Here is a 72,089-nt window from a genome sequence, read left to right on the forward strand (position 1 = left end):
ATCATTTTCTTTCAGCCTGAATAATATACTGTAAGGTTGGTAGTAACGTTTCCACTTTCATTACCAATTTTAGTATTTTGAGTCTTTTCTCTTTTTGTCTTGATTAATCTAGGAAAAGGTTTTTCTTGTTTTGTTTTGTTTATTTTTTTTCGATTTGCTTGGTCTTTTCAAACAACTAGCTTTTGGTTTCATTGGTTCTCTTTATTGCTTTTCTATTCTCTATTTTGTTTATCTCCACCCTAATATTTGTTACTTTCTTCCTTCTGCTTGCTTTAGATTTAGTTTGCTCTTCTTTTTCTAGTCCCTTAAAGTGGAATATTAAATGATCTATTTTGGATCTTTCTTCTTTTTTGATGTAGGCATTTATAGCTATAAATTTCCCTCTGAGAACTGCTTTCACTGCACCCCATAAGTTGTGGTATGTTGTACTTTGGTTTCATTCATCTCAAAGTATTTTTTAATTCCCTTGTGATTTCTTCTTTGACCTATTGATTGTTTAAGAGTGTCTTGTTTAGATTTCACATATTTGTGAATTTTCTGAATTTCCTTTGTTATTGATTTCTACATTCATTCCATTGTGGTAGGAGAAGATACTTTGTATGACTTCAAACCTTTTTATTTTATTGAGACTTGTTTTGTGGCCTAACAAATGGTATACCTTGGAGAATGTGCCATGGGCACTTGAGAAGAATGTGCATTCTGCTGTGTTACATAGAATTTGCTATATATGTTTTTTGTTGAGGGATGGGCCCTTGGAATTCCATAGTCCGTTTTCTCTGATGTCACTCCATATCTCCTGAAGAACATTCTTTAGTCGTTCTTGCAGTGTGGGTCTGCCAGTAGCGTATTCTCTCCTGAATATGTACTTATTTCTTCTTCATTCTTGAAGGATATTTTCCCTATGTAAAGAATTTTACAGTGACAATGCTTTTTTTTCATCATTTTGTTATCTTTTGCCTTCCATTCTTTCTAATGAAACTAACCATCATTCTTATTGTTTTCCTGTGGAGTCCAATATGTATTTTGTTCTTTGGCTGCTGGCAAGATTTTTTTAAGCTTTGGTTTTTAGCAATTGATTGTGATGTGCTAAGGTGTAATTTTTGTGCATGTGTTTATCCTGTTTTGGATATGTTGGGATTCTTAGATATGTGGGTTGATATTTTTCATCAGTTTTTCAACCAATATCACTTCAAATATTTCTTCTGGGTTTGGATTATTCCAGGCCACATTTGAGTAAAACTCCCCTTTAACTATCAAATTAGATAGAAAAGCACATTCATAATTTTAAACTTAACATTTATTAAAGACTTGCTCTGTCAGGCTCTAAGCTAGTCATTGATGGTAAAAGGTAAATCTGATGTGTCCCTGCCCTCATGCAGTCCATACCCTGGTAGGAGAGGTAGATCTGAGGCAATATTAAGATCTGGAAGTCATTCATTGAATGAAAAGGTGACTGAGTCCCTAGGAAAAAGGGCTCTGCAAAATTATGGCAAGTATATACTGTGACAATTTCCTAGTTCTTCTCGAAAAGGACTTATGGCTATTTACTTGGGTGACTCTGTCAGCAAACATTTCCAAGATTATTGGACACAGAGTTTGAACTGACATTAATATATGGAGACCCAAAGTGTCATCATGATGCCCTTATCAGAGTGGGGGTCTATAGAGGGACAGGTAATAAATGGAGTTCCAGCTAAATTCCAGCTCATAGTGGGCCCACTGGGTCAATGGACCCCACTCAGTGGTCATTTCTCCAAGTGCCCAAGTACATAAATTGGGACTTATATACTTGGCAATTGGAGTAATCCCCCACATTGGGTTCCTGGTTTATGGAGTTAGAGCTATCACAAAGGGAAGGAGGGAAGGCCAAATGGAAACCTGTGACCTGCAAGAAGCCAGGAGGCCCCACTCCATGGCCAAAATAGGAAATAAAAAACAATATTGTATCCTGCAGGAGGGATATGGCATAGATTAGTGCCACCATTAAGGGACTAAAAGATACAGGGGTGATAGTTCCTCTCACACATCCATTTAATTCAACTGTCTAGCATCTGTAGAAACTGAATGGAACCTGGAGAATGACCGAAGACTACAGTAGAGTAAACCAAGCAGTAACCCTGATCATAGCTGCTGTGCTAAATGTGGTGTCCTTGCTTGAGCACACTAATAAAGCCTCAGCTACAAGGTATGTAGCCATTGATTTAGAAAATGCAGTCTTTTCCATTCCAATTTAGAAAGAAGATTAGAAAAAGTTCACATTTTCATAGGATGACTAATATTCATTTATAAGGCTAAGTCTCCACTGTCTGTCATAATATAGTCCAAAGACATCTAGACTGCCAGGTATCCCACAGAACATCATACTCGCCCATTAAATTTACAACTTCATGCTGATTGGACAGGATGAGCAAGGGGTGGCTAGCATTCTGTAGGCCTTGTGCTCCAGAGGGTAGGAGATAAATCCTGTGGAAATTCAGGGAGTGGACACTTCACTGAAGGTTTTAGGAATCCAGTGATTAGGAGCATATGAGGATCTTCTCTCAAAAGTAAAAGACAAATTTATTTAAATTGAAATTCCTAACAAAAGGAAGGAAGCTAGGCCTCCTTGGGTTCTGTAGGTATGACATTTTATACCGAGGCATGTGGCTTCACCCCAAATACCAGGTGACATGAAAGGCTGCCTGCTGTTTGAGTGATAGGATCTGCCAAGCCCTATGATGTTGGAGATGTCAGAGACAGGAAAAGATGCACTCTATAGAGTCTATGTCAAGCTCCAGTGGGAGAATCATCATACAGGTCCCTGGAATTCTGGAGTAAGGCCAGGCCAGCTGCAGCAATCCTATGCCCTTTGAGAAGCATCTCCTGGTATGTTACTGGTCCTGGTAGAGAAGAAATGCTAGCCCATGGGCACCGAGTGACCGAATCTAAAACTTCCCATTATGAGCTGGATCCTGGCTACAGATTTCTTTAGGGAAGGATTGGGGAATTGCTTATTGGTAGTAACATTGCATAGTTCTTCCTTAAGAGGACCCAACATCCTTTATTCAGTGGGCTCAATAGGTTTTGAAAAATGGTTTAGATCTGGAAAGATCTGGTAAGGTATTATGATTTTTCATTGTTATGGCTGACATAAAACTTCTGCTCACGAGCTCTTGACTTTTTCTGGTTTTACAAGTTAAATAATGTTCAAATTGGCTGCCCATCTATCTTCTAGGAATACCATTGTCTGTTATCCACTGTCATAAATCTCTATGGGCTAAGGCACCCTGGTTGCCACCTTGTCTTTGCTGCCCATTAAGGTAATTATTTCTTCCTTATCTGTAGTGGTTAAGTAGCACTACCTGGCCTCTGTTATTTCAGATTCATTCACACGGAATCTGGATAAAGCCTATTTTCATGGTAGAATTGATTACGGTCAACCCTGACCTAACAAGGACTGTCACCATCAGGCTTCTCAAAGATGCTGGTGACCTTTACACTAGTGCATTCCTTGTTGCCCTTGTGAAGACAGCTCCTGGGTGCTCGTGGTAAACATCATCAGGTGGTGGGTTCCCTCCTTTTAGGAAATAAAGGTATTCTAATTGACCCACAATCCCTAGCTTTCTGATCTCTTCATCAGGACTCTGCCATGGCAATTCTAGCATTCCCATCTCATTTACTATAGGCTGTCATCATGTCCAAGCTTCAAGGAGCCATTCCTGCAGCATATTAGACCAGCCTGAGGCATACTTTCCGGACAATACATCCTGAGTCATGAGAATGTGCTTTTGTATTAATCAATTCTCTCCCACACAGTATTATGTTCTGCCCCATGCCTCAGGTCCACCACCCCCAAGAGTCACTCCCACACATGTTTTTTCAGTTCCTACCAGGACATATTAGCCATGTCATGCAATTAATTCAGTGAGAAGGCCATTTCCTCCCAGAGAAGGAGCTGTTTTCCTTGTTTAGGCTGAAACCTGCCCCTAGCTATTAGCTTGGGGAAATGCATGGAGCAGGGTGATCTTGACGAGGAAAAGCATTTTCATAGGAGACACAGGTCATAGATCACTTATGCCCTCTTCTAGTGAGAAGGAGAGAGCTGCTTCTGCTAGTCTGGAGAGTTTAAGAGAATCTGGATGGTCATTTCTGAACTGTATACATCCAAATGTCTCCAACCCATGTCTCGGCGTCTTAATCATTTCTTACCTGGGACCTGACTTTAACATAGTGGATCTTTCATGGCTACACATTCAACCTCCTTTGTAGCTCTCTCGCTCTTATGGTTGAATTTTGGGTCTAGCTTTCAGAATGATCTAACTATGGTTCCAGGAGGTAAGGTATCTTTCAGAACTGACAGAAGGCCTTCCAATTTTCATGGCATACTCTGTGTTAATAGCTGAGCCTGTCATTTTCTTTTAGGTTTCCAAGGAACTTAAAAGCTAGCCCAAACCACAATCCTTATAATTACCATTGCCTCTATACCTTAGAGTCAATCCATACCTTAGTGCTGCCCCTCCAGCTGGAGAGAGTCTTAGTGACATGATGCCGTCTGACTGGTGAACGATCCAGTTACAGAATCCCACTGAGGGTCTCCTTCCTAGGTCTCTTCCTAGTACTAATTGACTTAGTTTGGTTCCCTGAGAGTAGAGCCTGAGGCAGAGAGGTGAGGAAACCACAAGATCAGTGTGTATTACTGAGACTGCTGCCGTGAGCAAGGAGAGACCAATTTCTCTGGGACTTCCTGCCACCTGAGCAGTGCACAGAATGTCTCCAGATGCTTTAGCACAGGGTTACTCCTGGGGGCTTTAACTGTCCTGTAATTCCAGTCTCACTTGAACAAAGACAAAGGGGAGAAGGTCCTAGAGCAAAGAATAGAAAGTCACGTGGCCCACCCATGCTTCAAGTGGCATGCTGTCCATGCAAGATGAGGCTGAGCCTGCACAGAACTGTCCACTGCAGCTATGACAAATCAGAAGTAGGCTGAGGTTATGTGACCAAGTGTGAGTAATGTCATCGTCATCATCATCATTATTTGTGGCTAAACCAGCTATAGAACAAGGACAGAGTATTATAAATAATATAATAGAAACATCAACAAAATATATAGGAGGAAAGGGAAAAATGAATCTCACATTTGAGAATAAAGAGATCTATATGGAGGAGATGGTATTTCCATGAGATCTTAAAAGAGAAGTAGGATTTCATCAGGTGAAGTCAAGACAAAACATCCAGGAGAGGAAAATGTAATTAACAAAGACTGGTGTAATTAACAAAGTCATGGTGTACAGTGATGGGGGTGCAGTGATGGGTGTAGTTATGGGGTTATAGGGATGGGGTGTAATGAGGCATCTATCTGGAATGCCAGTGTTTGGGTTTAACATGAATGTGAAGTGAGTTTGAAGGAAGATTATAAGAAGGAAACTCTAAAGGTCCAGCTCTGGGCCCATGTGGGATGAGACGGGCATTGCCTGGTGACCTGATTCCATCCCCAGACCATCCTCCCTTTGTTTTGTCAACCTGTAGGCCAGTCTCCACTTTGAAGGCCACAGGGTTGCTCTGATGCCTTCAGGGTTCCTTCAGCCTCCCCTTATGAGAATCGGAAAGTGGGCTTTGATCTCCACTACCTATCAGCAGGGGTAGATTAGTGCATGTTTTAAGCCATGCCTCAGACTGAGGTACTCTCTCGTTTTGGTTTCTCCCTCAGGGTTTCAGCAGAGCAATCTGGAGAACAGAGAGAGCCCATCAAAGATCTATATCTCTCTGGGGCCATCCAGGCCACTGGTCTGTGCTACTGATGGGGACATCAAAGTCCTAGGAGGTGATGTCAAGTGGTTACTCAGCTTCCTAGATGATTAAGTGATTTTTCATAGTCCAAGAACTGCAGAAGTCAGCCAACCTTCCCGATCTTATTGTTGTTCCTCATTTCTTACTCCATCTTCTCTAAATGGCAAAGCCTGCAGCTTGGAGGCAGGAAATCTGGGCTCAAGTCCCAGCTGTGCTGCTTTTCAGCATTGTGATATTTGATAATTCATCCTACCTTGCAAAGCCTCAGTTTCCTCATCTGCAAAATGGGAATCATTGCATTAAATTAGGGAATGGCTGCAAAGCATTTAGCCCTGGGTCTGGCACCTACAAGGCATTCCATACATGGAAGCTAGTACCATTGTTTCCTGACATATATTAGTGTCTCCCAAAGTGGAGTTCCTGTACATTAGGGGACACCTGAGATAATCAAAGGTGACCTAGACAGAACAGCAAATAGAAGATATGCAATTAGGAAGCCATATCCTCTACAGTTCTCTTTCAGTACTGATTTTTCAGAAAAGATAGACTCAGTTTGGTGGTAGCATATTTCATATATACATACATACATATATATATTAGTAAGATATATGTATATATATCTTATATATACACATATATATGATATATATACTTATATATCTTATATGTTAATAAGATATATGTATATAATTATCTTAATAAGATATATATGTATATATATCTTGTTAATTTCCCTTTATAACAAAGAGAGAACACCCTTGTCCCTCCAGTTAATGGGAGAAAGTTACATTGTGTTTAATCTGGTAAACTCCATCCTATTCAAAACTTTAAACAGTCTGTTTAAGTAACATAAGCTTTTTCAAATAAATGCATGGCCTCTCAGATTTGCTTCCCATCCTCCCTCCTCCTCTCCAAGATGCAGTCTGGCTGTATGAGTTAGGGGAAACATATATGACCATATGAGTAGAAGTGCAGAGGGAGCCTGGACCCACTTATGAAAGTCCTCTTGTTTTGGTGGTCTCCACAGCAACTTCCCTCTGCACCAGGTTCCTGGGAGGATGATGAATTCTAACATGGTGAGTTCGTGGTCTGTCCCCTTGTCTTGATCAAAGTCTGTGGGTCCTCCCCTGCTAACTCAGTCCCCCACTTTGGCTCTGACCAGCACTCAGCACTGTGCGCCACCCAGGTCAAATTGTGGTTCCACTTTGTTTTCAAGCCTGGGAAGCACCTCTATAGGCCACTGCCCTCTTCCCCCTCCAGCTCCAGCCAGGTTCTCAATCACCTCTGAGTTCCCTTCAAGTCCATATCTGGGGTCCTTCCAAGGAATAGCAGGTTTGAGGGAAGTGGGCGCATCACCTGAGATTTCTCTGTCTAACCTCTTTTATTTTGTTGTGGCTGCTGCAGGATGACTCACAGGTGTGGGCACACAGGTGGCAGCCTCCTCCTGGAGATCCAAGGTTGCTTTGAAACTCTCCCACCTCTCATACCTCCCACTTCGGGACTTAAGTCTAAGAGGGGGAATCAAGGCAACTTGTGGCATCCTCTGCTTTCCCTACCTCTGTTTCCTTCTCCTTCCCAAGGTCCACAGTGCAGGAGGGGCAGACTATCCTCTTTGTCCTACTTTGAGACCCTCTGCACCACACCCTCCTGCTTCACCGTAATGGCTGCCAGGGGAAATGGGAATGATTTTGCAGTATGACAATGCAAAACATACTGGTTTACGCTTTTTAAAGTACTATCCCATTGCATTAGATATTAAAGATTTCTTCGATAATGAGAAGGTCAACAAAAACTAGAATAAGCCACAAGCAGTTATCCTTCAGAAGGTAAACACACATGAAATCTGATTAGTTCTTTATTGCACATGGAATAAATTATGAATGGCATTGTAATTAATTCCCATGTAGCTCACATACCCATTCCTTTTAATATCCCTTTTAATAAATGTAACATGCAAATTGCTAATGTTTTATGTAAAGGCAACCTTTCTGAATACTGATGCTGTTATTAGGAAAGGCTTTCCATGAATGCTGGCAAAAACTCCAGGCCTTTTGTTCCCCATACTGGGCTTCCTTATTCCAGGGCAATGTCAGAACCTGTTGTGCAGGGTTCAAGGCTGGCTTCTCCCAGTGCCAAACCTGGGATTGTGCATTTCCATGTTCACCACAAGTCAATTTAAATAAAATTTTAAAGGCCAAGGTCAGTTTAAAGAAAGGTCAATTTTTTAAGGTCAATTTAAAGAAAAATATCAAGTGAATTGATAGTCAAGTTAGTAGTGGGAATGATACAAATTGTAAAGTTAGGAGGTCATTGGCTGTGTTTGGGGAAACACCAGGGTACACGGAAAAAGCTGTGATGGATACATGAATGGAAAAGACCTTCTCAAGGAGAAAGGCAGTCATGTACACAACTCATTAGGAAACAGGAGGGGCGGAAAAAGCAAAGCATTGAGTTGTTCAGGAGAACCTAGGACAGCTTCTAGGAAGAGGTGGCAGTTGAACTGGGTTTTAAAGGATAAGAAGCTGGAGAAGAAAGACTTCCAAAATGTGTGGGGAGAGATGTGATAATAAGACAGTACATGTGAAGACACTTTCAAAACTGTTGAATGAGTAGTGGTATAAAGAATTAATATTATTTCTGATTGGATGCAGGGACAGAATTATAGGGCAAGGAGAATCTTTTTGGTGGCAGTGAGGGAGGGCCAGAGTGGGGAGTTAGTCTAAGAAGGCTCAGGATTGTAGACAAGGTGGACATTGAAGATCCTGGTTGGCAGGGCCAGGGAAGATGCACTCTGAGCTGGCAAAATTTGTGCCTAAGAGCCAATCACTTATCCTGTCAGCAGCCTTCTTCCTCTCCTTGGAAACTTCTCTGCCTCTCCATACTGCTCTGGGTTCTTCTGGCATCACAGGCAGGAATGGAAACCTCATTCGTACTTGGGTCTCTAGAATTTATAATCCTAAAACGTCTGCTCAGTTTTCATAAGATGGGAGACTGAGGCCCAGAGAAAAGAAAGTTTTAGATTCTGACTTAGCAAACACTACTGACCACCTACTACTATACAGCCCAGACATGAGCTAAGTGCTTTGATGTCTAAACAGCTATAATTCTTTTGAACCTGTTACAACAAGCATGTCTATAAATATTAAATGCATTAAAATATTTGTATGCTCTGGACATATATACATTACCAAACGTAAGGTAGATAGCTAGTGGGAAGCAGCCACATAGCACAGGGAGATCAGCTCGGTGCTTTGTGACCGCCTGGAGGGGTGGGATAGGGAGGGTGGGAGGGAGGGAGGGAGACGCAAGAGGGAAGGGATATGGGAACAGATGTATATGTATAACTGATTCACTTTGTTATAAAGCAGAAACTAATTTAAAAAATATTTGTATGCTCAATTTTTTTAGTGGCAAATAGTTTTTTTTAATAGTTCATTTTGCAATTTCAGGATGTTCTTTTTTTAAATTTATTTTTTCTTGAAGTAAAGTTGAATTAAAATGTTGTGTATAGCAAAGTGACTCAGTTATACATATATACATTCTTTTTCATATTTTTTCCATTATAGTTTATCACAGAATATTGAATATAGTTCCCTGTGCTATATAGTAGGACTTTGTTGTCTATCCATTCTATATATACCAGTTTGCATCTGCCAGTCCCAAACTTCCACTCCTACCCTCTCCCCCCACCCTTGGAAACCACCAGTCTACTCTCTATGTCCCTGATTTTATTTTTGTTTCATAGATAGGTTCATTTGTGTCATATTTTAGATTCTACATATAGGTGAGATCATATGTTATTTGTCTTTCTCCCTTACTTCACCTAGTATGATAATCTCTAGTTGCATCCATGTGGCTGCAAATGGCATTACTTTGTTCTTTTTTATGGCTGAGTAGTATTTATTCCATTGTATATATGTACCACATCTTCTTTATCCATTCATCTGTCAATGGACATTTAGGTTGCTTCCATGTCTTGGCTATTGTGAACAGTGCTGCTATGAACATAGGGGTGCATGTATCTTCTTGAATTGTAGTCTTGTCTGGATATATGCCCAGGAGTGGGATTGCTGGATCTTGTATGCTTTATGTTAAACCAAAATGAGTAAACCCTGCAGACAAGCTGGAAACATTTTAGATAGTCCCACCCCACCCCCCATTCACTTCCTGGGATTTATGGTCACCTCAAAGGTGGGCAGTTTGAACATTCAGACGTCTGAAATGGGCAGTCCCTTTCTTCCTTACCCCCAGTCCGTGGTTCTCATCATGCATAGGGACTGCTCTCCAGGTGTTCGCTGGATTTCAGAGGCAATTTGAGGGATTTTCAACGTTTATTTGAACCATATGTGATTTTTTTGCTGAATTAAGGATCAAACCCTCACGTAAGACTCCACCAAAGTCCCCTTTCCATAATTCTTAGTGCTGTCAGTGGCATATCAGAAATGGAGTTGCAGTTGGGAAGAAAGGTATTATTTACTGGAGGACTTCAAATCTGCAAAAGTTATGGAGCACCTGACTTGAGCAAAGTGCATGAGGCAGCCCCTTGCTCTGACCTTGAGGAAGGCCTTCCCTGCTTGTGCAGAGTTCTGTGCCCTGTTTGTCACTCCCCTGCCTCTTTTAGGAGGTGACTATTCTGGGAAACCTCCCATGCATTAGATTGATGCTTCCCAAACCCACTGTTGCTGTTGTTAAATTCCTTCCCCACATCTCCAGGGGGTGGGGCCAAAGAGGGCACTCTTCAACAAGTGCCCCTGATAATTCTGACTCCACCTGCCCAGCCCCAAATATTTGGGAAGCTCTATCCTGGGCCCTTAACCCTAAGTGAGGCATGGAGCCTGCAAGGGGCAGGATGGTGATGCTCCTAGGTCCTGAGGTGGATCTTCCATGACCCACCAGTACTGCAATGAGATCCTGGAATGCTGAGGACAGGCCCCAACAGAACTGCTTATATTAATAACTTCACTCCCTAGGCTTGTCTCCTTATATTTACTGTGGGGGGCCTGGGTCTAGATCAGAATTGCGGAGTCTTCATCCACGACACAACTCAAGCCAGTAGAAATGCTGTGTTGGGCTCACATGGTGATTTTTTGTTAATTGAGATCACATTTAAGAATTGAGAGATATCATAGACTTCTGGTTTGGCCCACCTACATTGTCACAAGGCAAATGTTTACTGGAGTTGAGAAGTCATTGCCCCTTTAAACAGAGCATGTGCTGTCTAGTTTTCCACAGTCCCCACAATTCCCTATTGTCTCTCCTGGCCAGCTTCATTCACAGCTTGTTTGCTGCCTTCCTGGCCTCTATAGATATCTGAGTTGATGCCTCTGGCTTACCTGAACCCAGATGTACTTTCTGCTTCTACCATCCTGTGAGCCCAAAGCCTATCAAATTATCTTTCCCCCCCGCCAAGAGTTAATCATCAGCTTCTTATGTAAATCAGAACAGGAAAGTCTTGCTTGGCCAATTCCTCCAAAAATCTTAGTCTGATGCTATTATTGTTCACTGAGCCTGTGTCCTGTGTCTGCCTGCTCAACACTTGTCTCCTAACCGGAAGCCCTTTCTTGTCCCTGACCGAAGATCCCTGAGGCCAGCTGTGGCCGCGGATGTCCAGGGATTTCAGGCGGGCCAACCAGATGAGTGGGGAGTGGGTGCACCCAGGCCAGACCCCGATCTGGGCTGTTTGGGTCCTTGCAGCTGCCACCGAGAGTGAGACACCCAGTGGGAGAGGATGGCTCCTCAGGAGATGGGATAGGAAATTTCCCTACCTTGGAGGATTTTCCCTGGTGGAAATGAATTTACTTCTCAGGAGTCTCTAGGGGCCCATGGAGGGCTGTGTAGTAACCTCAGGGCACCTGACCAATGTCCTGGTATTACTGAGAGCCCTAAGCCAGGGTCTTCTCAGGTGTGGGTAGAGCACAGAAGACCCTGTCTTGTCCTTGGGCTGTTCGCACCTTTGGGAGCTTGGAGAGCCCTCTGTCCTAGGCAATGGAGGGGGGGCGTGGGATGGAGCCTGTGCTTCTGTAATCCAACTGCCCAGGGAGGACTGTCACTATTGAAATGACATTAGAATAGATAATGCCAAGAAATCTGGGTCCTGCTAAGTAAATAGTTGAGCAGCTAACTTCTCAAGGCTCCATATTTGATGTAGAAACTGAGAAGCTTGCATTGTCCTTCTCCCTAAGAATTATCCTCATACCCCTGGATGTGGATGAGCTGATTTCAGGTGGCATCTGCAAGAGAATTTTTTATGTTCGTTGTTGCATATGTATTTTCATGTGTACTCAAAAACATATACCTAAGTCATCAAAACCACAATTCCATAGATGTTATTGTTTAGAGTTCCTCTAAACTTTTAAAAGTTTATTTCAATTTAATTTTAAGAAAAGATAAAAGCCAGTTGTCACACGGGTGATACACAGACATGCCAGCAATTGTGCTGGTGGGTATAAAAATGACTGAAATGTGGGAAACTTTGAGCCAGAAGATTTTTGTGGGGTCCTAGGATCTATAAAGGCTGGTGTGTATCAGTTCCATAGTAAGGGAAAGTTTGTGTGCAGCAGAAGGGAGATGGGTTCCTGAATTAAATTTTGGAAGATGGTATGGCTTGGTGCTGTGCTCCTAGGAGAAATTAAGTGGGTACTCTGATGCAGATGAGTTCTAAGGGAATGTTGAAGGAGCAGTAGACATGGGTTCATTGAGAAGGAATCCAGGTACTTGCACAGCCTCTGGGTTGAGAAAGAGCATCCCACTGTGGGGAGCTCTGAGTCTGGCTTATTCCCAGCCTCTTCCCTGCCAGCTCTTGATTCCTCCATGTGTGTTTCCCTAGGGCCAGTGAGGAACACCAGGCTGGGATGGGTCTGGGGGAAGCAAGCTACTGTGCTGGGAAACGACATGCCTGTGAACGTGTTCCTTGAGATCCCTTATGCTGCACCCCCTGTAGGACTCCTGCGATTTGCAAAACCAGAGCCTGCATTGCTCTGGAATGATTTCCAAAACGCTACATCCTACCCTAAATTGTAAGAGCTGGCTTGGTCCTATGGGTGGCCTGTGACCTGGGCGTAGGGGCAGAGCACATGATAAAGATTATGCAGCCCAGTGGGAGGATGTGGAGGGTCAGATGTAGGTGAGGCTTCTGTGATGGCATGGCTCCCCGTGTGGTTTAGAACAAGCAGATTCCCTGGGCTCCCTTCCAAACTTCCTAAATCTGAATCCCCAAAGCTGGGCCTGGATAACTGGATTGTAAAGAAACTCTCTAGGAAGTCTGAGGACCAGTCAGGTTTGGGAACCACTGTGATGGGCTTACTGAGTCTTTTGGTTAGAAGGGGTTGTTGAAGCGTTTTCATGTGACCTCTCCCCAGGCTTAGTTTCCTCAGTCAGACTAGGTAAGGGCTTTAGAGTGGAATGGATACATGAGAGTGTCTCTGTGCCCCAGGGGAGCTGGGAGGGCAGGAGCTCTCAGACACTGCAAATTTTCAAGCTTAAATGGGCAAGAAGTTCACAGGTAAATTTTGGAGGTGTCTCATGCATTGGATGGGAGGTGAGACTTGGAAATCGCCAAGAATCTTTTGACTCTCAGATTCTGTGAAGCCCTCAGGTTGGGCCATGTTGGTTCTTGGCATTGGGGTCCCAGGCAGAAGGAGTAACCTGGTGCCAGAAAACTCACTAAGCCACAGAAGACCCCATGTGGTGCAGAGACCAAAGACAATAAGCTGAATCTCATCTGTTCATTCATTCATTCATTCATTCATTCATTCAACTGATATCCACTGAGAACCAACAATTGAAATATAGGGTCTAACTGGAGAAATTTCAGAAGGCTTCTTGGAGGAGGTAGCATTTTGACAGAATCTGAAAGAAAGGGAAGAACATGAGCAAGAAGATCTGGGGAGAGAGCAGTCCAGGCAGAGGTACCAGCTTAAGCGAAGGCCTGAATGCAGGAATCTCCCTGCTTGCCTACCTCAGTTGGTTCCTGGTAGAAGGCCTGGAAATGTCCTTTTGTTCCTGTAGGGGCAGAAGGGGGAGCTGCCAGAGTAAAACCCTTGATACGCAACCCAGTGTCCTACCTTTTACAGCTTGGGGAATTGTTGAACCACCTTGAGTCTTTATGTGTGTGTCTGGATTATTGTGATGGGGGTAGGCATGGGTGTGTGCTGGCAGTTAATGGTATAATTATTCTGTATGATGTGCTTTCTTACCCAGGAACCAGATCACAGAGAATTATAGCTTGTTTGTTTGGGCCACCGTATGGGTTGGGGTATTATTAGACTTTGTACCAAGAGTGCTGTATGCCTCTTCTGCTCAGGCACAGGAGACCATTAGGCCTCCCTGCTGTCACAAGAACTGGTCCCTCCCAAGGAAGTTTGCTGACAGCAACTCTGGGGGTTTCTCCTTCCCTTTTTCAAGGTGCCTCCAGAACTCAGAGTGGCTGTTCTCAGATCAACACATTCTCAAGGTGCATTATCCCAAACTCAGCGTGTCGGAAGACTGCCTGTACCTTAACATCTATGCACCGGCCCATGCGGACACCTGCTCCAAACTCCCCGTAAGGAGGCCTGCCTTGTTGGGGGCTCCAGTTGGCAGGTTCTGGGCCTGGGACCCAGGCAGAGTGGCAGGATGTATGGAATCAGATCTAGGCCCCCACTGGGTAAAAGGGAAATGCAATCACTTGACATGTCAATAACTTCCTTGAAAAATCATTCTAATGACAGATTTACTTTATCTCATTTTCTGATTGCTTCCTTATTGGCAGTGACTTGATCTTTGATTTTTATTTTGTTTTGTTTTTCCCCTCTGTTGGGTATTTAATGGTCTGTAAACATTTAGAAAAGACTCTGCTTCAGAGGACTCTGATTTTTCAGCTTGGGAAATCCTGTTTTAAAGAGGAGAAATGCCTTTTTCAAATTTTCTGTTTTCAATGAAGACAGTCAGGTAATAATGTGAAATGTTTCACTTAAGAATGTGAAAGATGGCTGTACAAGTGAGTGGAGAAGGTAATTCTACTATCTAATTTTGAACCACAGCCTCTATTACCCTCTCTCCCCTTGCCACTGCAATGGAGATTCGCTCTATTGTATCGTAACAGCAACACCTATTGAGGGCTGACAATGTGCCAGGCACAGTTCATTATCTCATCTAATCCCCACAATAACCCAGTGGGTGAGGATTATTGGACCTATTCTACAGATGAAGAAGCTGAGCCACAGGAGGGCATAAGTGACTTGGTCCATGTTATACACACAGTAAGTGGCAGATCCGGGTGTCAAAGCCAATGCTTTGTCTAGCTCTCCTTTTTCCTCTGTGGCTTTCTTCTCTTTTCCTGCCCCAAGAGTTGTAGTCACTAATATGACCTTAAAAAAGAGAAGAGGAGGGATTTATTATTAATTATATAAATTGTGATAATACCATTTGAATGTTTGATGTTTCCTGGTCCCAGTTTTTCTAATCAGTATAGTAAAGCTTCCATACTTCTCTTCCCGTTTTTCCCTCCTCTCTTCTCTTTTCTCTGTAAGTAGGGAAAAGTCTTAGAAAAGCAGCTTTTCCTCTCATATATGGCTTACAGTGATTTCCATCCTCCTGTGGGTGAACAAGTTCAAAGACATTTAATTAACATTTTCTGAGCACTTGAAATATACCAACATTGTTCTATGGACTTTGGATGAAGAATTTTATTTAAACCTAATGATAACCTCATAAATGAGATACTTTCATTCTTCACATCTTACAGATGAGAAAAACAAACCTCAGAGAGGTTAAGGAAGCTGCTCAAAGACACACAGCTAGTCAGTGGCAGAGCTGGGAATCAAACCCAGGCACTCATATGCCAGAAGCCACATGCTTAATCCTGGGCCTTCTTCAAAAGACAAAAACCTCTGATGCTGCTTGGAAAGGAACGTGAGACATTCATATTTCCCTAAAGAAAGAATGTCCCAACATGCATGGGGAGGGGATATGGGTGCCTGGTGGGCTGACTGGAGAGTTCCTCTCCCCTCCTTAGGTCATGGTGTGGCTCCCTGGGGGTGCCTTGGAGACTGGCTCAGCATCCATCTTCGACGGGTCTGCCCTGGCTTCCTACAAGGACGTGCTTATTGTGGCTATCCAGTTCCGGCTAGGAATATTCGGCTTCTTCAAGTGAGTCTCCCCAAGTGATTGACACCCCTGATCCCCAAGGGGCAGCAGGACAGCAGCCACAGGAGGTTCAGTGCCCAGAAACCTAAAGAGAAATGAGCCTTTAGTGACATTGAACAAATTTGGCCCAAATTAGTTAGGTAATTTTAGCGGCTATAACATGTAAACCCCCAAGTCTTAGTGGCTTAAAACAATAAAAATCTCCTTCTTACTCAACTAAAATCCAATCAAATGTTTCTGACTGACAGATGTTCTTCTATGTGGTCAATCAGGGACCCAGGCTCCTTCCATCTTGTGGCTCTGCCCTCCTCAAGGGCCCCAGATCCTCTTGGATCTGCTGTACTTGGACAGCAGATGGAGAAAGAGCATGAAGAGGATGGTCTTTCTGGGTCAGCCTGGAGGTGGCGATTATCACTGTGTTCACATACAACTGGTAGAACTCAGTCATAATAGCCACACCCAGCTGCAAGGGGGATGTGTGCCCTGGAAGGTGAGGAAACAGGGTGTGTGAGCAGTTTGTAGTCTCTGCCATAGGGCCCACATCAAGGCTCCTCAGGCGCTCACCTGAGAGTAATCACTCCATTGCATGGCTTCCCTTCCCCCAGTAACATCGAACATGTTTCAGGTGCTCACCATGAGCCAGGCATGGTGCTGTGCACTTGCTATGCATCCATTATAGCTCACCCTCAGAATAATTCTATGAGAAACATACTGTTGTCATTCCCATTTTACAGTTGAAAAATAGAGGCACAGAGAGGTGAAGCAACTCTGTGAAGAGGTCACAGAATAGAGCTGGGGCTCTTGGCCACTTTCATTATCCTACTTAGAACATGGCAGAACCTAAGCCCTGGCCAGGATGCAGTGTGAGCCCAAGGAGTAGTGAGAGGCCACGGTCAGAAACTGCGGGGAAGGTGGCAAGGAGTCCAGCGTGAATCCTACCCTCGAGAGGCTCTCAGTGTCATGGGGGAGATAACACAGGGACACAAATACCCTACCAGGCAGGACATGAGTAATGCTCTGAGGGTGAGAGGCGACAGAGCTGTAGAAACAGAGGGAGCTGCCAGAAACCAGCGAGGCTTCCTGAGAGAGGTGGAATTTGAATTGCACCTTAAAGATGAGGTTGGGGGCCTCCCTGGTGGCGCAGTGGTTAAGAGTCCGCCTGCCGATGCAGGGGATACGGGTTCGTGCCCCGGTCTGGGAGGATCCCATATGCCGCGGAGCGGCTGGGCCCGTGAGCCATGGCCGCTGGGCCTGCGCATCCGGAGCCTGTGCTCCGCGACGGGAGAGGCCACAACAGTGAGAGGCCCGCATACCGCAAAAAAGAAAAAAAAAAAAAAAAAAAAAAAGATGAGGTTGGGTTTGGGGAGGAGGGGTTGGGAGAAAGCACACTTGGCAAAAGGAGCTGTCTGAGCAATGGCTGGGAAGTTGGAAAGAAATGTAGCAGCACCTGGGCCTAGAGCAATATTTGCAAACTGGGCTTTGAGCACATAGCATGGGGAGGTGGCTGTGGGGTTGCGGTGGAGGCAGGAAGGCCTGAGAGGGGGACCCTGATTACACTTTTAGCAGGTCTGTACATTGGGATTCTGCCTAAGATGGCTTCGACAGAAAGTTTTCCAAAAATTGCTTATAATGTCTGAGTTCTAGTAGACAGGTAGGTGAGGATATAACCGGAGATGGATGTGAAAAGGTAGGGACAGGCCTGACTGGGAAAGACCTTGAATATTAGGCTGTGCACGGCGACTGATTTTTATTGGATAAAGAAGGAGGGACAAGCGACTTCCCTGGTGGCACAGTGGTTAAGAAGCCGCCTGCCAGTGCAGGGGAGATGGGTTCCAGCCCTGGTCCGGGAAGATCCCACATGCCGTGGAGCAACTAAGCCCGTGTGCCACAGCTGCTGAGCCCACATGCCACAACTACTGAAGCCTACATGCCTAGAGCCCATGCTCTGCAACAAGAGAAGCCACTGCAGTGAGAAGCCCGCGCACCACAGCGAAGAGTAGCCCCTGCTCACCACAACTGGAGAAAGCCCACACGCAGCAATGAAGACCCAACGCAGCCAAAAATAAATAAATTAATTAATTAAAAAAATTTTTTTTCTAAAAGAAGGAGGGACCCAGGAGTGCCCTACAGAGCAGTATAATAGGAAGGTCACTCCAGAGCAGAGTGCAGGCTGGGCTAGGGGCACCTCGCCTTCAGATGGGGAGTCCGGTAGGGAGGCTGCTGTACAGCATAGGCGCAGGTCATGGGGTGAAGCAGGCTGGAGGGATTGCTAACATATACATGGCACTTGCTGTGTGCCTGCACCGTCAATCTTCACAACAACCATGTGAAACAGGCACCGATATTAACCCCATTCAGACATGAGAACATTGAGGCAAAGCAAGTTAAGTGACTTGCTCAAGGTCACCCAGATCATAAGTGACCAGATTATGAATCAGGATAAACAGAAATGGAGAAATGGGGACCAATGTGGGGCCTATGATGGAATGGAGGTAAAATTGGCAGGGCATACGTGGCTCCTGACCAGATGCGGAGGCTGGGGGAGAGAGAAGGCAGAGTCAGGGCCAGCCCAGGGGTCATGGACAGAGAAAGGGAACCAAGGGGAGGAGGGGTGTGGGGGACTAGAGGACAGAGGAGGAGTAGACTATGATCCCGGGGTTACTCTCATACATGGTGGGTACCACACGAATGTTTTGGTCTAGGCGTTTCTTTGATTCTGTGTTTTTCCCTTTGTTTCCCCATTAATTATCCACTCATCCTGGGAAACAGGCTATTCTGCAGGGGCAGCAGAATGGAACATGGTTAGGAGCATGGATCCAAATCTGCAACTTTCTAGCTCCTGGGCAAGGGATTTAACCTCTCTGTGCCTCCATTTCCTGTCTGTGAGAAGGAAACGATGAATCCATCAGTATCCTTAGAACATGCTTGCAGATATCATTGATGGGCGTGAGGGTGACATGAGCTGTGGCTGCAGAGAAATGCAGCCACTGCCCAAACCACTTCCCAGCAGAGGATGGTGGGGCATGGGGTGCCAGAATAAACTTCCCAGTCCCTTAGTATCCCACCCTGAACCCCCGCTGGTGTCTCCCACTGGCCGCAGTTCATAAAGATCAGTCTTTTGAGAACAGGGTGGAGAAGGGTGAAGAGAGGACCCAGAGGGATAAAGGAGAAAGACCAAACCACCTACCTCACAGGGTGGGAGGATTATAGGAGCATCAGCTGTAAAGCCCTTGGGACAGCATTGTGCACGATGCTGCAACAGCTGCTATTATTATCATTATTATTCATTTAGTCATTCATTGGAACCCCTGTGCCCAGGGAGGTCTTGCTTCCTGGTGCAGACCAACTCTCAGGAGCAGGACTTTTCTGGAATCCATGGATTCAGGGGAGCCTATGACTACCCTGAATTGCACATAGAAGATCGTCTGTGCATTTTTCTGGGGTGTGGAGCTATCATCAGATTCTCAAGGAAACCCAAATCCCAGCAGAGGGTGAGAATTAAGCCTGGTTTTCCCAGCTGCCCCAGGCCTCTGACTCAGCTCCTTTCCAGCTGAGGTGGCGATGCCCTGACACCAGCCCACGGCCTCTGCAACCCACTCCCTGGGCTGTGAGAAGCAGACAGCGGCCAATGGAGCATTCTCACCCTGCCTCTTGTCCACAGCACAGGGGACAAGCACGCCCTGGGGAACTGGGCCTTCATGGACCAGGTGGCTGCCCTGACCTGGGTAGGAGAACATCGAGTTCTTTGGTGGGGACCCACACTGCGTGACCATCTTTGGCGAGTCAACAGGAGCTATAAGTGTTTCCAGCCTTGTGAGTTCTTCTCTTTGGGACTTGAAGGAGCCTCGGTGTCACCTCATTTTTGAGGTGACAAAAATGAGGACAATGAGTCATTCACATCTAATTGCTGCTTACATGTTGAACAAACACTTATAAACACATTGGAGCCTCACAAATACATCGTGAATTAGGGGCTCAGTCTCATTTCAAGGATGGGGGGTGAAGGAGCTCGCACTCCCATGGCAGAATGCTTGACCTCCAAGTTCATGAGGAACCTGGGGCTCGGAGAGGTTAGAACACTTGCCCAAACCTTCGCAGCTAGTCCTTGAAACCCCCAAACCAGGACTTTTTTTCCCTCTAAGTTTAGAGCTCTTAAGAAGGCTTCCTGGGAAGTTTTCTTGAATGAAGGGCTGGGTTTTGTGTGTGATAGGTGGGGATCCCCCTGGATAACTTTTCCTGGGTCTCCTGTGTTCTCTCTCCAGATTCTGTCCCCCATGGCCAAAGGCTTATTCCACAGAGCCATCATGGAGAGTGGGGTGGCCATCATCCCTTACCTGAAGGCCCCTGATTACGAGAGGAAAGATGATGTAGGTATATTGTTAACTCTTCTCCAGCTTCCTCTCCTTGGTCAGGAGAGAAATGTGGTCAGGTGTCCATAGACCATGTGCTTGGCTATCCTTACTGACCATGCCAAAGGATCTGATGTTGGGCCAATGTGATCCTTGTTGCTCCATGTAAGGGCTGGTTCAATAGGAAATGGGTCCAGGTACACAATGCACTACTGCTGGTGTGCATGAGTGTGTGTGTGCGTGTGTGTGTATAAGCGTATGTGTAATAGTTCTTACATCTTATCCATTACTCTTTGCTTGTGATATATAATTCAGTCCTCTGTATTATGTACGGCTTTTCTCCTGTACTAAATCTACTCCACCTAGAGTACTATGTTAAGGAAGATTCTGAGGTTGTTTCCAGCTCAGTGTGAAATAATGTTGTGACTGATAAATGCTGTCTGGCATGAGATTGTGAGGGGGAAGTGAGGCATATGCCCTAGATATTTGTCATCTATCATCTTGTCTTAGTGCTGTACCAGATAAGAGGACCTAGAGACCAAGGTCTCTATATCTTTCATGTCCCAGCATAATGTCTGGTGTATATTAGGTGATTATAAATGTTTGCTGAATGAACGAGTTAACAAATGAGCTGATTCATTCAATGAATATTAATTAAGCCCTGGACTGTGGAGCCATCTCCTGGGTATTATTCACTTTAGTGGTGCATTTTCTTAAACACCTTGTAGAAAATAACAACTTATACCAAGAGTGGGAACATAAAGTTATAATATGGTAAAAAAAATACCCTCAATACACAGGGAATATTGATTTTGGTAACATGATATATCAAGCTTTTTTTAGTTTGTGCATTCGCCACACACATATTGAGTGCTCATTGTTTTCCCTGCTCTATTTTAAGACCCATGGGTTTATAAGTGGAGAAGACATATAATAATTTGAGAAGACTATAATCTTTTTATGGCAAGGATTTTTAACCTGGAATCCATGGAAAGTTTGAGAAGTGGTCCTAGAATTCCTACAGTTGTATGGAGACTCTGTGTTTGTGCATTTTCCAGAGAGAAGGTCTGTAGCTTCCATTGGATTCTCAGAGCATCCATGACTCCCAGAAGAGTAAGGACCACCACTCTCAAGGGACAAGTTCTACACATGTGGGAAGTCCAATGACAGGGCAAGAAGGAGTTTAGCAAAGAGCTAGGTAGAGGAGGTGAGGACACTTGGAGTAACAGGGGATTAGAAGAGGAAGGGGCTCATGGGGGCTGCAATGGTCTAAAAGAATATCCTGGAAAAGATGGGACTTGGGCCTCAAAGAATGAATGGAATTGGTGTAGAGATAGAAAAAGGATGCTCAGGGCATGTTCAGATGTTCCAGGCTGGGGTGGGGCTGGATCAGAGCTGATAAGCTGAGATCGATCCAGCTCTGGTGATTGCTAAAGATGACAAGGAGGGTCAGGCAAGAGAGTAAGGATGATGCAGTGCCAACCTGTCCTCAATGTGTGCATTCCATTATGGGCACATGGGGGTGGGGAGAGGCAGCAGGCTGGACTTCATACATAACGCACCAGCCTGGGGCTGGATTGAGGACATTTTCCAACTTTCATTTTCCTGGAGGCTTTCAGTCCTGTGCGCTGACCTGTTCCTTCTCTGGAAATGGTTGCAGATGGTTGCAGATATTTGTGCTTGCAACGTGTCAGACTCCGTGGCCCTGCTACAGTGCCTGCGGGCAAAATCCTCCAAGGAGTTGCTGAGCATCAACCAGGTGAAGAGGGAGGGGAGAGTTTGGGGACAGTGTTGCCCTTTGAATGGAGTGGTAGACAAATCCTACCACTCTCTTATTTATTTTGATTTGGGACTTGGACAGATGGGAGTTGGGGATTCATAATAACGGCTGTAAAAAAGCAATGTGGCATATAGAACCCTTATAGGTAATTTAAGGACATTGACAAGCCAGGGTGCTCCTTAGCTTGGATAAGACCCAACAAAATACAAAGGTTTCTCTATATCATTGAAGGCATCTTACTGGAAAGAGAGACCACATTTGCTCCACAGGCCACTAGAAACTAAAGTCCAGATCAAGAGCTGGAAGCTGGGAAGCTATTTTGGCTTGAGCTGACCAAGAACTTTCTAAAAACTCAGCTGTCTGAAAAAGGACCAGCTCCTTTAGAAGGCAGTGAGATACTCACCTCTGTAGGTATGCAAGCAGGGTCTATATGACTGCTGACGAATTTCAATCACTGGATGATTCATTGGACTGGATGGTCTTTTATGTCTAATCTTCCAATCTTGAGACCCTCTGGTAGTCCTTGAGAGAATGAGATCCTTACCTGTTCGATTCTAACATTTGTTAGATAGTTATTTGGCATGGATTGAGAATCTGCTGTGAGTTTTACTAGGGTCCAGGAAATGGGTGATAAGTTCTTGACCCAGTGTAGTGTGAAAGCTCTTTTGTGTGCTCCCTTCTACCCCTACTCCCAGAACAGAGACCTAAAAAGAAATCATGAATAGAGCCAGGTGTTGCTTCCTAAGACCCAAGAAATATCCATCCAGATCTAAGGCCCAGTGCTGAGGAAGATGCCTCAGGAAGATGTTCACACCAACCCACACTACCCTGGCCATCCCCTCCCCTCACCACTCTGCCCATTGCATTTGGCCGCTGGTTCCACATTTGAGCATGCATCAGAATCCCCTGGAGGGCTGTTTGCTGGGCTGCACCCCCCAGAGTTTTGTATTCAGCAGGTCTGGGATGGGGCATGAGAATTTGCATTTCTAACAAGTTCCCAGGCGATGCTGATGCTGCTGATCCAGGAGCCATGCTCTGAGAACCGTTGTGCAGGGCTATTATATTTCTTAGGTTATTACTATTATTATCCCTATTTAGCAGATGAGGAAATTAAGGCCCAGAAAAGTTGAGCCCCTTTGCCTAAATGAATGGCAGAGCTGGCCAGGCAGCACTGATGTGTTGGGATGGGCCAAGAGTGGCTTATTTTTCCCTTCTTAATGCCCTTTGCTATAGTGGGTTGGCTCAGGTAGGCTAGGGTTTGGGGACAGCAGATTTCGTGAAGAGAAACAGCTGCCGATTTTTCTCTTCTTCCTTATTTCAGAAAACCAAGTCTTTCACTCGAGTGGTTGATGGCTTTTTCTTTCCTCATGACCCTTTAGACCTGTTGGCTCAAAAATCATGTAAGCCAGTTCCTTCTATCATCGGAGTCAATAACCACGAGTGTGGCTTCCTGCTGCCCATGGTAAGAATTCCTGCTGCGCCTCCTTCTGCTCCCTCAGCAGTGAGGCAGCTGTTTGCTTCACACTGGGTACGCCCATAGATTTCACCCAGCGTTTTGAGGGCTGGAGCCCATCACCCAAGTACGCAGTTTGGGTGTACTTCTCATCTTTCCTCTCTCTGAAGGAAGAGAACTGCGGATTGGGGGTAGCCGTAGCAAGTGTCCACCCTGCTCCTCGTATAGGTTTAAAGAAACAACTCTACAAAAAAATAAGAGAGGATGGGACCCATTTGAACTCTGTTCAAAACATTACAAATGATTGTTTCAAATAAGCACTGCTACTACCTCAAAGGTGAAATTCATACAAGTTTAGAAAACTTCAGTCCTGTACACTCTCATGTCCAGCCTTGGTTCTGGTATTTGATTTCCAAGAATGCTCTCTAAGGCAGTGCAAGTTGCAAAATTATTGAATTGTTTCATTCATTCAACAAGTATGAACCAAGCATTTACTATGTGCCCTGCACTCATAAAAAACCAGCATTCGGCAGTGAGCAAGTCACATGGTTCCTGCTTTTTGCCAGCTTACATTCTCAAGGGGAGAGACGGGTGACATGCAAGATTGAAAAGATGGTTTCAGAGAGTCTAAGTGTTATGAAGGACATAGACTGGGAAGAGGAGGCTTCTTTAGGGAGGGAAGCAGGGGTCGGGAAAGGCTTCTCTGAGGAGGGATCATTTGAGCTGAGGCCTGAATGCTGAGTAGGAGCCATGATTTCTTGACCCTGTAGTTTGAGAAGACCCTCCCCATTCAAAATAAGCTTTTCATCTGTCCTCAGAAGAGCAGAGTGCTCAATTCTTAATATATCAAAGCTCATTTCTGCAGACCAACCTCTGCCTTGCAAGCTGGGGGAAGTGCGGTTATGAAATACAGAAGTTGGTCGAGTTACAAGGCTAGTTGGTGACACTCTAGAATCAGAATCAGAACCCTGAGTTCACTGAGCTGTTAAAGGCATAGTCTGGTAATTATTAATTTGACACATAGAGCAATGTTTCGGGGTAAGTAGGGTTGGGGATTTTTTCCCTCGTTGTAAATGAGGCAACTGAGTCACAGGATGTGGCTTAAGTTAGGTCTTTTAATGCTTTCTGGATCTGTGCTAGAAAAAGGAAGGCAGCTGCTACTGATAATAGCCATGCCACCATAACCACTGTGACTGAGTGCCTTCCATAAGCCAAGTGCATGTTGTCTGTGCAACTTGCAAACAGGCATTATTATCCCCATTTTGCAGCTAAAGAAACTGAGACTCAAAGAGGCTAATGTGAGTCTTTTAGCTAGAGAGGAGACAGCAGTGTATAAATTTTGTGTATTTAGGCTCTGCCTGTAAATGCTGAGTTCTCTATTTACCTGCTGTGTGACCTTTAGGGAGCTCCCTAACCTCTCTGAACCTCTGTTCCCTCATCTATGAAATAGGGCTAATGTTATTACCCACCTCACAGGTACACATCAGGTAGCCTGGCATATAGTCTAAGTGCTAAGTAAATGATAGATATTGGAATTATTCAAGTGGGAGACCAGAACTTGGTGCCCAGGTCTGCATGCACAAGAGGCTGCATGGGTGCTGTCATTCTGTGTGACCATTGCTGGTTGTTTGAGACCATAGGAAATCTCCAAAAACTAATCCTAGCTCCTGAACATACAGAGAGGGTTCTTGTAGTTAAAATGTACTTGTGGATTATTTCAGTGACTCTGGGAGAAGACAGATACGTTTAAATATCTGTCATGACTCGTTACCCCAAGATTTTCAGCAGAAAATATACCAGAGAAATTCATTTGACAAGTGAATACTACTTCTACCCCCTCATGTTTTTAAGCTGTGATATTGGCTAGGGAAGGGTCATTTTAAAAATAATTGCTCATAGCTCTTACTCTGTACCAAGCAGCCCCTGTGTTTTTAACCATCCTGTTTGCAGCCTCACTAAGCTGCCTGCCTCTGCCAACTGCTGGCTTCTGAGACTCTAATGACAAAGGTCTTTAGAAAGAGAGCAATAAATAAACCACTAGTTTTGAGATTTTCAACCTCTCTTTTAACTTGCTGTTGAAGCCAAGTGATGGCCTGTATTAGGTTCCTAGGGCTGCCATAACAAAATAACACAGACTAGTGGCTTAAACGACAGAAATTTATTTTCTCAATGTTCTAGAGGCTAGAAGTCCAAGATCAAGGTGCTAGCAGGTTTGGTTTCCTCTGAGGCCGCCCTCCTTGGCTTGTGGGTGGCCGCCTTCTTGCTGTGTCCTCACAAGGTCTTTCCTATGCGTGCGCACCCCTGGAGTCTCTGCACGTCCAAATTTCCTCTTCTTATAAGGACATCAATTGGACTGGATTAGGGCCTACCCTACCGTCCTCATTTTAGCTTAAAGACCTCTTTAAAGACCCTCTCTCCATATACAGTCACATTCTGGGTGTTCAACATAGGAATTTGGTAGGGGACGCACTCAGTCCATAACATGGCCTCTCCACAGGGCAGCCACTCAGCTCCCACAAGACTGCAGGTATGACGGGGAATGGCTGCCTCTTATCAAATGTGAGGAGAAGAAACTTCGTTGCTCAACCAACCCACTGAGGCTGCTCCTTACACGTGGACCCCTGGGGGCTGAAAGGGTTCCTGCTCTTGCCAGCCTCCCCTCTGAAAGGCGGGTGCCTGGGCCCTCAGGGAGACCAGTTTCCCTTCTGATGACCTGCTGTGCTCACAGAGGGGGCACCTGCTTCTTTCCACAGAAGGAGTTTCCTGAGGTCCTCGGGGGCTCCAACAAGTCCCTCGCCCTGCAGTTGATATACTCAATCCTGGTAAGTGAGCCTGACTCTCCAAGATCCATTCATTTCACAGACCTCCTTGGGTCACACACAGGGGTAGCTCTGGGTGCACAGATCTTCCTCATTCATTCATTTAATAGATCTTTACTAGCAGAGTTCTGCAATCCCTTATCCACAATCTCAACATCCAAATCGCGCTGACAACCCAAAGGTTTCTTGTAATTCACCTGGCAGCCAAAACTGACCTAGACCGATACGTAGCCATTGGTCTTTATTGTTGCTATACGTTCATTCACTTTATCCCACCATATGTTTCTCTGTGGCATATTAATGTGGGGGCTGGGGTGCTGCCCTGTCCCCCCACCCCTAAACATATCACATAATATGCAGCATATGTACTGAATTATCTGTCTATGAACGGAAAAGCTCTGAATTCTGAAAACCACCTGGGACTAGGGACCCATATTCACTACATACCTACATACCAGCCAGGCACTGTACTAGGTTCTAGCAATACCAAGGACCATTACTCACTCACTCCCTGCACTAGGGATATAGAGATATATTTATCCTAGACACTAGGATATAGAGATGGATTTCTTTCCTTCCTTCCTTTCTTCTTTCCATAAACATTTATTCAGTGTGTATTTTGAGGCAGATTCATTTCATTCATTTTTTATTGAACAAATGTTTCTTATCCATCCACATGCCCCAGAACTTCCCGAGGCACTGGGTGCGGTGATAAGCAGGCACTCCCCCTGCACTTGAGGGACTTTGAGACTGTTGCGGTGGACGGACATGACCGGGCACTTTGGTACAGTGCTGTACACACCAGAGCAGAGATGTGTTCGAGGCCCTGTGGTGCCCGCAGGAGGGAGCAGGTGACTTCCTCGGGGAGGAAGGCTTTGGAGGATGAATTAAGTTTGTCTGGTTAATGGAGGAGCAGGACTGAGGGGAGCCAGAGGCTCTGAGAGGACCAGTTAGGAGCAGAGAAGTGTAAGAAGATCAGTGGAAGAGGCTGGCTGCAGCAGGGGAGGATACTGGCAGCTGTTTCATGCTATGAAATGAATAGAAAGTTTATTCTGAGGGCTGGGAACAGAAAAAGAGAAACATGCTTTGACTTCCACTTTAGAAATAGCCCTGTGGCTGCAGAGTGGCCCAGACTTAAGGCAAGGGATCCATCAGGTCCTAAGGCTTAGAGGGGATGTTTAGTGAGTCTTGGTTGTCTGGTGATGAGAGCTGAGATGAAGGTTTCAGATATTTAAAATATGTTGGACAGAGGAATTTCTCAGGCTGGATTGGAGATGGCCTCATGGAGGAGGAGGCCATCGATCTGGGCCTTAGCAAAGGGGAACATTTGAGCAGGAGGGCATTTCAAGAGGAGAAGGTATCTTGAGCTAGGTCCCAGCAGGTGGGAAGTAGGCTGTGTGGGAAGCTGCAGGAGGACCAGAAGGGCACACAGTCTCTCTTCCTCCCAGTAGCAAGGCAGGAAGTACTTTCCAAATGGTAAGTAGTTTTCTCATGCAGAAGCCATAGTTTTGCACCAGAACCCTAGGGGTCTGCACTGTGACTGCCCAGCTGGGGCTCGCCAGAGGCTCCACATGGCATATGTACCCCCCTTGGAAACCTCAAGCACCAAGGTGTCTGCTGGTCCTATGGGCCACGCAGGGGAACTTGCACCAGAACCTGGACCTGCTGCAGAGCCCTCACTTGCTCTGGGTCTGATTAAAAGCAGTCGGCCTTCAGAGGACCCAGTGAATGTGTCCCAGCAGCATTCCCTGGTGTGGTATACGCTGCCTCCAAATCCCAAAGAAACCTACGAAGGGCTGTGCCTCTGTCTTAGTGTTAGGGGGTTGAGGTGCAGTAACTTTTCCCAGTGTTCCCCAGAGCACCAGACTCCCAAGAACATCACCAATGTGGCAGACCTTGAAACTTTATGATGTTTCCCTTCCATCCTCTGGCATTTGTGCTGGAGCCACACTGAAGGACTGAAAACTGGGAGGCAGCCTGGTGTCAGGTCAAAAAAGCATGGGATGCTCTGTTAAAGGACTTGGCAATGGGTTTCAGAGGGAACTGAAGGCCTACTCTGTGCCAGGCAGCATGCTTTTCTTTTTGTATCTTGTGTGATCCTCTGAACAACAATTGTTGTTGAACAACAACAACAATAAATAAACAACAATTTTTTTTTCATAGAAGAGGTAACTCCAAGAGACCAACTCGCTTAGATCAAAGAGCAAAGGTCTGGAGACAGTGCTGGTACCAGGAGCAGGGCCAGCCTCAGGCGTGTGCAACCTGTGTAGTTCAAAGGGCCTCATGCTTAGAAGAGTCCTATACTTGGGTGAATGTTCTGTTGTCACTACCTTGAAATTCTTCGAGTTTTTGAAAAAGAACCTCACATTTTTCACTTTGCACTGGGCCACACAAACAATGTAGCCAGATCTGCCCATGGGTGGCTGTTTCTGAAATATTTCAGAGAGGCGTGCATACTGTGATTAGAGAATGAGATTTGGATGCAGATAGACTTGTGAACGAATCATGGTTCCACCACTTTGGACAAACCACTTAACCTCTCTAAACCTCAGTTCCCTCACCTGTCAAATGGGGCTGATTTTGATACTTGCATCATAGGGTCACTGCGTGGATTAAATGAGACAATGCATGTAAAGCACTCAGAATTTTGCCCGCAAAGGCAAATGTTTGACTGTTGTTGCTGTGTGTTGGCTATTGCTGTTGACCTAGATCTCTTGCAACCATGATGTTTTACAGCATATCCCTGTCCAGTATTTATACTTTGTGGCTAATGAATATTTCTACAACAAGCACTCTCTGATTGATATACGAAATTACTTCCTGGATTTGCTTGCAGATGTGTTCTTTGTGATCCCTGGGCTGGTCACAGCTCAATATCACAGAGCTGAGTCTCCTAGCACCGCTCCTCCTGCAAGGCTGGTGGCTGCAGGGATCCCTGTTGCCTGCTGACTGTCCACCTGCTCTGCCCTCTGTTCCTTTGCTGAGAGGGAGTTCCCAAGGCTGTCTGGGATATAGCCCTGCATGCTGACCTTTGCAGTTTCCCTGCCTTTCAGAGTTCAGGAATGTTGATCAGTCCTTGTTGTTTATATTCCTTCACCTTCTTCAGGACCATGTAGAAAAGTTCTACCCCTCCATATTTTCTGGGGCCTGGACTCCACTTTCCTTCCTCTTCGGAAGTGTCTTCCCAAATATCTTAACTCTAAGCAGTAGTGGAGCAATCAGAAAGAGAAGATTACTCCTGGGGAAGCAAACCTGCCCTTCTTTCTTTTTAAACAATTTTTATTTTTATTTATTTTTTAAATTGAAGTATAGTTGATTTACAAAGTTGTGCAAATTTCTGCTGTACAGCAAAGTGATTCAGATATATATATGTGTATATATATATTCTTTTTAATATTCTCTTCCATTATGGTTTATCACAGGATATTGAATATATATACAGTAGGACCTTGTTGTTTATCTATTCTATATATAATAGTTTGCATCTGCTAACCCCAAACTCCCACTCCATCCCTCCCCACCCCCCTCCTGCTTGGCAACCACATGTCTATTCTCTATGTCTGAGTCTGTTTGTTTCATAGATAAGTTCATTTGTTGTCATATTTTAGATACCACATATGAGTGGAATCTCATATGGTATTTGTCTTTCTCTTTCTGACTTTCTTCACTTAGTATGATAATCTCTAGGTCCATTCATGTTGCTGAAAATGGCATTATTTCATTCTTTTTATGGCTGAGTAGTATATATATATACACCCCACATCTTGTTTATCCATTCATCTGTCGATGGACATTTAGGTTGTTTCCATGTTTTGGCTATTGTGAATAGTGCTGCTATGAACATAGGGGTGCATGTATCTTTTTGAATTATAGTTTTGTCCAGATATAAGCCCAGGTGTGGGATTGCTGGATCATATGCCAACTTTATTTTTAGTTTGTTTTTATTTTTTTTTTTGCAGTACGCATGCCTCTCACTGTTGTGGCCTCCCCCGTTGTGGAGCACAGGCTCCAGACGCGCAGGCTCAGTGGCCATGGCTCATGGGCCCAGCCGCTCCGCAGCATGTGGGATCCTCCCAGACCAGGGCACGAACCCACATCCCCTGCATCGGCAGGCGGACTCTCAACCACTGCGCCACCAGGGAAGCCCTATTTTTAGTTTTTTGAGGAAATTCCATACTATTTTCCATAGTGGCTGCACCAACTTATATTCTCACCAACAGTGTAGGAGGGTTCCCTTTTCTCCATACCCTTTCCAACATTTGTTATTTGTAGACTTTTTAATGATGGCCATTCTGACCGATGTGAAATGGTATCCCATTGTAGTTTTGATTTGCATTTCTCTAATAATTAGTGATGCTGAGCATCTTTTCATGTGCCTGTTGGCCATGCCTATGTCTTCTTTGGAGAAATGTCTATTTAGGTCTTCTGCCCATTTTTTGATTGGGTTGTTTGTTTTGTTGTTGTTGTTGTTGAGTTATATTAACTGTTTGTTTATTTTGGAAATTAAGCCCTTGTCAGTCGCATCATTTGCAAACATTTTATCCAAGTCCGTAGGTTGTCTTGTTTTGTTTATGGTTTCCTTTGCTGTACAAAAGCTTGTAAGTTTGATTAGGTCCCATTCGTTTATTTTTGCTTTTATTTCCATTCCCTTGGGAGACTGACCTAAGAAAACATTATTTCGATTTATGTCAGAGAATGTTTTGCCTATGTTGTCTTCTAGAAGTTTTATGGTGTCATGTGTTATATTTAAATCTTTAAGCCATTTTGAGTTTATTTTTGTGTATGGTGTGAGGGTGCATTCTAACTTCTTTGATCTACGTGTGGCTGTCCAGCTTTCTCAATGCCACTTGCTGAAGAGACTGCCTTTTCTTCATTGCATATTCTTGCCTCCTTTGTCAAAGATTAATTGACCATAGGTGTGTGAGTGTATTTCTGAAACCTGCCCTTCTTTCCTTTCTCCCTTCCTTCCTTCCTTCCTTCCTCCCTCCCTCCCTTCCTTCCTTCCCTCCCTCCTTCCTTCTTGCTTTCTCTCTTTCCTTCTTTCTTTCTCCCTTTATCTCTTTTTTTCTTTCTTTCTTTCTTCCTTCCTTCCTTCCTCCCTCCCTCCCTTCCTCCCTCCCTCCTTCCTTTCTTTCCTACTTTCTTTCTTTCTTCCTTTCTTTCTTTCTTTCTCTCTTTCCTCTTCCCTTTCTTCCATCCCCCTTTCTCAAATCAATAACCCAACCTTCCACCTTAAGTAACTAGAAAAATAAGAGCAAAGTAAATCCAACCAGAAGGAAGAATATAATAAATATTAGAGCAGAGATAAATGAAATAGAGTATAAAATCAATAGAGAGAATGGATGAATATAAAATTTGGTTCTTTGAAAAACAACAGAGACTTCCCTGGTGGTGCAGTGGTTAAGAATCTGCCTGCCAATGCAGGGGACACAGGTTTTATCCCTGGTCCAGGAAGATCCCACGTGCCGTGGAGCAGCTAAGCCCGTGTGCCACAACTACTGAAGCCTGCACACCTAGAGCCCATGCTCTGCAATGAGAAGCCACCGCAATGAGAAGCCCACGCACCACAACGAAGAGTAGCCCTCGCTCGCTGCCACAACTAGAGAAAGCCTGCACGCAGCAATGAAGACCCAACACGGCCAAAGATAAAAGTAAATTAATTAATTTTAAAAATAGGGCTTCCCTGATGACGCAGTGGTTGAGAGTCCGCCTGCCGATTCAGGGGACACGGGTTCGTGCCCCGGTCCGGGAAGATCCCACATGCCACAGAGCAGCTAGGCCCCTGAGCCATGGCCGCTGAGCCTGCGCGTCCGGAGCCTGTGCTCCACAACGGGAGAGGCCACAGCAGTTAGAAGCCCGCGTACCGCAAAAAACTAAAAATAAAAAATAAAAAAAAATAAAAGTGTTTATTGAAAAAAAAGAAAAACAACAAAATTGACAAACTTTTAATCAGACTGACCAAGAAAGAAAGAAGACTCAAATTAGAAATGAAAGTAGGTGCATTACTACAGACATTACAGAAATAAAAAGGATTATTATGAACAGGTGTATGGCAACAAATTAGGTAGATGAAATTGAGAAATTCCTAGAAACACAAAAACTACAAAAACCAATTCAAGAAGAAATAGAAAATCTAAATATACCTATGACAAAAGAAATTATTGAATCAGTAAGCAAAAACCTACCAACAAAGGAAATCCCAGGACCAGTTGTCTTCACTGTTGAATTCTAGCAAACATTTAAAGAAGAATTAAAACCAATCCTTCTCAACCCTTTCAAAAAAGTGAAAGAGGAGGGAATACTTCGTAACTCGTCCTATGAGACCAGTAGTACCCTGATAGTAAAGCCAGACAAAGACATCACAAGAAAAGAAAACTATAGACCAATATCCCATATGAGCCTAGTTGCAAAAATCCTCAATAAAATCCTAGCGACTGAATCTAGCATATTAAAAGGATTGTATACCATAATCAATTGGAATTTATCCCAGGAATATAAGCATGGTTCAATATGTGAAAATCAATCAATATAATATACCTTATTAATAGAATACAGGAAAAACACACAATTATCTTATTAGATGCAGAAAAAGCATTTGACAAAATTCAACACACATTCATGATGGAGACACACAACAAACTAAGAATACACAGGACCTTGTTCAAACTGATAAAGGACTTATGTGAAAAACCCACAGCTGATATCTTACTTAATGGTGAAAGACTGAAATCTTTCCCTAAGATCAGAAACAAGATAAAGATGTTTCCTCCCACCATTTCTATTCAAGTTCTAGCGAGGACAAATTAAAAGGAATCTAAATTGGAAAGAAAGAAGCAAAACTGTCTCTATTCACAGATGGCATGATATTATGTGTAGAAAATTCTAAAGAATCCACAAAAAACCATGAGTTAATAAATTCAACAAAGTTTCAGGATACAAGATCAGCATACAAAAGTCAGTTTTATTTCTACACACTAGCAGTGAACAATCAAAAAATGAAATTAAGAAAACAACTTCATTTAGAATAGCATTAGCATCAAAAAGAATAAATTACTTAGAAATTAATATAACCAAAGAGGTACAAGATATGTGCACTGAAAACTATAAAACATTGCTGAAAGAAATGAAAGAATAAATGGTTTGGAAGATTTAGATTTAAGATGGCAATACTCCCAAATTTAATGCAATTCCTATCAAAATTCTGACTTCCTTTTTTGCAGAAATGGACAAGCTGATCCTAAAATTCATACAGAATTTCAGGGGACCCAGAATAGCCAAAATAATCTTGAAAAAGAACAAAGCTGGAAGACTCATATTTACTGATTTTAAAACTCACTTACTACAAGGCAATGGTAATCAAGGTGGTGTGCTACTGGCATAAGAATAGACAAACAGATTAATGTCCAGAAATAAACCTATATATATCTATGGTCAAATGATTTACACAAGGCTGCCAAGACTATTCAATGGGGAAAAAATAGTCTTTTCAACAAATTGTGCTGGGACAACTGAATAACACATGCAAAAGAATGAAATCGAACCCTACCCTCACACCATAATCAAAAATTAACTCAAAATGGTTATTTGTAGTGAGGTGGATGGACCTAGAGACTGTCATACAGAATGAAGTTAAGTCAGAAAGAGAAAAACAAATACCGTATGCTAAAACATATATATGGAATCTAAAAAAAAAAAAAATGGTTCTGAAGAACCTAGGGGCAGGACAGGAATAAAGACACAGACATAGAGAATGGACTTGAGGACATGGGGAGGGGGAAGGGTAAGCTGGGACAAAGTGAGAGTGTGGCATGGACTTATATATACTACCAAATGTAAAATAGATAGCTAGTGGGAAGCAGCAGCATAGCACTGGGAGATCAGCTCAGTGCTTTGTGACCACCTAGAGGGGTGGGTTAGGGAGGGTGGGAGGGAGATGCAAGAGGAAGGAGATATGGGGATATATGTGTATGTATAGCTGATTCACTTTGTTATAAAGCAGAAACTAACACACCATTGTAAAGCAATTATACTCCAATAAAGATGTTAAAAAAATAATTAACTCAAAATGGATCAGAGACCTAAATGTAAGAGGTGAAACTGTAAACGTCTTAGAAGAAAACAGGGTACATTTCTATGACCTCAGATTTGGCAATGGATTCTTAGATGTAACACCAAAAATATAAACAAAAAAAGAAAAAATTGGACTTTATCAAAATAAAAAATTACTGTGCATTAAAGGACAATATAAAGAAAGTGAAAAGACAACCCACAGAATGGGAGAAAATATTTGCAAATCATATATCTGATAAGGGTCTATTATTCAGAGTATATAAAGAACTCTTACAAGCAAACAAACAAACAAACAAAAAGCCCAAACAACTCAAATAAAAAATGGGCAAAGGATTGAATGGACAGTTTTCCAAAGAAGATATATAAATGGCTAATAAGCACATGAAAAAATGATCAACATCATTTGTTATTAAAGAAATGAAAATCATAACTACGAGATACCACTTCACATCCACTAGAGTAGCTACAATAAGCAAACAAACAAAAAACAACAACAACAAATCCAGAAAATAACGTGTTGTTGAGAATGTGGAGAAATTGGAACACTCATATACTGCTGATGGGAATGTAAAATGGTGCACCCATTGTAGAAAACAGTTCGGCTGTTCCTCAAAAAATTAAACGTAGAAGTGTCAACAACCCAGCAAATACACTCCTAAGCAACTATACTCCAATAAAAAATTTTTTTAGATAAGTGGTCAAACAAAAATCTTACATGAGTGTTCATAGCAGCCTTATTAATGGTAGCCAAAAAGAAGTAACAACCCAAATGTCCATCAATTGGTGAATAGATAAACAAAAGCTGGTGTATATATATACAATGGATTATAATTTAGCCATGAAATATTGATACATGCTACAATATGGATGAATCTTGGAAAAACTGCTAAGTGGAAGAAACCTATAAAAGGCTATATGTTGTGTGATTCTATTTATGTGAAATGTCCAGGGTAGGCAAATCTATAGCACCATAAAATTCCCAAGGGCTAAGGGGAGGGGTGAGTGAGGGAATGACTGCTTGAATGGGTCTGGGTTTCTGTCTGAGGTGATGAAAATGTTCTGGACCTAGATAGTGGTGATGGTTGCACAACGTTCTGAACGTACTAAAAGCCACTGAATTATACACTTTGAAATTGTTAAAATGCTGACTTTTATGTTGGTGAATTTTTAAAAATTACTGTGAAGAAAATGCAAAAGCAAGCCACAGACTGGAAGAAAATATTCACAATACAAACCTGACAAAAAATTCATATCCAGAATAGAAGAACTCTTACAGTTCAGTAGTGAAAAGACAAATAATCCAATTACAAATGGGTAAAAGGCTTGAAAAGACACTTCACTAAAGAGGATGAATGAAAGCAAAATGCACATGAAAAGGTGCTCGACATTGTCATCAGGGAAATGCAAAGTGAAACCAAAATGAGGCAACCATTTACACCTGCTAAAATGGCTAATATTAGAAACTCAAACATACCAAAAAGTATTGCCAAGGATGTGGAATGTTCATAACTTCTGGTGGGAATGTGGAATGGTTACAATCACCCTGGAAAACTGTAAGTTTCTTATAAACATACACCTACCCTGTTACTCAACCACAGAAAAGACTTGTATATGGATAGCCACAGCAGCTTTAATCATAATAGCCCCAAATTGGAAAGAACCCAAAATGTCTATCATCAGATGAATGGATAAGTAATTTATGGTATATTCATGCAGTAGCTTACTACTTGGTGATTAGGAGTCAATTATTGATACAGACAAAACATGGATGAACCTCAAAAGCATTATGCTGAGCAAAAGAAGCCGGATACAAAAGAGTACATTTTGTGTTATTCCATACAGAGTTCAAGAACAAGCAAAATTAATCAATTGTGATAGGAATAAAAACTGGTTTTCTCTTGGTAGAGTAACTAGAAGGAGATACAAGGGAACTTCTGGGGTGATGGAAATGCTCTGTATCCTGCTTGGGGTGGTGTTTACATGAATGTGCATGCATTTGTAAAAACTCATCAAAATGTACACTTAAAATCCGTGCTTTTTATTGTCCATACATGATACTTCTATTAAAAGAGAAAATGAGAGGAAAGGAAGCAGAGATAATAAGGCAACTTCACTGTAAGGCTTGCTAGAAGGGATTTAGAGAAATAAGCCAGTAACTGGAGGGGAAGTTGAGACCAAGAGTATGTATTGATATGTTTGTGTGTGCTTCTGTGTGTGTGTGCCCATATGTGTGTGCATATATGTGTGCACACGTGTGTGTGCTTTAATGAGAGACTTTGTAAGCATGTTTGCTACTGATGGTGATGATCCAATAGAGAAAAACTGATGATGCAGAGAAAGAGGGGAAATTACAGAGCAAAGACCTTTAGAAGAGAGGTGAAGAAACATAGGATGCAGCAGAGCATCTTGGTAGTAGGAAATAGTTTTGTTCTGTTTTCCCCGGACAGTTGAACCAGGGTCAAACAAAGGAAGTCACAAGGAGGTAGATCTCGGATCAGTATAAAGGGGTTTTTTTTTGAGAAGTAGTACTGTTGCCCTCTCAGGCTGCCCTGAGGGGTAGTGAGTTCTATCTCCAGGGGCATGAGGGCCACTGTAACAGGAAACACTAGCCTCACATTGTCTCTGGGCTGTTCCACCCACGAGCCTGTGGATCCCAGACTAGATGGACGGAAATGCAGGGCCAGCCCCTACTGCCCACTGCATGCATGCCTGCCACAAACCCTTCCTACCTTTCTGCAGATGCTGGTGCACCTGTCTACATCTATGAGTTTCAGCATCGGCCCCAGTGCTTAAAGGATAAGAAGTCACCTTTTGTCAAAGCTGATCACACTGATGAAATCTGCTTTGTCTTTGGAGGTGCCTTCCTGAAGGGCGACATTGTCATGTTTGGTAAGAAACTGGCTTCAGGGGCTCCTGCTCTTGCAGGAACATGAGCTTGGGATGAGTTGGGGAGAAGATGAGAATCTCCACGGTTAGCGCAAAGCCTCACCAACCGCAACACTATGCAGGGGCTGGGAGGACTGGCAGGGTGGTTTACAGACACAACCTTTCCCTGGAGAATGTCTCCACTCGTAGTTTTAGAAAAAGGGGCCATGAAAAAGAGGGGCCAACATTTGCTTGATGAGTGTTTTTCTCTGGACTAAAGCCTATAGGGGTGGGCACTTGGGGGCACTCATGCAATCTGATTTTTTTGGAAAAAAAAAAAACAACCCACTTACTTCCTTCTCTTTGACACCTTGTCTCACCCTCCCTGCCCTTCCCAGAGCTCCCGTGAGGCTGCCATTCAGGGCTTTCAAAGGCAAGAACCACATTTTTCATAATTGCAGCTGAAAGTGGTCTGGATCCAGGTGATCTAATGTAAATGCTTGTGAACTGTTTCTGGTGAGGTTAGCTCATTTATTCCTGAATTTATGACCTGTTCAGTTCCTAAAATAATAAGCCAATCAGATGAGGTTATCAAAATTTTAAAAACCATAGGAACTACACACAGGAGTTATGACTAAACTATTTAGTTAAAAAATTGCACAGTGTAGGCTCTTAACCAGTTCATGCTAGCCTCTCCATGAAAAGGACAGAACCTCTCCTCTAGAGTGTGTCTGTGCAGTGTGGTCTATTCATTGTTTTATTTATTCTTTCTTATCTTATAATGCCAATACTAACAGAACTACCTCCTAGGTTGTCATAAGGATTAAATGAAACAATTCTCATAAATAATATGGTGAGTGCTTAAGAAATACTACTATTATTATTACTCAGTAACCATCACTGAACCTGTACTATGTGATGGGCACATGGACTCTCAAAAATGGAAAAAATGAACAACATATGTATGTATCAAAGGGTTAAATTCCTTGATATCTAAAGAGCTCATAAAATCAATGAGAAAAACACAACCCAGCCAAAAACTGGGTAACAGATATAAATAGTTTATGGAAAGGGAAACATGTGGCTTTTAAACATAAAAATCCATTCAACCTCGCTCATAGCAAAGAGGATTAAAAACTAACCTTGACCAAGGACTCATTTTTCATAGATCAAGGTTGGGAAGGACATTTTACATAATGTATTTGAGCAGGTGGGGGAAAATTGACAACCTCATATGTCAATGGAAAACTCTATCAAAATTTAAAATGCATGTAGTTTTTAGCCCAGCAATTCAACTTCTGGGATTTTTTGTGCAATTATACTTCCACATGTGCAAAAATATACACACACACACACTAAAACATTGCTTTTACGAGCAAAAGATTGAAAAAATGTCAAGACCCATCAATACAGTACTGGATACATGAATTATATATTTACACATATATATTTATGTATTATATATTTATAGAGCAACAAAGAACAGTAAATGGAAGGTTTATAGGCAGCAATGTGGAACTAACTCCTGGATACAATTTTAGTGAAAGAGAAAGATTATAATGTGTGTCCACTGTAGCACCAAGTGTGTTAAAAGTGTCTGCTTAAACCCTCATGCATGTCGAGACTCCTTCAGAAGTACGCTTAAGAATGTGGTAACAATGGTTGCCTCTGAGGCTGGTAACTCGGTGACTGGAGGGAAGAGACAGGGAGAAACTTACTTTCATTAGATATACTTCCTGCATTTTGAATTTTGTGCTTTAAGCAGTGTTACATTTTCAAATAAAGAAGTACAATAATTGATTGATTGATCGAGAGAGGGAGGTGTCTCTGTCCCCAAGGAACTTGCAGTCCTGTGGAAAGGGCAGGAAGAGCGTTGGATGGTCAGGGAAGATGTGTGTTCACCCTCCACCATTTGGGGCCATGATTCCTCAGGCAAGTCAGTATCTGCAAGTACACGATGAGTGCAGTGACTTGGTAGGCTGTTAAGGATGAAATGGGAGGAAAGGTGTGAAAGTGATTCATCCAATGTGAGGCCCCTTAGGCTTCTGGCGAATCATTATGAGAGCGGGATTTTGTGCTTATCTCCTTCAGAAGGAGCTACAGAGGAAGAGAAACGGCTGAGCAGGAACATGATGAGATATTGGGCTAACTTTGCTCGGATTGGGTAAGTGAACCTCCCAACATCCTCCGTAACCAGGTGTTTGAGGTTGAAAAATCTCACCGGGTGTTTGAGGCTGAAAATCTCTCACTTCCAGGAATCCTAATGGGGAAGGCCTGCCCCTGTGGCCGGCCTATGGTCAGACCGAGGATTACTTACAGCTGGACTTGAACATGAGCGTGGGACAGAGACTGAAAGAGCTGGGGCTGGAGTTTTGGACGGACACCCTCCCCCTGATCATGTCCTCTTCCAGAACTCTCCTTGCTTCTCTTTCTTTCTTAACCTTCCTTTCTCTGCGCCTGCCTTTCATTTTCTCTTTTGCTCCTTGACAAGTTATCTGTGTGATTCTGGTTTTCCTTCTCCTTCTGCGGTTTCTCCCACAATCATTAGCTTCATCTGTGTTTAGCTACTCTATGGAATCAACTGCTTTAGCTCATGTCTTGGGAACTTGGGGATGATCTTTAAAGAATTATTTTCAACGTCAAAAAATGCAGTTTGCCTTGGAAAGCTACGAGGTTTCTTCAGTAAATCTGCAGGAGGGCTGGCCTTTTAGTTGGCATCATAATGATCTTGTTACTCATATAAAATAAAATAAGAATGCAAAATATGTACAGGGAGCAGAATTTAATTATGGGCTGAAAACTCTCCCCCTCTACCCCAGCATCCAAGATGAAGTGAACGTTCTAACATACTTGGTGTGTGTTACCTGAATTATGTGTCCTCCAACCCCCATCTAGGTGGGTTTTAGCCACAAACCAAGCATGGATGTCCTGAACATCACTGCCTTGAACTGGCTATCTTCTCTGGCTCAGGAGTTATGTCGGGGAGAGGGACATACCAGAGACCCTGCTCAGAAATGGAAACCAGATGTCCTCCAAGTTCTGGAATGCAGAAGTCAAACACCAGGCAGCAAGTTCAGTCAGAGATACCAAGAAGAAAGGATGTTTTACTGATGAGGTGGAGACTAATCCATCATTCAATAAATCTACATTGGGTGCCTGATATGTACCAGCAATAGCCCCACTGGGGAGACAACGGTTAACAAAGACATACTCTCCACCAAATGGTGAGCAAACAGACAGTAAGCAAACATTCACACAAGTGACTATCTTAAGATATAAAGCTGAAGAGTTCACTTAGTAAAGGAAGCTGTTTTAAGAAAGTGTAAGAGGGGAACCTAATTTAGGTGAAAGTCTTAGGAAGCTCTCTCTGGAGAAATAACATTTGTAATAAGAAAGGATGAATTAAAGTTAACCAGATGATAAGTAGGGAGAATGTTATACATACCATCATTCAAAGGATGCACTTTTACTTTTTATATCCATATAATTCCTGTTACATCCATGTAATTTACCCAGGTAATTACTATTTATTTCTGATTCCTTCAAAATTATACAAGGTACATAGAATAGGAGGGCCTCTGAAATGTCAGTAACTTACAGTTCTTCTGGGTCAGAGATCTTCAACTTACAGCCTGAATCTGACCCCCAGAAGAGTTTTGGTTAGCTCACACAATGTCAAATATGTTTTGGAATTAGTTTCCACCTAATTTTAAATTAGGGACATTTCACATTAAAAGCCATATTTCCAGCTTCTCAAAAACAATAACAGATCCGACAACATTAGAACTGTATCCCCACATGGTAACTAGGGCTTCTGAAAGTCCATATTAACACCTTCGTGCAAATTAGAAGGTATCCTTTCCTCAAAACCCTCTACAGAAAATATCTACATCTATGATATGAATGACATGTCCTCTGAAATAGTGTCCTTGTGCAGTGCACAACCTTAATAACTGTTCTCAGCAACCCTGATAAAACAATCTGCAGGAGCTGAGGAGTGGCTATCCCTTTACAAAGGCATGAACTCTCAACTTTCCCCAGTCCTCACTATTCTCCATTGTCTTGGTCCTGGCCCATTTCACTCACTGATATTACCTGCCCCCTGAAGGTGTTTAAGTTTGGACCCCTTACCTCTCATTTTACAGTAATCTGCAAGGGTGAAGGGACTCATCCAAGATCACTTGTGAGTTAGCAGCAAGTCAACACCAGGCCTTGAGTCTCTTGTCTCTCCAGCGCAAGACTCTTCCTGCCATGCTGCCTGCCTCCCTCAGCAGATGGTCCAAAGCTGTTGGATTATCTCTAGCTTAGGTGATTTTTTTTTTTTTTTTTTGCGATATGCAGGCCTCTCACTGTTGTGGCCTCTCCCGTTGCGGAGCACAGTCTCCGGATGTGCAGCCTCAGCGGCCATGGCTCACGGGCCCAGCCGCTCCGCGGCATGTGGGATCTTCCCAGACTGGGTCACGAACCCGTGTCCCCTGCATCGGCAGGCGGACTCTCAACCACTGCGCCACCAGGGAAGCCCAGTTTAGGTGATTTTGAGAGTTGTGGATCAGTGATGTTCAGGCCATTTTATGGCTGTTAAAAGAGGGACTGAGCCACATACAAGCAAGCTGGAAATTCAGTTGCCTCTGCAGCTGCAAAAGGCTAATTTCTACATTGGTATTTGGCAAAACTAACAGCTAGAAAAATATCACTCAACTCATATTTTTAAATATTATTATATTAAATGAAATTATACATTATTTATATACTGCTTGCAGTCCTAGTGTCATCAGATATGGTTCTTATTTTGGTTGGTACCTTGCAGGAGGGAGCATGTATCCACTTCATCCAGATACAGGGCCCTCTTCCCTCCTTGTTCCTGTCCACATGCAATCAAATGTTTTATCAAATTTAAAAAACATCCAGGTTTTTTTCATTTAATTCAGAATTTTATATGGGGTGTAAGTAGAAGATACACTTGGAGGGTTTTTCCAGAATCCAGTGCCCTTCCACACCCAGTCCAACTTAGGCATAATCTTCTTGGGTAGGACTTGGGAATCTATATTTTCAGTTTTTACATGTTCAGTGCACACCCTGAATAAGAACTGCTGAGCATTAAGCATGTGTCATATGTATTTTCCAAGTTGCCAGAAGGTCTTTAAAAAATCAGCTCTTATGGGGCATGGCCAAGATGGCAAAGTAGGAAGATCCCAACTTTACCTATTTTCATGGGCACACCTAAATTACACCTATTTACAGACCAACTATCAATGAGAATGACCTGAAGACTAGCAGAAAAGATCTTGTATAATTAAAGATATTAATTTTAAAAGGAACTACAATGAAATGGGTATGAGACGCAGAGATGTCATATAGTCAATATCCATACCCCTGCATAGGCAACCCACAAACAGGATTATAATTACAATTGCAGAGGTTCCCCTCAAGAGTGAGGGGTCAAAGCCCCACACTGGGCTCCCCAGTCCAGGGGTCCTGCACTGGGAAGATGAGCCCCCAGAACATTTGGCTTGGAAGGCCAGGGTCTAACTTTCATGAGAGACAGAGGGCTGTAGAAAACAGAGACTCCACTCTTAAGGGCACACACAAAATTTCACATGCTTGGAGATCCAGGGCAGAAGCAGGAATTTGAAATGACCTGAGTCAGACTCATTACAGAAGGCGAACATCACCCTGATACTGAAACCAGGCAAAGATATCACAAAAAAGAAAACTGCAGGTCAATATCACTAATGAACATAGATGCAAATTCCTTAACAAAATATTAGCAAATTGAATTCAACAACGCATTAAAAGGAACATATACCATGATCAAGCAGAATTTATGCCAGACATGCAAGGATAGTTCAATATCTGCAAATTGATCACTGTGAAACACCACATCAACAAATTGAAGAATAAAAATCATATGATAATCTCAATAGATATAGAAAAATCTTTTGACAAATTTCGACATCCATTTATGATAAAAACTCTCAAAAAAGTGGATGTAGAGGGAACAAATCTCAACATAATATAGGCCATATATGACAAACCCACAGGTAACATCATACTCAATAGTGAAAAGCTGAAAGCATTTCCTCTAAGGTCAGGAACAAGATAAGGATGCCCACTTTCACCACTTTTATTCAACTTAGTACTGGAAGTCTTAGCCACAGAACTTTGAAAAGAAAAAGAAATAAAAGGAATCCAGATTGGAAAGAAAGAAGTAAAACTGTTACTGTTTGCAGATGACATGATACTATATATAGAAAATCCTAAAGACACCACTGAAAAAAAATTAGAACTCATCAATGCATTCAGTAAAATTGCAGGATACAAAATTAATATACAGAAATCTGTTGTGTTTCTATACACTAACAATGAGCTACCAGAAAGAGAAATTTAGAAAACTATTCCATTCACAATCACATCAAAAAGAATAAAATACCTAGAAATAAATCTAACTAAGGTGATAAAAGACCTGTACTCAGAAAACTGTAAGACACTGATGAAAAAATTGAACATGACACAAACAAATGGAAAGATTTACCATGCTCATGGATTGGAAAAATAGACGTTGTTAAAATGACCCTACTACCCAAGGCATCTACAGATTCAACACAATTCCTATCAATATACCTATGGAAATTTTCACAGAACTAGAACTAGTATTTCCAAAATTTGTGTGGAAATACAAAAGACACAGAATAGCCAAAACAATATTGAGAAAGAAGAACAAAACTGGAGGTATCATGTTTCTTGATTTCAAACTCTGATACAAAGCTACAGTAATCGAAACAGGATGATACTGGCATACACACACACACACACACACACAAAGACACATAGATCAGTGGAACACAAGAGAGAGTCCAGAAGTGAACTCACACTTATATGGCCAATTAATGTAGGACAAAGTTAGCAAGAGTATACAATGGGGTAAAAACAGCCTCTTCAATAAATGGTGCTGGGAAAACTGGACAGCAACATGCAAAAGAATCAAACTAGACTGCTTTCTCACACCATATACAAAAATACATTCAAAAGGGATTAAAGACTTGAATGTAGGACCCGAAACCATAAAATTTGTAGAAGAAAACAGGCAGTACATTATTTGACATCAGTCTTAGCAATATTTTTTTGGATCTGTCTTCCCAGGTAAAGGAAACAAAAGCCAAAACACACAAATGGAGCTACATCAAACTAAAAAGGTTTTACACAGCAAAGGAAGCTATCAACAAAACAAAAAGGCCATCTATTGAATGGGCGAAGATATTTGCAAATGATATATATGATAAGGGGTTAATATCCAAAATATACAAAGAACTCATAGAACTCAACATCAATAAGACAAACAACCTGATTTTAAAATGGTCAGAGGACCTGAACAGACATTTTTCCAAAGAAGATATACAAAGGCCAACAGGCACATGAAAAGATGTTCAGCATCACTAATCATCAGGGAAATGAAAATCAAAACCATGATGAGATATCACTCACACCTGTTAGAATGACTGTCATCAAAAAGACAACAAATAGCAAGTGTTGGGGAGGATGTGGAGGAAAGGGAACCCTTGGCACTGTTGGTGGAATGTAAATTTGGTGCAGTTACTATGCAAAACAGTATGGAGAATTCTCAAAAAAAATGAAAATAGAACTGCCATATGATCCAGCAGTTTTACTCCTGGGTATTTTCCCAAAGGAGACATAAACACTAATTTGAAAAGGTATATGTATCCCAATGTTCATTGCAGAATTATTTACAATAGGTAAGATATGGAAGCAACCTAAGTGCCCATCAATAGATGGACATAGAAGATGTGGTGTGTGTGTGTGTGTATGGCTGAGTATATATATATACTCAGCCATAAAAAAAGAATGAAATCTTGCCATTTTTGACAATATGGATGGACCTAGAGGTTATTACGCTAAGCAAAATAAGTCAAAGAAAGACAAATATGATTTCACTTATATGTGGAATCTAAAACACAAAACAAATGAACAAACAAAACAGAAACATAGTCGTAGATGCAGAGAACAAAAAGGTGGTTGTCAGAGGAGTGGGGGTTGGGGAGAAGAGAAGAACAGGGGAGGGAGATTAAGAAATACAAACTTCCAGCTGTAAAAAAATGAGTCATGGATGTGAAATACCCAGTGTGCGGAATATAGTCAATAATTATGTGTTATTGTATGGTGAGAGATGGTAACTAGACTTATCATGGTGCTTTTTTTGAAATATATAGAAATAACAGATCACTATGTTGTGTAACAGGAACTAACAGTGTTGTAGGGCAATTACACTTCAAAAACAAACGAGCGAACAGAAACTAGCAAACTTATACAAAAAGAGATTGTATTTGTGGTTACTAGAGGCAGGGGTGAGGGAGGGGAAATTGTATGAATGTTGTCAAAAGGTACAAACTTCCAGTTATCAGATAAATAAGTACTAGAGATATAATGTACAGCATAATAAATATAATTAACACTGCTGTATATTTAAAGAAAGTTGTTAAGAGAATAAATTCTAAGAGTTTTCATCACAAGGAGAAAAAGTTTTTCTCTTTCTTTAATTTTGTATCTGTATGAGATGATGGCTGTTCACTAAACTTACTGTGGTCATCATTTCATGATATGTATAAGTCAAATCATTATGCTGTAAACCTTCAACTTACACAGTGCTATATGTCAATTGTATCTCAACAAAACTAGAAGAAAAAAATCAGCTTTCATATCTGACTGATGTGGATATATCACAATCTCTTTAGCCAATAGTGTGTTCCTGGATATTTATGGGCATAATTTGATGAGTAACTTTGGGAATGAGTACTTTTACTTTTTTACTTTTTTTTTTTTTTTTTTGCAGTCCAGGTCTTTTATTTTCTTTACACCCATCATGCCATGAATTCATAGGGAATGGGCTCCAACAGTTCAGGCTCCTTTCCGTTGGTTCTCATGAAGTGTGCTTCTCTGGGTGGAGCAGGCTGGCACTTCAGTTGACCCCAAGTACCTCTCTCTTTGGCTTCCTTCTTTTTCTGACCATTTTCCTTCACCGGTTTCAGGAAGCTATCTCGGCTCTTAGAGTGCTTAATATGCTCGATAGGCACATTAATTCTCTTGGCAAGAATCTTGCCCTTAACTTGTTTGTTTATAATGATGCCAACAGCATGCTGGGTAACATTGTAGACTCTCCCAGTTTTACCATGGTAACATTTGTGGGGCATTCCTTTTTGAACAGTGCCCATTCCCTTGATATCTACAGTATCACCTTTCTTGTAGATTCGCATGTATGTGGCCAAAGGAACAACTCCATGTTTTCTAAAAGACCTAGAGAACATGTAGCAGGTGTTCCTCCTCTTTCCCTTTGTGTTGGTCATTTTGGAGAATTACTGGAAGATGGCAGTTCCGGCCAAAAGGTGAGTACTTTTACTTTTTAAAATTACTTCTGGCTTCTGGATTTGCAGAAGACCAACTGGATCAAAGGCCCTTTGATTTGATTTGATTTTTTAATTATTTATAAATTTATTTATTTTATTTATTTATTTTGGGCGGCATTGGGTCTTCGTTGACGTGCCTGGGCTTTCTCTAGTTGCAGAGAGGGGGGGCTGCTCTTCATTGAAGTGGGTGGGCTTTTCACTGCGGTGGCTTCTCTTGTTGCAGAGCACGGACTCTAGGCACGTGGACTTCAGTAGTTGTGGATCGCAGGCTCCAGAGCGCAGGCTGAGTAGTTGTGGCGCACAGGGTTTAGTTGCTCTGTGGCATGTGGGATCTTCCCGGACCAGGTCTCGAACCTGTGTCCCCTGCATTGGCAGGCGGATTCTTAACCACTGCGCCACCAGGGACACCCCAAGGGCCCTTTTAAAATTACTCTCCTTACGTTCTACAAATTCAATTCCATAGGGTCACATCACTTCACACTCATCAACAATACAGGTACATGTATTTCACAATCACTTCTGCTTTTTCATCATTGTAAAAACATAAAATATTTAACACTTTCTTGTTGTAAATTTTAAAAGTTATTTATTTACAGAAAAATCCTTTATTTTTTTCAAACAATCTTGAATTTGAATTACTAAATCAAACCCAAACAAAACTTTAGAGACAAATCAGCCTTCACCTGTGAATTTCCTCTCATCCAGCAGAGGTCAGCAATGTAAAAGGGGGAAAAAAATTCCCTTCCCTCAGGGATCCTGGGATGCAGGTGATATGATACCCTAGAACTTAGAAGGAAAAGAAAACCATACAAAATAGTTAAGTTACAAACCTATACCATTGATCATTGTCCCTTTTCCCTGTAAGATTTGGAAAGGGGAAAAGTACAGTTCATTACCTCAAAAGACTGAAATGACTCCCAGGCGGAACAGAGTTTGGGGCCAGCAGTTTTTTTCTTTCCTGTTTTTTCTACTTTCCCATCAAGTCCCTAGGAGCCTGCCTCAGATGGGCAGAAAGTAGTTCCTTCCCCTGTGTGTCCCTATTCTTTCTACTCTTGCCTCAGTGGCCCTTTGGGCTCCGGACCTTTCTGCATGACCCCCAAAGCCTGATTCTTCTCCCTCTCAGCCTCTGGTCTTGGCTGAAAGTCATGGGTTTTCCCTCCTGGCAGAGGTGGAACAAGGTGCAAGGTGGGCTCAGGACCTGTACCTGGGAAGCTGCCGTGCCTGGCACTGCCCCAGGTAACAAATCTACAAGATGAACCCCCTTCCCACAGCTGAGACTGACCCAGCCCGCCATAGCCCTTCTGCTCTGCTAAAAGTTTGTAAGTGTGCACCTCATTTTATTCCCTGGGAAGGGAGGAGTGGGGAGAGAAAAACCTGTCACTTGATTATGTCCAAATACAAGGGAATTCCCGGGCAAAGAGGTTGCTGTGCTCCATGGATGGATTGGGTCTCAAACTGGGACCTAAAGAATGGGTGGGGGGATAAAGGCCAGCAAAGGTGTGTGGAAGCTTGACCATAAATGTGCAGGGCGGGGAGAGGGCCAGCCCAGTGGGCAGCATGGCTGGTATTGTCACAGTTGCTAGAGCACAACTTTGAGGCTTAGGGAACCACTTTTATACCTTGACCTGTAGGAAACAGATTTCTTTGTTTAGAGTGGGATGATTGATAAGAGGTGAATTTATCTACCCATCCATCCATTCATCCACTATCTATCATCTATATCTATCTATCTATCTATCTATCTATCTGGGCTCGTTTATAGGCATACCTCATTTTATTTCACTTGACTTTATTATGCTTTACAGATATTGCATTTTTTACAAATTAAAAGTCTGTGGCAACCCTGTGTGGAGCAAATCTGTTGGTGCTATTTTTCCAAAAGAATTTGCTCACTTTGTGTCTCTATGTCACATTTTGGTAATTCTCACAATATTTCAAACATTCTTCATTATTATATGTGTTATGGTGATCTGTGATGAGTGATCTTTGATCTATTGTAATTGTTTTGCGGTGCCAGGAATCATGCTCATATAAGATGACAAACTTAATAAATGTGTGTTCTGACTACTCCATCGATGGACCATTCCCCTCTGTCTCTCTCTCTCCTCAGGCCTCCCTATTCCCCAAGAAAAAACTATATTGAAATTTGGCCAGTTAAAAACCCTACAATGGCCTCTCAATATTCGAGAGAAAGAAAGAGTTGCACGTCCCTTATTTCAAATCAAAAGCTAGAAATGAGTAAGCTTACTAAGGAAGGCATGTTGAAAGCTGAGATAGACTGAAAGCTAGGCCTCTTGTGCCAAACTGTTAGCCTCATTGTGAATGCAAAGGGAAAGTTCTTGAAGGAAATTAAAAGTGCTGCTCCAGTGAACACACTAATGATAAGAAAGCAAAACAGGCTTATTGCTGATATGGAGAAAGTTTTAGTGGTCAGATAGAAGATCAAACCAGTCACAACTTTCTCTTAAGCCAAAATCTAATCTAGGGCTTCCCTGGTGGCGCAGTGGTTGAGAGTCCGCCTGCCGATGCAGGGGACACGGGTTCGTGCCCCGGTCCGGGAAGATCCCACATGCCGCGGAGCGGCTGGGCCTGTGAGCCATGGCTGCTGAGCCTGCACGTCCGGAGCCTGTGCTCCGCAACGGGAGAGGCCACAACAGTGAGAGGCCCGCGTACCGCAAAAAAAAAAAAAAAAAAATCTAATCTAGAGCAAGGCCCTGACTTCCTTTAATTCTGTGACAGCTGAGAGAGGTGAGGAAGCTGCAGAAGAAAAGTTTGAAGCTAACTGAGCTTGATTCATGAGGTTTAAGGAAAGAAGCTGTCACCATAACATAGAAGTACAAGGTGATACAGCAAGTGCCAAAGTAGAAACTGCAGCAAATCATCCAGATTATCTAGCTAAAATCATTAGTGAAGGTGGCTACACTAAACAACAGATTTTCAATGTAGATTAAACAGCCTTATATTGGAAGAAGATGCCATTCTAGGATTTTCATAGCTAGAGAGGAGAAGTCAATGTCTGACTTCAAAGCTTCAAAGGACAGGCTGACTCTCTTGTTAGTGGCTAAAACAGCTGGTGACTTTCAGCTGAATTCAGTGCTCATTTACCATTCTGAAAATCCTAGGGCCCTTAAGAATTATTCTAAATCTACTCTGTCTGTGCTCTATAAATGGAACAACAATGCCTAGATGACAAATTTGTTTGCAACATGGTTTGCTGAATATTTTAAGCCCATTGTTCAGACCTATTGCTCAGGAAAAAAAGATTCCTTTCAAAACATTACTGCTCATTGACAGTGCACCTGGTCACCCAAGAGCTCTGATGGAGATGTACAAGATTATTATTGTTTTCATGCTGCTAACATAACATCCATTCTGCAGCCCATGGATCAAGGACTAATTTCAACTCTCAGGTATTGTTATTTAAGAAATACATTTCATAAGGCTATAGCTGCCACACATAGTGATTCCTCTGATGAATCTGGGCAAAGTACATTGAAAACCATCTGGAAAGGATTCATCATTCTAGATGCCATTAAGAACATTCATGATTCATAGGAAGAGGTCAAAATATCAACACTAACAAGAGTTTAGAAGAAGTTGATTCCAGCCCTCATGGATGACTTTGAAGGGCTCAAGACTTCACTGGAGGAAGTAACTGCAGATATGATGGAAATAGCAAGAGAGCTAGAATTAGGAGTGAAGATTCAAGATGTGACTGAATTGCTGCCATCTCATGATAGAGCTTTAACGGATGAGGAGTTGCTTCTTATGGATGAGCAAAAGAGTGACTTCTTGAGATGCAGTCTACTCCTGGTAAAGATGTTGTGAAGATTGTTAAAATGACAACAAGGATTTATGATACTATTGTACATAAATTTAATTGGTAAAGCAGCAGCAGGGTTTGGGAGAATTGACTGCAATTTTGAAAGAAGTCAAACTGTGGGTAAAATGCCATCAAACAGCATTGCATGCTACAGAAAAATCATTCAATCAGTCAGTGCACAGACTGCATTGTTGTCTTATCTTTAAAAATTGCTGTAGTCAATCCAGTGTTCAGCAACCACCACCCTGATCAGTGAGCAGCCATCAACATCGAGGCAAGACGCTCCACCAGCAAAAAGATTATGACTTGCTGAAGGCTCAGATGATTGTTAGTGTTTTTTAGCAATAAAGCAATTTTAAATTGAGGTATGTACATTGGTTTTCTAGACATAAAGCTATTGAAGACTTAATAGACTTGTTGTAGGATGTAAATATAACTTTTTTTTAAAAACATGTTTATTGGAGTATAATTGCTTTACAATGGTGTGTTAGTTTCTGCTTTATAACAAAGTGAATCAGTTATACATATACATATGTTCCCAAATCTCTTCCCTCTTGCATCTCCCTCCCTCCCACCCTCCCTATCCCAACCCTCTAGGTGGTCACAAAGCACCAAGCTGATCTTCTTGTGCTGGGAAACCAAAAAATACAGAGATTGCCCATCTCCTCACTTTCAGTCTGTGTGCATCTTTAGATCTGAAGTGAGTCTCTTTTTCTCTTCACCCCTATAATGTGAATGTTATTCTGCATGCTGTTGTCCTATAGGTCCCTTAAGTTATCTTCACTTTTTTTTTTTTTTTTTTGCGGTACGTGGGCCTCTCACTGTTGTGGCCTCTCCCGTTGCGGAGCACAGGCTCCGGACGCGCAGGCTCAGCGGCCATTGCTCACGGGCCTAGCCGCTCCGTGGCATGTGGGATCCTCCGAGACCGGGGCACGAACCTGTGTCCCGTGCATCGGCAGGCAGACTCCCAACCACTGCGCCACCAGGGAAGCCCGAGAGCTGCACTCTTGATGTGCATAAGTTGGGGGTATCTGCATCCCACACTTTCACAGCTACCTGGCACCTCTAATCCAGAGTGTTGTCTACTGTCTCCATTCTGCATCCATCTTTTGGGGCCTCCCTCCTCCCCATGCATCAACTTTCACTCTCTCTGCCCTAAAAGCAGTGATCATTGTTCTGTCATCTTTCAGCTTCCAGAGTGCTGTTGCCATCGTCTCCTCTTCCACTTTGGACACATGGGCTTGTGCCTTTACAGACTTTATTTTACTGTCCTTTTAGAAAAACTGGGGGAGGGGGTGAAAATTCAGGGTTTTATCCTCCTTCTTTAATAGCAAGTGCCAAACTGCTTTTTTTAATGAACACTTAAAAACAATATTATGTATGTTTCTACACTTTTGACTGCTACATAGCATCCCATAGTAGAAATACTTAATAAATTATTTAACCATTTACTATCGTTGGTCATAGGTTATTTCATACTTTTTACTACTATTAGTATCATTGAGGTGAACAATCAGTCTGATACAGACATCTTAGGGCTCATTCAGAATTATTCCTCAATAGAAAATAGCTAGGGCAATGAAGATACCCTTCTTAAGTATTTGGATAGATTTTGCCAAATTGCCCCCAAGAAAGGCTGTACTAATTTATCTCCCACATCAGTAGTGAAAGTTCCTGTTTTTCTACACTCTTGTCAATACTGGCACAACCATTAAAATAGTAGTGAGATGATTCCTTGCCAACTTGACAGGTACAGTTTGAGTATCTGGTTTTAATTTGCACGTCTTGATGTTCATGCTTATTGTATATTGAAATGACATTTTATATGTGTGTAGCTTGAAGGGTACTTGAAACCTGCGTGATGGGTTGGGGGAACCATGGACTGACTCAACCTCCCACATACACACTTGTGCCCGCCCCTCAATGTGCTCCCAACCTGCTACCATAGAAGGACAAGTAGGCACAGAACAGACAATGATTCAGGGGATCTCAGTAGGTTACAACTTTCCCGCAGCTCCTGTGACCTTTCAGAGTGAGAACTGAGAGCTCACATCAATAGGTCCTGGGATTTGGCAAAACTTTTTGCCATATAGCGTTTTGGAAACGCTTATGTCATTATTCTTGCTGAGGCCTGTGGGAGCCCCAAAGACCAAGCTTTCACCTGCAGAGAACTTATCTGTCTTTGGAAAGGAGAGCTCACCCTCCACCCTCCCAGTGAGTGTTTGGGAGGTTCCTTTTCAGAGTAACCCTCTTGGCCTCTCCAGTGGCTTACCTGCTTCTGCCAGATTCTGCTTTTGGAAACACCCTTGTTATCTTGTCATTACCATTGCAATGGTTCCCCATTGTCTGTCCAGGGTGAAACCCAGTTCTCCTTAGCTTGGCACTCGTGCCCTCTGTCCTTTATTCACCTTTCAGCCCCTGCTGACCTCCCCAGGAAGCCTTCAAATCCACCTTGCTCTGCTGCTAATGTCCTTTCTTCTCTGTCCTCCAGATTCTGTTCACCTCTTAATGCCCAGTATGATCAGAAGTCATGGAAAGTTTTGAGTATTTATATATATATGTATATATTTTGACAATTCCAGGATAAAAAAAAAACAAAAAACACTTCTGTAGTTGGAGGTCACTGTATTTGCCCAGATGTCTGTAAAAAATCTATAATAATAATTTGAACTTTTTCCAGAATATAATTCAATCTTAACTTTTCTAGGTCTAAATTTTTACATGTCTTTCTGATTCACCCTTTTTCCTTTTTGACTCTTAAAAGGCTGAAGGAAAGCTTTATAGAGTAGTCCTAGCAAGTAGGGACTGGATTTACAATCAGGCTACTGTAATTTAAATCAAAGAAACAGAAAAACTCAGTGTTTACCAAAGTGTAGTACTTATTCCCAGAGTTATGCAAGGTCATTTTAGATGGTGTACAAACAAACTTTAAAGGGTTTATATAATGGTTACATGTTTATTTTGCTATGAATTAGGAAAAAAAATCTGTAATATCAAATCCATGATTTAATGCCTATTAATTGTGGCAGGAATTGCTAACTGTCCATTAAAATCCATCCTGCTTTGTTAGGTGCACAACCAGACCACGTTTCCCAGCCTTCCTTGCAATTAGACTGACCGTGTGCCTAAGTTCTTTCCAGTAGAACCTGAGTGGAAGTGAGGACTGTCAGGTCCAGGCCTGGCCCAATTTTCCCCAATATTCACTCCTTCCTGCTCCTCCCCACTCCAGCTGGACTAGAATTAACACCTACTACAACATTAGAAGCCATGAATTAAAGATGGCAAAGCCACCACTGTCTAGATCAGGGGTCAGCAAACTATGGCCCATGGGCCAAATCTGGTCCACCACCTGTTTTTTTTTGTTTGTTTGTTTTTTAACATCTTTATTGGAGTGTAACCGCTTTCCAATGGTGTGTTAGTTTCTGCTTTATAACAAAGTGAATCAGCTATACATATACATATATCCCCATATCCCCTCCCTCTTGCTTCTCCTTCCCACCCTCCCTATCCCACCCCTCTAGGTGGTCACAAAGCACCGAGCTGATCTCCCTGTGCTATGCTGCTGCTTCCCACTAGCTATCTGTTTTACGTTTGGTAGTATATACAAGTCCATGCCACTCTCTCACTTCATCCCAGCTTACCCTTCCCCCTCCCCGTGTCCTCAAGTCCATTCTCAATGTCTGCGTCTTTATTCTTGTCCTGCCCACCACCTGTTTTTAAAGTAAAGTTTTACTGAAACACAGTCACGCCCATTTGCCTAGGTATTGTCCACGCTGCTTTTGCTGCAACAGTAGAGATGAGTAGTTCCATGGAGACCGTATAACCTGCGGAGCCTAAAATATTTACTATCTGGTCCTTTATAGCAAATGTTTGCTGACCCCCTGGCTTGATCCCTGAATGGAGGACAGCCACCTTGTTGACCTGAACCACACCCAAGTTCTTTACATAACAAGAAATAAGCCACTAAATTCTGAGCCTATTTGTAACCATAATTTACTCCCCTCTCTCAATACATTCTCAGTCAACAGGAGCTAAACTAGGCAGTCCCACGTGATTGCCCTTTGGAGACAGCATGACCACTAGTTGTTTGTACCATGTAGGGTGACCACTTGTGCCCATGGTGAGTGACTCTCTCCCCACTGGGAACCACCCCCAGGCCAAAACTTCCACAGGTACTCTGCCTCAGTCAGTCCTAGGACTGGACTGACCCCAGGGTGTCTAGCAACACAAATACAACAGAGCATCAAAGGCCTTGAGAGGTGTGAACATAATGTGATTTCTGCCCAGTGATTTAAGTATCAAAAGGAAGAAAGTCCCTGAAGCTCAAGGAAATGGCTACAGTAATGATGACCCTTGATGAAGCCAACGCCTCGTCACCTAACAGGTGGTCATATGGTGGACAAGTTTGTCCCTGCCCTTATATTACTAACTGACCATCATTGGTCCACTTTTCCCAATGAGTATTTATTTTCAGGTGTACATTTTTGTAAATCAATTAGAGGTGTTATTACCTATATACTTATTCACTTTTTATTTTTACCATTATTTTAATTTTTAAAAATCCAATGACACATTTTCCATGCTTACTATTAGTACATAGTAAGTTATACAGGTCTTCCCTTTGTGGAAATGGTGTAAAAATTTTTTTGAACAAGTTTGTTAAAGTAAAAAGAATTAATCTAAAGAAAACTGGTAATAGTAGTACAGATGGTATACTGATATGGCAAAAAAACATGATGTTGTTATGAGAATAACTGAGGTTCCAGAAACACTGCATATGTCTAGGCTGCATTGGAAAATGCCATATAATTCTAGATTCACAGAATGTTGATCCAGGGTAGGTGGTGCATGAGAGATCACCTCACCCATAGCCACCCCTGCCTCTCACCACTCCCTTTCCAGAACAGATGCCCGAATGTCACCCAGTGGGGTTCCCAGATTTCTGGTCTCCCAGTGCAGTGTTCTCCATCATAGACAAAGCCCAGTAATGGGCCTAGTAGGACACAAGCTCATACTTGTCCAGTGCTTGTTTTGGTGTGTGCTCTCCATATAGCTTTTGAGTAAATTGATGGAGATGGAAAGGTTTGGGGGTAGCTAATTTGGAGGCCCCACAGGTGTCTTCTCTCCTAAGACCTGCCCAACTGCTTAGGAGTTAGGGTTAGTTCCTAGGATTTTACTTTCCAGATCATTTAGTTTCATATGGGAAACCTTAGGGAGTTCCCCAAAGGAAAAGTGATAATCCCAATCAACTGCCACTGAAACCTAAGAGCTGTATTACTTATAGCTAATGTGATGCCAAAAGATTATACACATTAAGTGAAACAGGTTTGGCTTCAGGTTTAGTAGGCTTCAGCCTCACCCACTTCTGCAGAGTCCTTATGAGCCAGGAATGGGCATCCAGACTGCAGCCATTCACAGCAAGGTATGGAAGGGGCTGCCTCTGTTTTTGAAATTATGGGTGTCACAATTGGGTATGTGATTGAACAGTGAGATTAGGAGAATAATTCATCCCTTCTCTTTGTATTTTGCTAAGACAGCATCCTACAATCTTCATAGGCTAAGAACTAGGGCTGTGTTCCTAGGTTAGAAAGGCCAGATGGCCAGGGCAAAAGGCTGGATGGTTATTCCTTGACAGGTGTGTGAATTTGTGTTTGAGTGTATATGTGGTGTGGTAAGTGATTAGAAACAGCCTTGTTTTCTGCTTAGGAGGACCATCTGGATTGTCCCATGTGGATAGAATTAGGGGTGCTCTTTATTAGGGTGCTCCTATGGCCCATGATTCTTTCCCAGATAAAAGTAAGGGAAGAATCCCAGAAGAAGTCAAATTTCATAGAAGCAATCTTCTCTAAGGGCTAACTCTAATGCTGTCACAAAGTCCCCGTTCCTAACACAGGGCTCCCCCTTACTGGCCTGCCATAGTGGCTAGAATGAGTGAAAATGAGCATCCTTTATAGAATTTTGGTCTCCAGAAGCTTCATTTCAGCTATAACCTATGCCCTTAGCCAAGAACTCATGAGCTTTTCTGGGATTGTCTTGTGTTTTATAGATGCTGGTTGCTTAACTCCCTCTGATATCAATATTGGTCTGGCCTGGACAAAAGCAGGCTTGCTAAATGAAACTGTGAAAGCAGTGTGAGCATAGGGAAGATACAGCTGCCTTTTACTGTGCTGGCCTGACTTAAATTTAAAAATGAAACTATAAAGTCTCTTTGCATCTGTCTGTATGTTTATGTGTGTAAATATGCTTGCTGTAGATGTGTGTGTATTTTCTACCTCTAGATGGCATTTCCAAAATTAATTTGTAAAAAGAGCTCTATTTAATTGGTTTAAGAAAAATTAAGTGCTTATATAAGTCAAACTCTCAGAAATATAATAGAAACTAGCCCAAATGTTTCTCAAATTCATATGATCTAAAATAATCTTTAGTAAATAAAAGCTAGTTTAAGTTTATTGGGATTGTTAGTAAACATAACTTGTGCCACATTGAGAAATTTACTATGAAAATTTATGTTCCTAAAAAATATATTAAATGTATATTAAAATGTTTAAATAAGTTGAATGAGTTTAATATCAAAAGTAAGCTGGCACAAAATTAAAATTTGGTTTTCTCACTGTTAAAAGGACAGTCTTATTGGACTATTGGTCTGTTCTTCATAAGAGATTGTGAAAGATTTTTCTTTACCTTTTAAAATAATCTGCCTAGAAAACAAAGATCTTGAGGCTTGTTAAAATAATCTACCTATGTTTCTGTGTTGTCTTTGATTACGTAGGTAAAACTAGTCCTCTCAGTATTAAAAGAGCTAAGTTTTGCTCAGAGTATATCACCTTCTATATTTGCCTGAGAAGTCTTTAATTGTCACTTTGGTTAAGTAGATAACTAAGTATTGTTTCACAGTGACCTGTGATCCTATTTGACTGAGTGTTTTTAAACCTTTTGTTATTTTTGACAAACTTCCCCAAAATCAAATTCTAAATGAAATCTTTTGACCTCAAACTAACTTTGGGATTTTTTGAAGGGTTCCTGGAACACCTTAAAAAATCTATTCTCTCTCCTTTAAAAAAAGAAAGATGTTAAACTAATTCAGTTTATTTAATATGTTAAGTTACATGGGAAGCATTGTCAGAAAAGAAGTAATACTAAACTTTTTAATGTTGCATTTATGTTGGTATGTATTATCAGTGTTCCAGAAATTGCATGAAATTCCTAAAATCTGAGATGTCCTAGTATGTTATCACTTGTAATTCCAGTTATCATCTTAAAATGTTGTGTGTGTCACAGAAATAACCAAATTTCCATATCAATTGCATTGTAATGAACTCTAATCAGATCTTTAACCATGGCTATTTTAAGTCTTTTGTTATTTACATATAGTTATTGTTTTACTCTGATGCTTTTGCAAAAACATTCTTACAAAAGTGTTTCATCTTCAGAGGAATTCATAGAAAGGATTCTGACAGGTACTCTAGAATACAGATTCCTGATAACTTTCAGATCATACCACAAAACTGGGTAAGAATTTTCAGAACTCTAAGGAAAAACTAGATTCATAAAATTGCTAACAAAATATTGAGATCAACAATAATTAATTACATAGGACTAAATGAACTGATAAAGATCATTATAATTTTTGGTGATGACTTTTTGTTTGAAACATTGCTGGTTTTCTTATGTTTTGTTTCTCCAGATTTAAGGAAACCTGTTTTCTTTCTCTTGAAGCTATTGACAAGTTAAATCAGTTATACCTTTGTGAACAAAAACGAAACCTTTACTTTTTCTCCCTACCCAATCCCTTCAAATTTCAGAAACCCTTGAGTATTCTTTCCATGCCAATATAGTTTGCTGTTTCAGTAAGTTCAATAAGAGTCTGTTCTCCTTGTAACAGAACACAATAACATTGGATAGATTATCAAAGTTTTTTTATTGATTAATTTACTTATTTATTTTGGCTGCACCAGGTCTTAGTTGAGGCATGCAGGCTTCTTAGTTGCAGCATGTGGACTCTTAGTTGAGGCATGCATGCAGGATCTAGTTCCCCAATCAGAGATCGAACCTGGGCCCTCTTCCTTGAGAGCGTGGAGTCTTACCCACTGGACCACCAGGGAAGTCACATATTACCAAAGTTTTGACTAGAATGTCATATTTAAAAGAGATGTAGGGACTTCCCTGGTGGCACAGTGGTTAAGAATTCACCTTCCAATGCAGGGAACGTGGGTTCGATCCCTGGTCGGGAAACTAGATCCCACATGCATGCCGCAACTAAGAGTTTGCATGCCACACTAAGGAGCTTGCTGGTCACAACTAAGGAGCACGTGCTGCAACTAAGGAGCCCTCAAGCTGCAACTAAGGAGCACATGTGCTGCAACTGAGCCAGCAAGCTGCAACTAAGGAGCCCACGGGCTGCAACTAAGGAGCCCACCTGCCACAACTAGGAGCCGGTGCAACCAAAATAAATAATAAAAGAAAATAAATTAAAAATTAAAAAAAAATCCCCAGCTCCCTTTAAAAAAAAAGAGAGAGATGTATAAAGGCTCAAATTGACCAGACAACTTTAAGGAACTGCTTGAAAAAATCAGCCTGGTACCTTGCTTACAGGGTTCCCAGCAACCTTACTAGGTGAGTACGGCAGGTAACTTCCTGGCAGACCCAGGAACCTCAAGAAGAGAGGAATTTACCCAAACTATAGGTATTGCAGGTAAAAACTGATGGTGAGTTCTTGGCCTTAGAGGCTTTTTAATAGTTCAGTCTGAGATTCCTTATGAAAAGTGCCAATGAAGCAGTCTCAAAAAGAACGTATATGTTCAACTATTCTTGCTGCACTTATGTAAATAATCAAGCCAAATTTAATACAAACAAATTAAGTTTTACTGTGATTATCCTTGGAAAATTAGAAATGTGGATGGTTGTAGAGAGAAAAATTATTTTTGCATAATCCTGATAATTGCCTTTGAGGTTTTGCTATATACCTGTTAATTGGACTGGATCTTGAATTCTTCTAGTTTCCTCAAATATCTGGCTACAAATCTCCAAACTAATGTTTCCAATTATCTCCCACCCTTCTGATTTAGAATCACTAAGAACAAAGACTGCCCTTGGATCTCCTTGGAAGGACCCAGGTCTTCCTCCTACTACTCAGACGGCAGCCAAACTTCAGGAACTTGAACCTTAGATGTATATCTCACAGCTGAAAAAGGCTCCACCTGTCATCTGGTCCTGTACAAATGCTGGAGGCCACCAAATCAAATTGACTGGAGAGAAGCAGCTGACATCAAGATAGACTTCTTCCACCAAAGATGTAGGATCGGGACTTCATACTTTAACTAAATATGAAAACTTTTTTTTCTTCTCTTTCTTTCCTTTACTCTGGCATTGGCCTAGACAGATGATGCCATTATCCATATCTCCAAGACCATTGCTAAAGGGGGTAAGTTTTCAGACTGCTGGATTTGTCATTTAAAAAACTCTTATCTGTCCGTGATGCCAGGGTCACCCTGGTCCATTTCCTTATCTCTGGTTAACAGCCCCAAACTTGGGAAACCTTGTGTCCAGGCTCTATGCAAAGAAAAGTACATGAGGAAAGGGTAACCAGAATAAAACTGCCTGTGTGGTCTTCAGACCCTTTTACTGGCCTCCATGGCTGTCACCTTTCCAATCCTGAGCCAAAAATTTAAATGGGAATTACCAGGAGGCATTCAATTTTCAAGATTCCGCTTCCTTTGAAGGAAGGCCCTACTTCCCTGGTTAGGAGTAAATGTAAATGAGGCTGTGATCAGGAACCTCTTCTTAACTCTTGAAAGGATTATGGAATCTTCCACTAAAGCAATAGCTCAGAAAAATTCTGAGACTCTGGCCAAAGTTGTTTTTTTTTTTCTTTACAACTTTACTGGAGTATAATTGCTTCACAATGGTGTATTCGTTTCTGCTTTATAACAAAGTGAATCAGTTATACATATACATCTGTTCCCATATCCCTTCCTTCTTGCGTCTCCCTCCCTCCCACCCTCCCTATCCCACCCCTCCAGGCGGTCACAAAGCACCGAGCTGATCTCCTTGTGCTATGCGGTTACTTCCCACTAGCTATCTGTTTTACGTTTGGTAGTGTATATATGTCCATGCCTCTCTCTCACTTTGTCACAGCTTACCCTTCCCCCTCCCCATATCCTCAAGTCCATTCTCAAGTAGGTCTGTGTCTTTTTTTTTTTTTTTTTTTTTTTTTCTTTTTGCGGTATGCGGGCCTCTCACTGTTGTGGCCTCTCCCGTTGCGGAGCACAGGCTCCGGACGCGCAGGCCCAGCGGCCATGGCTCACGGGCCCAGCCGCTCCGCGGCATATGGGATCCTCCCAGACCGGGGCACGAACCCGTATCCCCTGCATCGGCAGGCGGACTCTCAACCACTGCGCCACCAGGGAGGCCCGGTCTGTGTCTTTATTCCTGTTTTACAAAGTTGTTTTTGATAATAGGATAACCCTTGATTATCTTTTAGCTGAGCAAGGAGGTATCTGTGCTTTGGCCAACACCACTTGCTGCACTCGGATTAACATTTCTGGGGAAGTAACTTAGTTACATAAGAACAGTTATGTAAGATCACTGAGCAAGCCACTTGTCTTAAAAAAGTGACTTCTTCAATGAGTCTTTCTTGGACTTATTTGATTTTGATTGGTTTGGGTCTTAGGGACCATGGCTCTAGAGTACACTCCAAACACTGAGAATTATCCTGCCAATTACAATCGTAATCATTTCTGTGGTGCATTGTATTCTCTCAGAGGTTTTAAATACATGTTCCCAGCTGCTAACTACCACAAAAATGATCTCACTAAGATAAAGACACAGACCTGCTAGAGAATAGACTTGAGGATATGGGGAGGGGGAAGGGTAAGCTGTGACAAAGCGAGAGAGTGGCATGGACATATATACACTACCAAACGTAAAACAGATAGCTCGTGGGAAGCAGCCGCATAGCACAGGGAGATCAGCTCGGTGCTTTGTGACCACCTAGAGGGATGGGATAGGGAGGGTGGGAGGGAGGGAGACGCAAGAGGGAAGAGATATGGGAACATATGTATATGTATAACTGATTCACTTTGTTATCAAGCAGAAACTAACAGACCATTGTAAAGCAATTATATTCCAATAAAGATGTTAAAAAAAAAAAAAAGAAAAGAAGGAAAGAGAATAACCACTTAAGTATTATGAACCTGAAGCCATGACCTGTGACCGTCACAGGGATTAGACAAAAACATGATGAGCTATGGATACCACACAAAGGATCCACAGAAATTGTGACCGGTAGCTGAGAGTGGTGCTGATGCCTTAAATTTTGATCACATCTCTCAGTTAAGCCGAGAATTTGATCAAAAGAGGGGAAATGTTAAAAAAAAAAGAAACAACAGACCCCAAATGCAGTCACTTTTGCTAAGCCCTCGCCACCAAATGAAGATTTAGCATCTAACTTAATTGTAGTTTCAACCTCCCCCAGGAATCCCTGCCTGAAATCATCATTTTTGTTTGTTTATGACTTCCTTGTCCTACTTCCTCTCTGCCTTTAAAAACTTTTCTTCTTGCTAGATGGGATGCCACTTGGTTCATGAATCATTTGAAAAGCCAATTAGATCTTCAAATTTATGAAGTAGAACTTTGTTTTTTAACATGGGATATTATACATGATGGGATTTTTTAAATATTTATTTTTTGAAATACAATACACATACCATAACATTCACCTTTTTAAAGTGTACAGTTTAGTGATATTAGTATATTCACAAAGTTGTTTAACTATCACCAGTATCCAATCTCAGAAAATTTTCATCACACCTAAAGGAAACCTTATACCCATTAAGAGTCATTCCTTATTCCCCTCATCCCCAGCCCATAGAAACCTCTAATCTACGTTCTGTCTCTATGGATTTGCTTATTGTGAACATCTCATAAATAGAATCATACAATATCTGGCCTTTTGTGTCTGGCTTTTCCCATTAGCATACTGTTTTTAAGGTTCCTCCACATGGTAGCAAGTATCCGTACTTCATTTCTTCTTATGTCTGAATAATATTCCATTGTGTGGTTAGATATATCTCTTTGTCCATTCATCAGTTGATGGACATTTTGGTTGTTTCCACTTTCGACTTTTTTGAAGAATGCTGCTATTTGAGTACAGGTTTTTGTGTGGACATATTTTCATTTAGCTTGGGTATATACCTAGGAGTGAATTTGCTATGAAATACGGTAATTCTAAGTTTAATTTTTTTTATTTTTTCTAAGTTTAATTTTTGACGAACTGCCAAAATGTGTCCCGAAGCAGCCATACCTATTTTATAACCTGTTTTATTTTCCTTCACAATGGATCATGACTGTATTCCCTTGTCCATATGTAGAGGTATGCATCTCTAGTTTGAGTGAATGTGTAGTATTGTCTTAGCCAGCTAAGTATCAATATCACAGTGTATTTGGAGAATTCTCTTTTATTGGACACTTAATGATTCAATGAAACAGGCTTTGAGCATCTTCCTTGCATCCCCATCAGGTAAATGACACTCTTCCAGGTATACCCAGAGCACTTTGTATCCCTCTATTTTGGTGCTTTCACATTGCATAGCAAGCCACCCCTTCCCCCTTCTATCTTATCTATTACATGGTGAGCTCCTCTGGGCACTAGAACATGTCTTAAATGTATCTTTGTATCCATACTACCTAGCACAGAGGCAGGCATTTGATAAATGTTTGAAGAATGAATAAATAAAGGGAATAATGAATAAATGGAAGGATGGATGGTTAGAGCCAGGGATTATGAAGAGATGGAGTTCCTTTACTATAAGAACATTCTGTCCAAAGATCCCTGCGTGGAGAGGTAATGAATTCCCTGACCCTGGAGGTGTGCAACAGGAGGCTGAGTTAATTGGCAGGAATATTGAAAAGTTAATCCAGGCATCTAAAGGGAAGTGGGATGAAATTTAAGATGCTTCCAAAGTGGAAAGCATGGAACTCTATGAAATAGAAGCTCAGGGAAGCTAAGAGATTTGCCCTAAGTTCTCCAGCTGGGCAGCTGTGGAGCTAGGAGTCACTCTGAAAGTTTTCAAGTTGTTCTGAGGACCCCAGGCCAAAGCCTCCCCTTGTCCAAAGGCCTCTGTGTGCTGGTGTCTGCCTTGGGTAGCCCACAGCACACTAATGTTAGAGTCCAGGAAGGGAAAAACACTTATGAAACAAGTTGTTGAATGAGTAGGTGGCTATCTGTAATCAGAGAGTTTAATTCAGACTCTTTTGATAAAAGAGGGTAAACTCTGGGTGGGCGGAGCTTGGAGGCACCAACAGCCGCCCGTTGCATCTTTGGGAAGGGGGAGAGCTTTTCTGTTGTCTCTTCATCAGGCTATTGGGTGGCGGGGGCAGAGCTGGGGGTGGGAGCTGGAGGAGGGTGGGAACTGGGGGGTGGACTCATAAGGCCCTCTGTTGGCACAGAGACCTGCAGGCCCAGAAGTTGCTGTCCTTCCACGATGTGGCTTCTCCTTCTGGTCCTGACCTCCCTCGCCACTTCCATGGCTTGGGGTGAGTCCTTCTGAAATGCAAATAGCGGGGGCATCTTTGGAAATCTTCCTGGGGGACAAGGTAGAGGAGATGTGTACAGGGCAAAGGAGTGACAGGCCGGGTTCTGCAGTAGCACGTGCTATCAGGACTCTGCCCAGCCAGCCCCAGTGACAGGAGACAGAGAGGAAGATAACTGGGCTGTGCCACGTGCAGGAGGGCAACCAGCTAACCTCGCCCCTGGCAGCTGAGGACTTTGGCAAGCTCCATATATCAAGGCAACCCCTTGATTATTAGTCCAGATATGGCCAAAAGTGGGTTAGCAGAATATTGATATCCACTCTGGAGTCAGAGTGTGTGGGTTCGCGTCCAGCTCAGCACTTAGTAGCTGTGTGTTCTTCGACAAGGGATGTCCCTTTTCTGTGCCTCAGTTTTGCATTTCTAAAATGGGGGTGACAACTGTATCTACCTCACTGGGCTGTTGTAAGGTTGAAATGGGTTGTTGTTTCTAAAGAGTGCCTGGAATGGAGAAAGAAAAACAAAGGAATTCATAAATAAAAGGGTTGCTTTAAGATATAGTGTATTAATAGACAATCTGAGGTGTGGTAAGGCCACAGATCAGGAGCCAACTGCCACTGAAAAGATAGTTTGTTACCCACAGCTCCCCAGAGGAGGGGGCGTGACACCACCATGGTGGGCCACAAGGTGAGGCACCTGGTGCATCAGGAGGCAGAGGAAGGAGGGGGGAATTGGGTGCAAGAACCTTCATCTTGGTTGCTGGGGGGAAGGTAGAGGTGAGGCAGGATAAGCAGGTTTGGGATTGGCAGCCGATTGCAATGGGCTCTGGGGCTTAGGGAGTTCCCACAGTTGTCAGGTACTTGGCCTGGAGTGATTAGGGCAGGATGATAGTGGCCAGATGTGGAGGGCCTGGTAAAGAAGGTAGCTGGGGTACAGGCTCCGGCACACTTGAAGGGAAGTTCATTCCTATCATTAGGGATGGGCGAACTCTGGGAGGGGCAATCCCTCCAGAATCAGCAAGGCCCCAGATGTCAAGGCATCAGAATACAGAACATAAAAGACCTGGTTAATACAAGGGTGCAGCAAGAGACCTCAGAATGCATCTGTGCCATTTTATAGATGGAGAAACTGAGACTCAGAGAGGGAAATGTACATGCCCAAGGTCAACCGGAAAATCATGCTCTGAATTCTCTATCTCCTGAATCCAGAGCCAGTGCTCTGGCTGTCAGTGCACTGACAGCCCAGGCTCCACTGGGTTTTATCTTCTTCCTGGGCCTATGACACTGTGAGAGGCCTGGAACTGAGGGTAAGAGCAGAGTAAGAACCAAATTAGGGGCAGATTATTCCCTTACTGCTGTTTACCCCCTGGCAGGGCCACGCCAGTTCTACCTTTAGAAAGTCCATACTGGCTGCCTCCATTTCCTCAGTTACCTCATCTGTAAAATGGGCATATTAATGTCTACCTAGCAAGGCTTTTGTGAAGATTAGTTTAAAGGAACTGGAATGCCCATGTAGCACATAGTAAGTGCTCAATATACAAACATTACATATAACACAAGTGGTAACTGCTGCCGTTACCAGGATTGCCTATACCTCTCAGCCAATCGCCCACTTTTTCACCCTTGCCATTTGGACATCTGTCCACTTCATCTCTCTTGAAGGTTATCATCGGATTTGTCTGTAAGACCAAATCTGGGTTATTCTTTTCTGTTCTGGCCACATACTTTGAGAGAGAGTTTGACCTTCTGTGTGTATCTAAAGGGGAACAATTGGGAGGATGAGAGGCTGGAAATCATTTCCTGTTAGGATGTTTAAACAAACTGAAGCTGTTGAGGACAGACAAGAGAAGACTTGAGGGATGGGTATGAACATGGGTCACTAAGGCTGCCTGTCACATGAAGGTTCAGGATGTCCCAGAGCAGGTAGGACCAGGACTGACGTGGCAGCTGCAGGGAGATGCATTTCAGCTCAGTGAGAAAGAACTGTCTGCTCCACGAGAAGGGGACAGATGGAATCTGAGCCCCAGTCTTGCTCCCTCTGGATGACCGTGCTCAGAGCCAGCAGAAGGGGCCTCTTCAAGCTGATTGTGTCACTCTCTTTTACTCCAGGACGGTTCACTGCTGCTCATTTACCCACTAAATAAAGCCCGAATCACTGGCCTGGCGTTTGAGACCCTCCCAGACATGAACCTGTCTCATCCAGGATTATGTTCCTCCCCCATTACTCTTCCTGACCCAAATGGGCCAATCACTCTTCCTCAAGCAGGTCTTGCACTTTGCTATCGCAGAGCCTCACCTCTGCACAATCTCATCTCTGTTTATACCTTTAAGCACCCTCTTCCACCTCCCCTTGTCACTCCTTCCACTACTGCAAGTCCCAGCTCCAAGGTCACTGCCTCCATGAAGCCACCAGTCAGAAGGCCTCGCTCCCTCTTCTGTCTCCTATGGCACCTTACTTGGTACCTCTCTCAGGACACGGACCACTTTCTTCCCAGCAGTAGGGTCAGGTATGTTTGTGGCGCATCCTCCACATAAGGCCAGATTTCTGAGAAGAGCAGCCTGCTCTTGTTCATCCTCTCATCCAGCGTGCAGCTCGACACCAGCGTCCAGTGATTGTTTCTAGATGCTGCTAAGTGTGGAAACTGAATGCCTTCTTCATTCCCAGTGGCTCTTCTTTTTGCATTTATGTCTTATTGGATGCTGTTATACCTCCAATTCCAATTCGCTCCTTCAGAGAGCGCTGTGAGTTAGCTTCAGTTAGCTTCAGTTAGCTTCACTTAGCTTCAGTTAGCTTCACTCTCTCTTACATAAGAAGAAACTGAGGCTTAGAGAGTTGAGGGGACATTCAAGATCACGTGGCAAAAGTAACAAAATTCACCCAGAGTCCAGTTCACACCTTCACCACTGACATGTCCTCATTTCCTCTCAATGTCCAGCAGGGCAACCACCCTCACCGCCTGTTGTGGACACCACGCAGGGCAGAGTCCTGGGGAAATATGTCAGCTTAGAAGGTTTTGCACAGCCTGTGGCCGTTTTCCTGGGAGTCCCTTTTGCCAAGCCCCCTGTTGGATCCTTGAGGTTTGCTCCGTCGCAGCCTGCAGAACCATGGATCTTCGTGAAGAATACCACCTCTTACCCTCCCATGTAAGTCAAGGTGTGACTCTGGCATCTTCCAGTGGGGATGTTAGCCTCAAAAGGATGCAGGAAGGAGCCAAGGCAATCCTCTGAGTGGCTCATACTTTGTTCTGGAATCCTCAAGATATTATAGATCCTTACAAACATTTCAGAACTCTCACAGCATTCTAGAGCCATTTATTCAACAAATATTTACGGAGCACCTCCTGTGTGCCAGGCGTGTTCTAGTTTCCTGGGATCCATTAGTGAACAGAACAAAGATCCCACCCTCATGCAGCTTGCATTCTAGCAGGGAGAGACACACTGAAAAATATGCAAAGCAATAGGTAATGTAATATGTTAGAGTAGGATAAGTGCTTTGGAATAAAATAAAGAGTTGAGCAGGTGAGGGGGATCAGAAGTAATGATTCTATTTATTCTCCTGTCTTGAACTTTGCTGTAGTTGAGGAGTGAGGTGGGCCAGATGTGTAGGTGGGGAGTTTTTGGGGTGTTGACCAGTCACGTTCCTAACTCCCAGGTGTGACTGTTACCTAGTAAGGAGTGGAGCACTGGTTGGTGTACCCTGGTCACTCTGGCCACATTGGGCAAAGATGTTGAAGTCATCCCCCAGGACACCTGGGACATCTACCTGCATGGATTCAGACCTTTTTCATCTCAGCAAGGCATTTCTGGGAATTTCCAGCGTCCCGCCTCTTCCTGCTTTTTTCTTTTCTTTTCTTTTCTTTTCTTTTCTTGTCCTTTCCTTTCCTCTTCTCTCCTCTCCTCTCCTTTTCTTTCTTTTCTCTCCTCTACTCTTGCCATCCTCCCTCCCTCCCTCCCTCTCTCCCTTCTTTCTTTTCTTTATAATATTCACTGTTTTTACTTCCTGATTGCAAGTGTAATACATACTTATTACAAAAAAGTGAGGAAGTAAAGGTAAGAAATGAAAATTATATATACTTCTACTACCTAGAGAGAACTGCTGTTCATATTTTAGATTCTGTTTTTGTAGTCTCTTACCTATTGCATATTTTATCCCTTAAAATGTAACCACGTAAGATTCTGCACACAATTCCAATGCTTATTTTCTTTTTTCCACACCAGCACACAATTCTCTGACACCATCTGGGTGTCCTACAATTCAACTCAATTCTGACACTAACCATCTGGAGACAGCGTCATATTATATGGGTTAAAGGCTCAGTCCCACAACACTGCCCTCTGTTTCAGATGATATCTCAAGTCCAAGTTGTTACCTCTGCTTCTGATCAAATGGCTATAAGTCACAGGTTCCCATGACCCCCTCCTCGGGTTCCATTAATTTGCTAAAACAACTCATAAAACTCAGGATGCTAGTTTACTCACTAGGTTACTGGTTTATTATGAAGAATATTAAAGGGTATGAATCACCAGACAGATGAAGAGATACATAATGTGAGGCACAAAGGAGCTCCTGTCCTGCGGAGTTCTGGTCCCAGCACGTTGGCACTTGGAAGAGTTCTGGTTCACCAACCTAGAGGCTCTCTTAACTCTAGCCTTCTGGGCTTCGGTACATGGGCAGGATTGATGAAATCATTGACCATTGGTGATTGATTCAACCTCCAGCCCCTTTCCCTTCCCCAGAAGTCAGGGGGGTGGATCTGAATATTCCAAACCTGGAATCACATGTGGTTCTTTTGATAATCAGCTCCCATCCTTAGGTAAGGTCCCCGAATCACCTCATGAACACAACAAAAGACACATTTATCACTCTCTCACTTAGGAAATTCCAAGGGTTTTAAGAGCTCTGCCAGAAATGGGAAGAAGACCAAAAATGTATTTCTTATTATATCACAGGATACAGATACTTTGAATGCCTGCTTTGCTCATTTATAAATGTATCATGAACATCGTTATATGTCATTAAATATCACAGCCTGACATTAAATTACACTGGGTACTGAATAATAATTTATTTACCCAATCTCTTATTTGGGATCATTAAGTTGTTCTTGATGTTTCTGATAATATAATTAGCACCGTGATGAACATCATGTAGCCAAACCTTTATGCACATTCACAGTATTTTAGGATAAGTTCCAAGAAATGACATTTCTGAGGAAAAGAGTATCACCTTTTGTTCAATTTCCTTCCAGAAATGTTCTAACTACACTCCTTCCATTAATATATGAAAACTTTCATTCACCAGACACTTGCCAATGCTTGGGATTATTAAAAAAATTGTTTTGACTATTGGATAGGCAAAATAATAGTAATTATCATCATAATTATTTATATAATTTTAAAATTTATTCTGCAATTATCTGAATACTAGTGATGTTGAACTCTCTTTCCCTTTTTTAATTTTTGAATTTCTTCTTATATGAATAATATGCCCTTTGCCTTGGTGATCTGGGGAAAGTTCCCCCACGATGGAAATCAAGAGGCTGTCTTTGCAGCTCTGACTCTGCCACTTGACAGCTGTTTCATCCAAACACCTCAGTGCCTCAGTTACCTCATTGACATACTGGGGGCACTCATGCCTGCTTTCTGGGAATGTGGAAGTGTTGCTTATAATGTCCTCAGAAACATAAGCACTACATAGAATGGCTCTTCCTGGCTGTGTGACCTTGGGCAGGTTCTGTAACCTCTCTGTGCCTCAGTTTTCTCAAATGTAAAATGGGGATATTAGTAGAACCTATATCATGGAGCTGATCTGAAGATTAAATATTACCAATTATCTCTGTTGGATCTTTAAGATCCATTATATGGGCAACAAATAGCACTTGACCAGATGGGTTGATGATAGAATCTTAGCATGTCAGTGCTGCAAGACCCTTAGAGAAATCACTCCCCTCACTTAGACATGGCAGACTGGGGCCCAGAGCTGAGAAGGAATTCACCCAAGATCACCCAGCACATAAGTGGCTGAGGCAGGACTAGAATAAAGTTATCCTAATGTTGCACCACAAATATTTTGTCCTTGACCTGTTGCATGCCTTAAATGTCTACCAATAGAGTGACTTCTCATGGTTTTTGGAAGTATCCCATGGACTGGAACACCTGGTTTACCTGGTAGAGAAACGTGGTCACCCCGCACTCACTATGCAGAGCCCAGCAGAGAGTCAGCCATGACCAGGACATGCAGGAAACGATCCATTCCCAGGCATATAAGCAGCATCCTCTTCTTGACACAAGGCATCCTGAAGGCTCCTGGAAGGGGAAGGTGCCAGGCCTTCTCACTATTCACTCTCCCGGGAGACCTTGGTGAGCCCCAGGTCCCTCCATCGTGATCCCCCAGGTAGCCTCCTATGCATTCCAGTGTCTGGAATCTGGTAAGAACAACTCTATTTACAGGCTTAATTCTCCCGGGCCAAGACCTGGCCTGACCGCAGGAGACATCTCCTTGGTCAGCTCTGATTGAACTTCAAGAATTCTTTTCTCTCCTTGCCCCTCCCAGGTGCTCCCAAGACCCAGTGGCGGGGCTGAGGATCTCAGAGCTCTTTACCAACAGAAAGGAGAACATTAACCTCACGTTTTCCGAAGACTGTCTTTACCTAAATATTTACACTCCTGCCGACTTGAGGAAGAGAAGCAGGCTGCCGGTAAGCAGTGGGAACAAATGGTCAAGGCTGCTGTAGACTGGAAGGGGATGAAGACAGTGTTGGGTTGGGGCGTCTTGGACCAACGCTGTTCCAGGGTCCCCAGGCTGTTCCCCAGGGGCCCCAGGGCTTTCTTTACCACCACAGCCAAACTTGACATCGGGGAACACAGGTTTTCCACACCTCAGTTTCCCATAGTGACAGACATAGGGCCTCTGGGGGAGTTTGCTGTACCTCTGTAATGAACATTTTAATTTGTCTAAGGTCTCTCATGCTAATAGATGGACAAGAGGATTACTCTTAATTGTTAGATTAGGAATCTGATACCCCGGGTGGCTAAGACATAATTTCCCATAAAGTCAGAGCTGGGAGGAATCTTGGAGATAAGCCAACAACCCAACCCTTCTGTTACAGATAGAGAAACTGAAGCCCAGTGAGGGGAAGGCGAGGTCACAGAGTAGGGTTGGCAGGACTAGAGCACCAGTCTCCTGATCTTCAAGTCACGCTCTTTGACACACACACACTAGCAAGTGGAGCCTGTATGTGGCCTTTCCTCAGCACACAAAGACCTTCTCTGACAAACTTTCAGTGTCTCGGTGTCACAGGTGGAGGGTGCTGAGCCTGGAGCAACAGAGAAGCACTTTCCTTTGCCTTTGCCAACTATCAAGATGTTATTGTAGATAATTTCACTTCCTAATTTACTTTGACACAAGCTGATGACCCAGTGAGTCAGCATTTTCAGAATAAATGGAAGCCCAGAGATGGGGCAGCCTTCCAGACTCAGGCTGGAGGGTGGGGCTGGTCTGCTGGGAAAGGAGGGGTCAGTGGGGTAGAGACAGGAGGGGTGTGAGCACCCAGCCATCTCCCAGGAACACCCCTGGCATGGTGCTCAGATGTGGAGGAGGGCATCTGTGAACTTGTGACTAGAAGGTGGCCCTGCACATACTGGGCTCAAAGAGGTGGGGACAATTGTTAATTCATTCATTCATGCATTCATTCATTCCCCTAGTACATACTCAGCGCCCCCATATGCATAGCTAGAATTGGGGGTTAAGAGAAAGGAAGAACATAAAACCATGACCACACAGCCCCTGCCTTCGAGGATCTTAGCATCTGGTTGCACAGAGCTGGACTAGTTTCTTCAGCAAATCACTGCTGGCCAGCCATTGGCTCAGCCTGGACTCAGAGGTGACTGCACACTCAGTCCCTCTGCCCGGAGGTAGGCAGGGATCAGAGATGTAGGAGGAGCAGGGGCTCCAGGAACCTGAAGCTGGAGCACCTCTACTGTGGACACAGGCTCTGGAACCGCAGGGTCTGGGTGTAAGTCCTGGTTCCGCCTTTTACTAGCTGAGAGACCTGGCTCTGTTTCCTCAAATCAGGGATAATCACACACAAGTGTTCA

At 42.8% G+C, this 72,089-nt stretch overlaps 3 protein-coding genes across 3 annotated transcripts in view; 2 read left to right on the forward strand and 1 right to left on the reverse strand.

The window, feature by feature from the left end:
* The first annotated feature begins 11,399 nt into the window (after positions 1 to 11,399).
* CES5A (carboxylesterase 5A) lies at positions 11,400 to 39,714 on the forward strand. The gene is given in 14 exon segments (XM_060085583.1): positions 11,400 to 11,484; positions 12,599 to 12,782; positions 14,170 to 14,308; positions 15,761 to 15,894; positions 19,553 to 19,618; positions 19,620 to 19,704; positions 20,154 to 20,258; positions 21,895 to 21,999; positions 23,342 to 23,482; positions 26,227 to 26,295; positions 29,029 to 29,174; positions 37,100 to 37,251; positions 39,319 to 39,391; positions 39,483 to 39,714. Coding segments are annotated over 14 exon segments (1,716 nt in total).
* A 6,364-nt stretch (positions 39,715 to 46,078) lies between these two features.
* Positions 46,079 to 46,586, reverse strand: LOC132480349 (large ribosomal subunit protein eL21-like). The gene has a single exon (XM_060084488.1). The coding sequence runs from the start codon at positions 46,581 to 46,583 to the stop codon at positions 46,101 to 46,103; it is 483 nt and encodes a 160-aa protein (XP_059940471.1). The 5' UTR covers positions 46,584 to 46,586; the 3' UTR covers positions 46,079 to 46,100.
* Positions 46,587 to 63,947: 17,361 nt separating this feature from the next.
* The window catches only part of LOC132479657 (liver carboxylesterase-like), a 17,372-nt gene continuing 9,230 nt past the window's right edge, over positions 63,948 to 72,089 (forward strand). The window contains exons 1-3 of the mRNA XM_060083158.1: positions 63,948 to 63,999; positions 66,929 to 67,136; positions 70,546 to 70,690. Of these exons, the coding sequence (XP_059939141.1) occupies positions 63,948 to 63,999; positions 66,929 to 67,136; positions 70,546 to 70,690 (405 nt within the window). The remainder of the gene's footprint in view (positions 64,000 to 66,928; positions 67,137 to 70,545; positions 70,691 to 72,089) is intronic.

Source organism: Mesoplodon densirostris, chromosome 19 (genome assembly GCF_025265405.1).
Source record: "Mesoplodon densirostris isolate mMesDen1 chromosome 19, mMesDen1 primary haplotype, whole genome shotgun sequence".
NCBI classification, from domain to species: Eukaryota; Metazoa; Chordata; class Mammalia; order Artiodactyla; family Ziphiidae; genus Mesoplodon; species Mesoplodon densirostris.

What these genes read in the sequence shown, in the direction of transcription:
- LOC132480349 (XM_060084488.1), bottom strand. Translation starts at nt 46,583, where the DNA reads ATGACCAACACAAAGGGAAAGAGGAGGAACACCTGCTACATGTTCTCT.